The sequence below is a fragment of the Brachyistius frenatus genome, unplaced genomic scaffold, assembly GCF_029030835.1.
Source record: "Brachyistius frenatus isolate BFR_SWC_R1_liver_20210118 unplaced genomic scaffold, ASM2903083v1 Contig_62, whole genome shotgun sequence".
NCBI lineage: Eukaryota > Metazoa > Chordata > Actinopteri > Embiotocidae > Brachyistius > Brachyistius frenatus.
Genome location: NW_027210661.1, coordinates 1 through 70938, shown reverse-complemented (window position 1 = coordinate 70938; position 70938 = coordinate 1). Strand labels below are relative to the sequence as shown.

General features: G+C 40.9%; 5 protein-coding genes across 5 annotated transcripts in view; 4 read left to right on the top strand and 1 right to left on the bottom strand.

Moving 5' to 3' along the window:
• Positions 1–28489, top strand: part of LOC138625392 (neprilysin-like) — a 33035-nt gene extending 4546 nt beyond the window's left edge. The window contains exons 3-23 of the mRNA XM_069706276.1: positions 686–721; positions 2642–2803; positions 13666–13746; positions 14219–14314; positions 14408–14526; positions 15123–15191; positions 15763–15897; positions 16385–16486; positions 16613–16749; positions 16915–17008; positions 18001–18129; positions 20838–20936; positions 22022–22099; positions 22296–22399; positions 22750–22808; positions 23403–23522; positions 23908–24041; positions 24473–24538; positions 25358–25453; positions 25715–25791; positions 25985–28489. Coding sequence (XP_069562377.1) covers positions 686–721; positions 2642–2803; positions 13666–13746; positions 14219–14314; positions 14408–14526; positions 15123–15191; positions 15763–15897; positions 16385–16486; positions 16613–16749; positions 16915–17008; positions 18001–18129; positions 20838–20936; positions 22022–22099; positions 22296–22399; positions 22750–22808; positions 23403–23522; positions 23908–24041; positions 24473–24538; positions 25358–25453; positions 25715–25791; positions 25985–26084 — 2093 coding nt within the window. The 3' untranslated portion in view covers positions 26085–28489. The remainder of the gene's footprint in view (positions 1–685; positions 722–2641; positions 2804–13665; positions 13747–14218; positions 14315–14407; positions 14527–15122; positions 15192–15762; positions 15898–16384; positions 16487–16612; positions 16750–16914; positions 17009–18000; positions 18130–20837; positions 20937–22021; positions 22100–22295; positions 22400–22749; positions 22809–23402; positions 23523–23907; positions 24042–24472; positions 24539–25357; positions 25454–25714; positions 25792–25984) is intronic.
• A 17433-nt stretch (positions 28490–45922) lies between these two features.
• Positions 45923–49535, bottom strand: LOC138625496 (extracellular calcium-sensing receptor-like). The gene is made up of 10 exons (XM_069706451.1): positions 49387–49535; positions 48929–49232; positions 48727–48813; positions 48510–48617; positions 48233–48399; positions 47580–48057; positions 47269–47499; positions 47043–47166; positions 46460–46932; positions 45923–46363 (listed from the first exon to the last, which is right to left on the bottom strand). The coding sequence occupies exons 1-10, from the start codon at positions 49509–49511 to the stop codon at positions 45923–45925; spliced, it is 2538 nt and encodes an 845-aa protein (XP_069562552.1). The 5' UTR covers positions 49512–49535.
• A 9467-nt stretch (positions 49536–59002) lies between these two features.
• Positions 59003–61938, top strand: LOC138625495 (extracellular calcium-sensing receptor-like). Its single transcript, XM_069706450.1, has 6 exons — positions 59003–59106; positions 59201–59489; positions 59580–60335; positions 60418–60645; positions 60764–60887; positions 61040–61938. The coding sequence occupies exons 1-6, from the start codon at positions 59018–59020 to the stop codon at positions 61936–61938; spliced, it is 2385 nt and encodes a 794-aa protein (XP_069562551.1). The 5' UTR covers positions 59003–59017.
• Positions 61939–63881: 1943 nt separating this feature from the next.
• On the top strand, positions 63882–67403 carry LOC138625494 (extracellular calcium-sensing receptor-like). The gene is made up of 6 exons (XM_069706447.1): positions 63882–64102; positions 64194–64482; positions 64780–65586; positions 65658–65885; positions 66247–66370; positions 66508–67403. The coding sequence occupies exons 1-6, from the start codon at positions 63882–63884 to the stop codon at positions 67401–67403; spliced, it is 2565 nt and encodes an 854-aa protein (XP_069562548.1).
• A 953-nt stretch (positions 67404–68356) lies between these two features.
• Positions 68357–70773, top strand: LOC138625487 (extracellular calcium-sensing receptor-like; the record flags this gene model as incomplete). Its single annotated transcript, XM_069706441.1, has 5 exons — positions 68357–68562; positions 68679–68964; positions 69114–69938; positions 70030–70260; positions 70487–70773. Coding segments are annotated over exons 1-5 (1835 nt in total), but the record flags the coding sequence as incomplete, so codon positions are not given.
• Between the last annotated feature and the right edge of the window lie 165 nt (positions 70774–70938).

The following is a 70938-nucleotide window of genomic DNA, read 5'->3' as shown; positions in this document are numbered from 1 at the left end:
AATATCATCATTAAAGTATTACTTTCTAAATCATAATATTTAGGCTTTTCTACTTGGATATTAAATTTATGAAGCTGGTACTCAGAGGTGACACGAGGCTTATGTTACCATGATGAGGAGTGTTATTAATAGCAAGTCCAGGGACGAAAGACTGCAGTTTAAGAAAGTAGTATTAGATCAACACTGATAGTGAGCAGCTTATTTGTTGGTCTATTGATTAATTATTGACAAACTGAGCAAGTGTGAAGTTCAGCAGCTTAAGAACGCAAAGATAAGTGAATGTAGTTAAGTTTGATGAGGTCAAGGGAGCTTGTGTGTGTGTGTGTGTGTGTGTGTGTGTGTGTGTGTGTGTGTGTGTGTGTGTGTGTGTGTGTGTGTGTGTGTGTGTGTGTGTGTGTGTGTGTGTGTGTGTGTGTGTGTGTGCGCTATTGTTGACTTATTAGGTCTTGTGTTTTATAAATGAGTAAACTGCCATGTCAGGGAAATGAGGAAGTTCAACATGAAGCAGAGTATTTCAGGCCATCTGAGGAGTTTGAGGTTATATGTGCAATAAGGATGACAAACAAACACAAAGATATAAAAAGGAAAAGGAGAAGAGGAGAGAGATGAGCGTTTGACAAATGACTGACGACTGTAAGAAAACAAAATCCCAGCGAGTGATCATTTGTTTTGTATTTTCCTCTAGATGAAATCTGCACCTCAGCTGACTGCACGCAATCAGGTAAGCAATGTGTTTTCGTGTTCTCTTTGCCGTTTCATTCTGAAGCTTTGATTTCTCAGAGGAAGACAAAAGAGTGGGAAAACTGAGACTTGCAGCAGAAGCCCGGGGATTTACTTCTGAGAGGAAAATGGCTACTTCAACTGTTTCCTAAGTCAGACAGTGATCAAACAAAGAGTCCTGATCAGCAGAAACATGTTGCAAAAGGTTATTGTTCACAGACCACCGCAGGACTAATCTAAAAGACAAATTGAGAAACTGAGAACACCCATGAACACTTTACCAAATCCATTAGGATATACAGTGTTTTTGCAACACGCCCAAAGCTGTTGCATTTCAACTTCACCAAGTTTGGTTATGGAGATTTCATAATTTAACTGTGAGTTTCCATGACCACATGATTGCAGTAATAAGCTCAGACCTTCTAACCCATTTTCAGATAAATTCTTCTCTAATTTCAGCATTCCTGCTGCTAGAGATGTTACTGATTTTCTACATTATAAACTTCATACATTATCACTTCATTTTCTCACTTTGGTAAAAAAAATAAAAAAAAATAAAAAGAATGTTCGTCATCTTATTTTTCATGGAAAAAAATAAACTGCAATAATAAATTAACAATTCATAACTCCAACTGTGTTTTCCAGCAACAGATGCCAATTCATTTCTGATGCATTTTTGGGGAGCCAGTGTCCCAATTCAGTCATATTTGACAGACAGCCTTGTCACAAGCACTCCCTGAGCTTGCTTGTGTAATTTGTAGCTAAAAAAAAACCAAAAACCAGTTACTGTACTGGTGCTACCAAATTGCCGTCCTTATACGGGTTTATCGTTTCACATGGCTGCAAATATTACACATTTACTCGTCTCAATTTGAAGAGCATAATGTATTGTTCTTGAGAGCGGCACATTTGATTTTCAAATGTGCTTTTGTGGTACAGTGTTTTATGTCTTGCCACAAGAGCAGCATGAAATATTTTGGCGAGCGTCCAAGGCCTTAGGTGGTACAAAGTCTCGACTGCGTTTTTCTCCAGGTTGTTCAACAAAATGAAAAAGGAGCCTTGAATATCCTTCTTCAGCTGTTCCAAGTCAACATCTTTTAAAGGAATAATTCAACATATTGAACATTTTGGAAAGGCTCTTTTTTTTATTTGCTCTCTTGCTGATAGTTATATGAGAAGATCAATTGCACCCTCATATATATGCATTTATTATACGGCCTCAGCCAGCAGCTGGTTAGTTCAGCTTTGCAAAAAGGAGAAGCAGCTGGCCGGGTTCTGTCCAAATGGAAGCACCTCTTAAGCTCCCTAATTATTGTGTTATATCACTTTTGTTCATTTCCCATAAAATGAACGCGTTAAAGCCGCCTGTTTTGTTTCATTTATGAGGGATTAAGTGCCAGACTTGACTTTCTGGCTGTCTCAGTGAAAACATGACTGGCCCTGGCAAAAAAAAAATTGTCCCACACATAACTTCTGTAATATAATGTGTCAGTTTTCATTCAGATTAAATAAGGTACATATAGTGTGAGTGACATAAAAGGTAAACGTTAGAGACGGTGCCAGCTAGCTGCTCTCCTGTTTCCATTATTTATGCTATGCAGAGCTAAAAAAAAAAAAAAAAGTGTCCGGCTGCGGCCTTGTATTGAACAAGTACATATTTGAGTAGTATTGATCTTCTCATCTCTGACTTTGGAAGAAAGTGAACAAGCCTATTTTCCAAAATGTCAAACGTCAAACTATTAAATGGTGTGATGGCTGTTGTCACTGACTTCTCCTTGTTAAGCAGGCGATCTAGTTGCCAATAGAAGAGGTCAGAGGACAATGCATAATGCTATACCTGCAAGGCTTTTCCTGCTGTACATTTTAGTGTCTTTAGGCCGTCATTTCCTCCACTTCCCTGATCCTGTTTCCTTCCATACAGCGTCTCGTCTCATTGAGAACATGGACGCTAGTGTGGACCCTTGCGACAACTTCTACCAGTACGCCTGCGGAGGTTGGCTTAAAAAGAACATCATCCCAGAGACCAGCTCTAGATACAGCACCTTTGACATCTTACGAGACGAACTGGAGGTCATCCTCAAAGGTTAGACACCCACACACACCCACACGAACAAAAGAAATATCTGCATGCAGAAAGACCTCGACACAGACAGGCAGGTGGACCCACGGAAGATGTGTTGTGATTAGAGTGAGACTACTGTAGTCAGCCAATTAAAAAGTTGTAAAGCACTTTAGAACAGTAAGTCATTTTCAGTCCACTTCCTTTGTAAGAGAGTGACTCATTTCAGCTGCTTAAAGAATACACTCTAAAGAGGACTGTCCTTCAGGGACTGATGCGCTATAGATATCACAGATAGATGGGACTTCAGGTTTAGGACTCTCATATGAGCTTGGAGTTTGTCAAAATAGCTGGTAATATCAATGTGTGTGTATAAGTGCATGGAGTTCAGGCTGTTTTCTAATAAGGTCAACACATAATAGCCAGAAAAAAACAAAATGACAAGTTTCTGTGCATCTCAGATTTGTTTGCTATTATTTTTTAGGTGCCACAAATGTGAGCCTTGTTAGTGTCCTTGTGCTTTGGTTGATACAAATGGGATCAAGTTACAATGTAAATGTGTGTCTGTGTGTGTGTGCGTGTGCGTGTGTGTGGGAGAGGCTCCACACTCTACGTCAAGCTGTCCGTGAGAAGGCCAGTCGGGTCCTGAACTGGCGGTGCTAAATCTTTATGGGGCCCAAACTTTCCACGAACAACCAAAACTCTTCATCTACCATAAATTCACAATTTATATGCCGGTACCTTTCACTCTAATAAAGACAGGGTGGAGGGAATGTCTGCAGGAGAGACAGAGTGATTCAGAGGGGTGAGACGGATTGATCCTTAGTGGGAAAGGAAACCAGGGTTTAAAGTGCAGATTGACTCACGGTCTCAGATAATTTGCAGCAGCCTTGAGCTCTTCATCTGTCCAATCTTGAATGAAAAACACAGTTCTTGTCTTTCGACAGAGCTTTTTTTTTTTTTTTTTTGTTGCTCTCTGCCCTTGTGTTTGTCATTGATGACATGCAGATTTGTATCATTTCCCAAAGGATAGGGAACCTATCAAGTCTGTAACTTTTTTTTATTAACCTTACATTTGACTTTTTCTGTTTTGGAAAACAACTCCGTAAATCTTGTTAGTGGCACCCTTCACTATCCTCACTTTCATTTTACTTCTTGATAAACACCTTTTCACGGATCAATATAACATCCATTAGGGTTTAGAGATTGCTTGTAATGTAGTCAGCATTTCTTTCTACGCCTTTCGTTCAGAGCGTTGTAGTCGTGGTGAAGGGCATTGTTATTCATTCTGTGTAGTGTAATTAGAAGAGTGTTTAACTTTAATTCTTACTCTTATTTCTTCACAGTGATTTGCTTGAAAATGAGCTCCTCCGAATTCCTGCCTAGATTTCAAATGACACCTTTATCAAACAGCTTGACAATTGTATGCAACACAATACACTGGACCTTTTTTTTTCATTGCACATTTCTGTAGAAAAACATACAGCCCTCCTGTTCTGCTCTGTTCTCCACGGCAGTCTTAACACTCATAAAGCTCACACGCGGGGGAGAAAAAGGAAAATAAACATTGCTCAACAAGGAACCTTTTTAGGCATTTTGATAGCGTATTTGCATTTACGTACATAGCGCGTCTCTGTGTGAGCATGTGGCGTCTTTTTACGCTGCTGTATTTTTGACACGAGTTGCTTTATCAGGTGTATTTGTGATGCGTTTTCTGAAAACAAGAGGAGAGGGAAATAAGGGGGCAAAAATCAACTTCTGCAAGTAAAGCTAAAATATTGGGCAAAGTGCAAGGGTTTGCCGTTGTAGAATCTTTGACCTCAGAAAGTAAATGCTGTGTTCAGCACGGAAAAGAAACGGAAAGGGTCTGCCAAAGAACTGGTCCTAATCACTCAACACCTTAAATCCCCAGCAACCGTCAGTGTTGTCTCATTCCTTCAGGATATCTCTCTCACCAGTCAGAGCTGGAATGTCTCAGACTGTACTGTACACGTGTTCAGGTTCACTTCGTGTGGGCCCCTCTGTGTGTTTCAGAGACTAATAAAAAGGGAACACGGTGGTATTTTTGATAATACTTGACAGTCCAAAACAAGACATGGGCATTCTGCTGTCTTGGAAGAGTTACAGACTGACTGTCTCTAAAGTCGAAATATTTCTGAATGACTGATGTGCGTCGAGCGGGCGCATGCCGAGCGAGGCCTCATCACCAGAGTAGGGACCTTTACTCTGGGAGTGACATCAAACATGCGACCTCTGATCCCCGGGCTGGCTGGCTGGCTGGCTGGCTGCCGCCTGCTTGGATACCAGCGGCCACTGATGGACAGATCCTTTTCCTGTCAACAGCTGCAGGGGCCTGGAAACACCTGGACACCGCAGCGCTCCAGGCTGCATGACAGCCATAAAAAAAAAAACGAAAAATGTTGCATGCATGTGTATGTGTGCGAATAGCTGTGTAGATTTGTGGTTGCTTGTAAATGCCTTGAATTGTTCTCTGTTGCCGTAAAAGGCCATAAATGATTCATAATGAGGATCTGCGCGTGACCTCAGCAGCGTGTGTGTGTGTGTGTGTGGGGGGGGGGATGATTTTCCCCCTCTTTCAACTCAGGTGTGCCATACTGTGCAATGATTTGCCCAACTGACCATGAGTGTTTTAATTACTAACTAGTTTGTGTCAGGCAGAGGAAAGAGAGAAGTACAACAGGCAGGAGGGGAAGGGAAAAAAAAGAAAAAAAAAAGAAGCATTTTCATAAAGGAAAAAAACAACAACAAAAAAAACAGAAGCAAGGAGAATGATAGTGGATGTAATAGGTGGGGAAATGCGCACAGAGCAGGAGGTCTTTGACGTGAAGTGAAGAATAGTTGTGCTGCCAGAGGACAATGGAGTATTGAGAAACTCTTTGAGGACGGATTGGGAAATGTGAAACAGCATGTGGTCATCATCTCCGAGCTAAGCTCTATGTGCGTACATCCAAACGTGCGTGAATATGTGCGTGAAACCTACGACTGTGAGCATTTCCGCACCAAATGAGGTGTTTCTTGTACGACTTCACGAGTAAATCTCGCTGTATAGAGAAAAGTATAGCTGTGGGTGTGCAGCGCACGGAGCTTTTGTTTCTCGAGCATCAAAGGATGTCCGTGAGGTATCTGTGTTTTTCTGGCACGCCGCGATAACACTAACTGAAACAGAATGTACGTCAAACAATAATGACGACTATAAGACTTTTGAGATAAATGGTTTTGTTTATTTGACCTCCTCGTATCAAAATTCCCATCAGAACCATTGCACAACAGCGCAAACACTCTATTTCTCAAAAATATATCAAATGAAGAGCAGAGCAGATGTTTGCGGCCAAGGAAAATAATATGAAAATGAATGCTGTGGTTCTTAACCAACAAAAACATCTTGAACAAAAATCCTGGATGGAATGTTTTTGCCAGCTAGCTAGCTATGAATAACAGGAAAGAGTTTAGACCTCCACTAAGGTCAAATTCTCCCGTCATGACAGAAGCCTTATGTACAGTGAAAGTGGCTATAAGGGCATTTTGACTAAAAAATAATCAACAGAATTGGTTTACGATACAGATGGACAATATTTGGTTTGATAGTAGATGGTAGTGGAAAAGACGGGAACACCCAAAAATCATTGGTTTTACACTTGCTGTGAACTGTATTTACTAGCTGTATATTAAGGGACACTGCTGAGCTGGATGATTGCTTTCAGCAACCGCTGTAATGAATTTAGCTTCACAGCTGCAAAGTGGGATGAGTCAGAGGTGCAGATCAGAGCTCTCAAAAATCCAAACTGTTTTTGTCACTGCATGGGGCACAAAACTCCATGTGCAATTTGAACATTTTATTTGTATTATATTTATATTTTCATTTATTCCTGTTTTAACAAAACGTAAACCGTGGCTTTTTAATCACCTCTGGAGACACGGGAATTTGAATTTAAAATGCAATAATTAGATGTTTTGTATTGAAATTGAGTATGGTTGTAGCTGACTTGTCCTCTTACATTTTTTATGTGGACAGACATTTCTCCTTTTATTAAAGAGGGAATTTAGGGACATGGGCCCCAAAAATGAGCCAGTTGTTTCCAGACCCTAATTTGCTGCGTGAATATATATAGGTCTGGGTACGCTCCAAAGGGAAGCGTTTGCAGTCATTGCGCCCTACTCAAGGGGCAACCAGTGGTGACATCGCCCATTCGTTTGTGAACAGCCAAATTCAGAATTTAGTTGGCCCCATCTTGCTAGTCCGGAGCGGTTTGGAACAGGAAGTTACCATATTTGGACGAGCTGGGGGAGGAGGGAGCGGTGGCTCTGAATGATCTGATTGGAAACCCGACGGCCTGTCAATCAAACAGACACGCCCACAAAAATACAGCTTTATGATGCTTATTCTATAATTAATGAGGGATTATTTTCAGACGGACCTCCAGAAAACTAAAAAGGAGTGACTTTAGCTAACAACACCGAGATAACTTGTGGAGAAAATGGTTTCACTACGAATTTTATTAGACTAGTTGAATGGGCGTCTATGGAGCCGGAAGCTTTTTGGAGCCGACCTCTAGTGGCACTCGGTGGTACTGCAGCTTAAGGCACTTCCGCATCGGCCTAATTTTTCAGAGCCGGAAGCTACGTCCACTTTTATATCCAGTTTATGGGCCTACAGAGCGTAGACCTTAATTATTAAACTATTGGATCAGCATTAACCAATTGGCATGCGGCGAAACTCTACCACCGTTGCAACTACATTTATTTAAAAAACCCTGCATTGCTTCAAATGTCATTTAACTACTAATGCTGTTTGCTTATTGGTCTTCTTTTCAGAGTGGCTGAGCAAATGTTATCATAAGTGAAAACTGAAGCTGTGAGCAACAGTGTGGTGGAGCCAGGTTACATCAAAATAGTTCCTCTCCCCAAAATCCGTCCTGTATTTCCTAACAACTACAATGACCTCAAAAAAAAAAAAAAGTCTCGCAAAACACAAATCTGACTACAAAACCAAACTAATCTCAAAACCAAAATCAAACGAGACATCTGTAAAAAGTATCACAGTCAATTTGGTTGCTGGTACATTGAGGGAATTTTTAATGAGCAATTATACTAATTTGCATAAAAAGGAAATGTGTAATCCTTTGCCAGATATGTTTCTTTACGATGGGTTTATTGTCCCTGCAAAAGCGTAAAGCAGTGACTCATCACTCACAAAGACTGTCAACATTTTCATTTACAGCTTCTGTATGTAATGTACCCTAAATATATCTTTAATAATCATACATTTGGAAGCAAAACCAGCAACACTAATAGCATTGCAAGTAAAATGTCTTGTGGAATGAGAGGTAGTCAGGGATAAAATGGCAATGCACAAACTCAAACTTCTGATTCTGTATCGTGCTGAGTGGTTTGGTTCAAATTGACGTGATGTCTCAAACAAAACATCAGGTTTCTCAAACAAACATCAGGTGGCACAAAATCCATTCTCAAATAAATCCAGATATGCACACACATGGGGCGAGAGAGGGCACGGCGAGAGAGGACGTGAGAGTGTGCGATAGAGAAAGAGCAAAAGGGTAAACCTTTGCTGTGGTTAAACATTAGCGCCAGGCAGTCAGTAATCCAATCACACACACATGATGTGTGCCCTTTTGCAGGAAGCGCCCTGAAGGGTCTCTATCTCAGGACTTCATTACAATTAATTGAGCACATAAATAGTGCACATATGGTAATGACAAATTGGGAGGATTAGAAAAATTGAAAGGGTAGAAAAAAGGCTGATTTGAAATGTAGTCATGCAAAAAGTGAAACGAGTAGAAATATGGGAAAGAAATGAGTAAAATGACTGAGAAAATAATATGAATTATAATAAAAGATGACGATTCAGTACTGAATTATACAACGAGGGAGTATTTGCACATCTTTTTGTTCTTCAAGGTCCGTGCTTCAGCATATTCAATTTGAATTAAAGCAATGTGGTTCAAAGTCTCAACTTTGAGTTCCAGTCTCAGAGTTGGGTTACACTAATATTAAAAAAAGTGGATAGAAGATACAGGCCTGCAAACACGTAGTGCTCAAGCGCTGAGGGTTCCAAAGTAATTGGGCTTCCAAATGTTTCTTAAGTGGCTGTGTGTCGTTTTAGTCTCAGTCAAAGCACAAAAGAGCTCGTTTGTGGACTCGAGATCTGCCATTTGCAGTGAGGTGAAGTTGTCTGTCAATAACGGGAACAAATGCAAGGGAATATAAGGCAATAAGGAGTTTCAAATTAATAAAAGGTGGGCATTTCAAACAGAAATATTATTCTATCCTCCCTGTGAACTATTTAATTATTATTTGAAGATCCCCATTAACTATTTATAGCTGCACTTCTAATACCTACAGAGCAACACACTTTTCGGAGATATAAAACTATCAAAACCTTTTACTGAAATCTGGCTAATGAATCAATGATTTATTCATCTGTAAGAGTGTGTAGTACCCATTCATTTATTTCAAACAATCTGCTGAAGCACCGTGGAACTGTCCAAATACGTACGGTGTGGACTCTGTTTCAAACCTGCTAAGTTGAAAGACAGTAGAGGGGCTATGACATGATAATCTGATGTGACATGTAGTAAAAATTAGAGTCACGAAAAGGATAAACCTTGTCTTGTGTATGCTAACTGTTGTTGTTGTGACAGGTCTGTTAGTCACAGAATTATAAAAAGGGGGAAAAAAATATATAATTTTTCCTCATCTTTATCTTTTGATCCCAATTCAGTGACACGCTTGATGTCTTGTTGGACTCGGGGGAGATACTCCTGTCAGCAGCCCGTGTAATTTAAGCTCCGTCCTCTTTCCTATATTGATCCTGGTGCTGCATTGAGATGTTTGATGGTGTGTATCTGTTGATCCCCTTCCATACAAATATTTCATAAGTGACAAGCTACTGTAGTCACGTTGAGATATGTAATGGCTTGACAAAGTCAAAAGGTTGTCCTACTTCTGTGAAAAGTTTGGCAAGGGCTTGAGTGTAATGGACATTTATTCATGTTAAAGTCCCACAACAGTTTTGACTAGTAACAACTCTAGTAATTCAGTAAAACGTCTTCAAGGGCTCGTTGCTTTCTTGCCGAGAGTTAGACGCGATGACTGATGCCACAAAACTCGGCCCCCCCTGCGCCTCCAAGATGTTCTCCTCAATTTTTGTATCAAATGTTTGATCTGAACAGTATGAAAAAGTATCCAAAAAAAAAAATCCCTTGTATTAACCCGATAGGATACTTGTTCTTAATAAGTGAGCCTAAGAAGTGCTAGTAGTCAGGAGAGAGCCGGGCAAGTTGTTGTCTCTCCAATTTATGCTAACATAAGCTGCTGGCTGTATTGAACAGACAGTTGTGCTCATTTAACTCTTGGCAAGAAATCAACCCCTTAACATTTTTAACAAAACCTAATTCTCTTTTACAGTTTTCCCACATAATTCTCATTTCAAAGTTTGAATTCAGTTTGGTGAATGTATTGGATCTGAGAGAAAAATAATTTATTTTCATTGAACTGTATTGCGAAAGACGTAGGATTAGATTCGGGCATGTTAGGTCACACGTGCTCGTGTTTCCCTCATGGTTTGTCTGGTAAGATAAAAGCCACAGGCAAACTGACTGTAATCTAAGTTTTTGTATTCTTTAAAGACAAAAGGAGGCTGAGTAATGGGTACATGCAATGTACTGAAGCACACAACGTTTGCACAGTTTCGCTTGGCCAGCCAGCTTCATTTGGTGGATGTCAAGAAGTGGCAGCCTTGTGAATGCAGAGAAGACACACATTATGAAATGCTAAGCTAGCTGACACCAGTGATTTATAGCATTTTTTTATTCATTAAAAAGCTGCCTTTGAGCAATAGTACTGAGAAAAACTAGAATAGATGACAGACAAAGGCTAACGCCAAAGCTCTCAATTCATTTCCCTCAATGCTAATGCATAATCCTGAAATGTTCACATAAACGCATGATTATGAATTGATGACACAATTTACAAATACTGCTCATATTAATTTGTGACGTAAATGTATACGGCTTCCTAATGACATACATTTTGAAACTGGATATTTGTTTCTTTTTAATTGTCATTAACAATAGCAACAGCAATTGCACAGACAGGAAGTTTATCACAAGGCACTTAGACACTTAGGGATTTACATAATGTATTATTCATGACACACTCTTTATAAAACACCCACACAGTTGATGAATAAAACTCTAAATAAAAATCCGCAGGTTGGAGGAAAGGTAACAGACTGTATTTTTTTTTTTTTTGTACACAAAGATAGATTTTAAACCCAAAACTAGAAAAAACAAACAAATCTGTCGCTGTCCAATGGTTGAGAATGAACTGTAAAGCTTGAAGAAAAAAAACGTGTCTTGTACTGCTGTGTCACTGAATTATGACCAGGTGTTATGAATTCATAGTATTACAAAGCACTTGGTTAAGTAAGCATTTGCTGTAAATTAGAGCTGGGCGATGGACCAAAAATCATATCTTAGTATTTCTAGGTGGAATACACGATATATATATCTTGGTATTTTATAGTGGGCTAAATGCTCATTTGCAAGTTGAAGTCCACATGCGAGGTGTCACAAGAACTTTTTTGTAAACAGAGTGTGAACAATATGAAATACGAATAAGACATATAAGAGAGGGTTACCAGCTGTGCATTAAAACACACACAAGTACTGATCGAGCACTCGGAGCACACTCCTTCTTTTAGTGATGTTCTTGCTGTTTACATTCATTCAGCAGTTAATGATGATCTCTTTCTCTCTCTCCTGTTCCCTCTTGCTCGAGGTGTCTTACATTTAGTTATTCCTACTTTCTTTAGTGATAATGGCACATGTAATGCATGTAATTTATTGGCGTTGTGGCGCAGAGGCTCAGTAAATTGGAAGCATTGGTCCACAGTAGGAAAACTCAATCATTAGCTATTGATAGCCAGTGTTAACTGAGCAGGCGTAGCACCTACTCCTTGTCTGAGGCCAGCCTCCAACAGAAGCCCCCGACTAACCATCACAGACTGTAAATAAAACCGTAAATAGCTTACTGGTCCAAAAAGAGAAGCCAGTGTGCCTTAAAGTACAATACTGTACCACTGAGAGATGCTTGCCATGTGTCCGCCATAGTTGGGTGAGTATGGAGTCCTTTCTTTCTCAGTCAGATCCACCACTTTCTTGTCCCCAGTTATTCTAAAAATGCAAATCTATGTTTTGGATGGAATGTGCATGGAAATGCGTGAGAGAGTAAAACACGCAAACATTTGCGCGGCTCTACGCGGGGAACGGCTTATGTATCGCAACGTCAAACTATAATTATATAAACGGTATTGTCTTATTCTACATCTTGTTTGAAAATATATCGCTAAACCTAAAAAGGTCAATATACTGCCAAGCGCAAATGTAAATCATGGTAACTGGAACCAACGGAAGAGAGTGCGCCACCAAGAAGCCCCAACATACTCCGACTGCAGAAAAAATGCTGTGAGGAACTGATAAAAAGGCTCTTGAGGTCACATTCAATGTTTTCTTATTTTTGGTTGGTAAATGACAAAGCAGCAGCTGAATTTGTGCTAAAGTTTGAGATATCTCTCGAGTGGGTGTTATATTTCCCCAATTTGAAGGACATACCTTCAAATAAGATCTACCGGTATCACAACAATACAATACACTTGCCTTCACCGCAGTGGCGTTCAGAGAGCTTTAAGATTACCGTGTGGGTGTTACACTGAACTTTAATGATGCGAGAACTCATTAAAGCTCATCCTCATGTTCAGTGCTGCTGAAAAGTGACAGCAGTTCCTGAAGGAATAGTTAGACTTTAAAGCTACAATATGCAACTCGGTGCCTTCAGGCAGCACAGGAAAAGTGTACTGGTCCCATTGTCCTCCCCCTCAGTTGAGCATGTTTACACCCAACACTTATCACTCATTTTGATTAGCCGTCTACCTTGAAACGCTATCAAGCCTGAGGCTGAGCTAACTGGCATCCATATGCCCACAACGGGTGTTGTGGAGGCAATGAACGCAGGCAATAAAACAAGCAGTGGTGTTCACTCTTGTTTTTAAATGACCTTTTCCTGACACACCTTCAGCTTTGTTGCTCCTTGATTTCGTCCCACCTCTTTTCGTACGACTTGCATGGTCTGAGCTCACTCGCTCCAAAATGATTGCCATGCCGAGAAGACAATTTACAGCAGCCAGAGATTGGAATCTGTTACAGTTTCTGTGACAGCGTTGACCTCCACAACAAATGACCCAAATAATCTTAATCACTCAAAGGAAAAGATGAATTGCAGTGCAGTGAATATAGAATTAGTGTGTAATGATTTATTTAATCAGTCAAAGTAAAGCCTGGCCATGCACAGTACAAGGGAACATTTTTACTGAGTATACCAGCTACTGTTATATACGAACCTCATAACCGCTGTTATCTGAAAAATGTACTATTCTGTTTGGGATTTTCAGGTAGCAAAACAACTTTTAAGTGAAATTTCTGGTTGTAGCTTTTTTTTTTTTTCCCCTTTAAATGCATTCATGACATTTTGTTTTCCAATTTGAATAATGACATTGTCTGTTTTGTCTATAGCCAGGGTTTGAATAATCTTTGCCGGTGTGAAATACTTTATTGGTGCTTTTGGACAACATGCCTTAAATAAAATATTGAATTGCATCTGGACGACAGCTGTATTCTATTCTAAAGCCACGAAGATATATATTAAAAAAAAAAAAAAAACTGAACCCGAGGTCATATACGGTCCTCTTTCTTCCCTCAGTCTGCATTACCACAGGTGCGGTCACTACTCCTTCATCTGTCTCTGTTTCTTTCTTTCATGCTTGCTCTGTTTCTCTGCTCTATTTGCAGGTGTCCTTGAAAAAACTGAGGAGGGGGAGGCTGCAGCACTCACTAAGGCCAAAACACTTTACAAGTCTTGTACCAATGAAAGTGAGTCAGCCGGCACAAAGATGTTAACTCTTCCTTTTTGGATCTTTTATTGTCCTAAAGCAAACTGACATTTTTATAAGTGTATGAAAAATATCTGCCTTCCATTCAGTTTATTGGATCGTGAAGCTGTCATGAAAACGGTCACATTTTGTAAGCTTCGTTAGTTTAAAGAGCAATAATTACTGTCATTCAGCTTGATACAATTAAATGCTTTCTTCAAAAGTACTTTGGCTTAAAAGTCACATTAGTAAACCCCTTAAACATTCACAATTTGACAAAGATTAATTATGCTTGGTTGAAAAGAAAAACATGTAAGTAATAAACAGTAATAAACTTTGATTTAAAAAAAAAAAAAAAATTTTTTTTTTTTTTATTAGTTTTCTTAATTTGTATTTAATAAATGTATTAACCACCGAAAACTCCATTATTTTTTTTGTTTTTGTTTTTGGGGGGTATCGATGCTTCATTTAAGGTTTAATTGAGCGCAGAGGTGGGGATCCTCTGCTCAACATGCTGCCCGATGTGTTCGAGTGGCCCGTTGCTGTGGACAACTGGGAGACCAACTATGGTAGCCAATTTTGTTTTTTCCACTGTTACACTGCACGACATCATTTATGGGATTTCTTTCTTATTCACTTCCTCTTACATCTCGTTTCTTCAGGGAGAAGATGGAGGTTGGAGGACGTCATTGCCAAGTTGAATGAGAAATATGGAACTCAGCTCTTGGTTAACTTTTTTGTTGGCACTGATGACAGGGACTCCAACTCACATATCATTCATGTAGGTGTGCACCTGTATCTCTTTCTGTTAATATTCATACAGAAACCAACTAGGGATGGGTCATGACTTTTGGATTTTAAAGTAGTAAATCACCTAAAAGCTGTTTGCCAACTGCCATTAAACAACCAAGAAGGGGAGAAGTAGAACATGTTATCAGCAACAGCATTACAAACAGCAGAAACATGAAAGACTGCAGCTGTTAAAGTTCTGGTAAAAAAAAAAAAAAAAAAAAAAAAGCAAAAATGAGGTGCCAGAAAAGCTAGCAGATCACAAGAATATTACAGCCATGCACAGTCATTTGAGAGCGAAGCCCAAAGCAGACGGTAATCCGCTGATCAATCATCAATGGATAGCGAACAACGACCTCATGTCAAAGATGAACGCCAAAGACATGCTTCTCATCGGCTAAGTTATCGAAGTTCAATTGCATTTGCTGAGCCTGATTTCATGGCACGAGTAAGTCTCCTTCTGTATGTGTCATACTGCCGAAAGGGAGAAAATAGTCACATTTTTGCCGGTGAATAACAGCAACTGTAACGACGACTCTTTTGGCACACATGAATGTGTAAATTTTTTCGTCTCCTTCCCTTTCCCAGTTTGACCAGCAGACAAGCCTCGGCCTCTTGTCCAGAGATTACTACGCCTGCACTGGTCCCTATGCAGAGGTGAGCTAGAAGTTAACATGTAAGCACATGCACACACAGTCCTAGTCAAGACAAGGCTTTTAACCAATGTACAATGAAAACAGCTCCATGTGTTCAACCTGGCCACTGCCATTGAGTCTGGGTTGCATGTCCCCTGGAGTTTGTTCTGGGAAACATAATACCCGTCAAACGATGAGGTCATCAGCTGAAACATCAGCAAACTAATTAATGTTGTGTTCATTACAGCACTTACATGCTCGAGTGTGTATATAATGGGTAAAAACATGCTCTGAGGCAGTTAGTGGTGATTAAAATCAAAGGGGAAAAAAAACGATGAAAATCTGGTGGTCTCAATCCAGAACAGATGTGTGTGGTTGGAGCACACATCCCCTGCTCTGGTTTTACCTTACAGTTCACCACTGACTGTTGATTAATATGCAGGTAAAAGAAGTGCTTAACTGCACTTAGCTTGAAGCGAGCTGACTGCAATGTGTATCTGTGTGTAAGTGCACGCTATCCCCTCCAGTTTTGGTCATTGGTTGAATTCAAATCATTCCGATACAAATATCATGAATGAGTGTGTGTTTGACAGGCATGTCGGGCCTACGAGCAGTTCATGATTGACCTGGCTAAGCTGATCCGCACTGACCGGGGACTGTCCGTCAATGAAACCCACATTAAAGAGGAGGTGACGCGAGTTATGGACTTGGAAAGGGACATTGCCAACGTAAGCATTCTTATTTTTGCATTTTTCCAGCATAAGCCTGAATACTTCTTCTATCTTCTAGCTTCACACACCACAAAGGCTTTTGTTAGCCGCATGATCTTCTTGTAATCTATTTGTAGCCAAAACCTCTTCCCTCTTGTGTCTGTGTCTCAGTCTGGAGCAGCTGCTGTCTAAAACAAGCTGTTAACCCATCTGATCCCAACATTACCACTTTTCTCAGACATTAACAAGTTTTTGCAATCCACGTTTGTCATTCTGGGCTGTCTGCTCTGCTCACTGCCATGCTTCACTTCCCCTCCACTCGACTGCTGGCTTTTACAAGGCAGTCACACCATTCAAACTCTGACATTTACAGACCTGAAGCCTCCTGGGATGCCAAATGTGTTTGATGCTGCTGGACCTGCGCAGCAATTGTACACGTGTCAGGAAAAAGAAGGGTTGTGACAGCATTCCTGATTTTCAGCCTCTCTGTCTTGCTCTTTCGAAGGCTACTGATACTCCAGAGGATCGTAACAACCCAGTGTTGCTTTACAATAAGATGGAACTGGGGGACCTAAACGCCAACTTCACCCTTGAGGTTGAATCACAGGTAAAAAAAAAAAAAAAAAGTACTATTTATGTCAGAATTTTATGTTTCTGCATCGCCTTGCTTCCTCCTCCTCCTCATGTTTATTTTCTGCTCTTTGACTGTTGTTTTTCTTCTCTCACTTGAAAGGTATTCAACTGGAGTCACTTCACGGCTAAGATAATGGATACAGTCAACATGAGCATTCCTGATACAGAGAAGGTCATAAACTACTCCCCCAATTATTACAGAAGGCTCAACCTTATCTTGGCAAAATACACTAAGAGGTATGTGTGTTTTAATATGAGTGTGTAGGTGTTATTGTGTGTGATAGCTAGTTTGTGTTTGTGGGGGCGAGAGCGCACAGCGTCAAAACAGCTGCTCACTTTTTTTTTTTTTTTAACTTTGTGTGAGTAGGAAAGTCTCTTTGAGCATGTTTTCTCTCCTCTCAGGGATCTGCAGAACTACATGGTATGGCGATTTGCTATGAACATGGTGGTGGGCCTGAGCCGAGCTTACAGACACACCAGGAAAGCCTTCCGCAAGGTACGCAGCCAAAAACTTCTACCTTGACTTCAATAACGGTCCCTGAACCATATTGATTTTATAAATTCACTTTCAAGAAAAAGAAAATCGCTTCCCCCATTATGGTACAAGTCTTTGCAAATTTGCATGCAGTTAAGAGGGGGAGAGTGTAACTCAAGTCTTCTTCTGTGGCCACAATTAACGTAAACGTGTCACATAAAGCTATTGCTAGATGCTACAATTTACAGATGTCCCCTAAACACCTCACGTGCTATCAGTAAACACTACACTTACTGCAGTGCACATAAAAGAGTAAAAGAAGGTGTTCTGATGTAAGCTTTACCAAATGTGAAACAAGGGTTTTTATCTACATGTGCAGGCCGCCCAATTCTGTGGCTCGCAGACAGACAAGATTTACTGCTGCATAAATGTAGTAAATTGTGTAATAAAAATGTTAGTGTAGATGTAGCAGAGCTATCGGGATTTTGTACCAAATGACAAGATCTTTTTTTGATAACAGATAATATAGGAGCTATTTGGTGGGTGCTGTAAAAGTAACAAAGTTTGATAACCAGCCCTACGCGTCTGAGGATGAAGGGAACGTCAGTAGGTTTGTAGTTATTCTGACACTGACCAACTGATTGTATATTTGAAAATAAACACATCATGGTTAAAAATCACATAAGACTGCTTCTAAATGATTCTACATGGGCAGTTTTGCTATTTTTAGTGTTGGCTGACAAGTATGCTGATACTAAGGTATTAGTCGGGCTCTAATAAAAACTAGATGTCCACTCACTGCTCCATTGATATTCTTCCTCCCACCGTTTATAAATCTTTGTCATTCCAATCTAATAATTTCCCCTCTGCCTTATTTTTTTTATAGTCCTTAATGTAATTGCCATGTATATTGGCGGTCCAAATAAAGAATTGCCACGAGCCTTTCTAGCCAATACGCTGAGTAGTTTATTCTGCTCCTCTAATTGATCTGTGCCTCGTTACTTTCCCTGCAGGCTTTGTCTGGCACAACGTCAGAGGCTGCAGTGTGGCGACAGTGTGCACTTTACGTCAACAGCAACATGGACAACGCCGTGGGACGACTGTATGTGCAGGAGGCCTTCTCTGAAAAGAGTAAAGAACTGGTCAGTAGGGAGGGGGAGTGGGGGTGAATACCTTGTCGTCTTGTTTACCAACATTTGGAACTGATAACATAGAGATACATCTGCAGGGCATTACAAAAGCGGCATGGATTCAGTTACCCATACATGCAGTATAGTATCAAAATATGAGTTTTCTCTCACTTATTTGTGTTTTTGTCATCTTTGCATCTTGTGTCAGCCCTACAGAACTGCATTTTTTTTTTTTTTTCTTTTGCTTCAATCCACTGACAGCAGCTGAACAAGGTGTCTTTATCATCATCATCATCGCACCACCCACACTGAAAATCTCAACTGTGTGTGTGTGTGTGTGTGTGTGTGTGTGTGTGTGTGTGTGTGTGTGTGTGTGTGTGTGTGTGTGTGTGTGTGTGTGTGTGTGTGTGTGTGTGTGTGTGTGAGCTTAGGCATGGGACTTTGTGTAGGTGAGTCAGATCGTGTGTGTTGTGTGTCTCGGATATCATAAATCTCTGTCATCTTCTGGACCCTTGCCTACGCTAGCATGTGGCTCCCACATCAAACCCTGTGTGTGTGTGTGTGTGTGTGTGTGTGTGTGTGTGTGTGTGTGTGTGTGTGTGTGTGTGTGTGTGTGTGTGTGTGTGTGTGTGTGTGTGTGAAAAACAGCACACAGCTCGTTTGATCATGTAATCACCACGCATGTCCTCAAAGACATGACCACACATACAGTACATACACTGCATGCGTGTGAGTGTCGATCTGCAGCTGGCACACATACTTCACTCCTCACATACCGACCTTCTTTAAGCCCCACAGATATATGTCAGATATGTTCGCTGGTGGACTGGAACTACATGCACTGACAGGGATACTGTACTTAAGATACTTAATACTGTCGTATTTTACTTTTTACTGCTCTATTTTAACATGATTTAATAAAAAGTAACTTAAAATAGATAATAGTATGTCGGTAAGTTCAGCGACTGAGTATATTAAATCAAATTAAAATAGTGAATTATTGCCAATAAGAAATCTTTATTTATTTATTTTTTTAAACAAACTACTCTTGTTTTTAATACCATGACTGGAAATAGTCAATTAGAAATTCCCCATACCTCCTCACTTTCCTGCAAAGATCATCACTGGATCTGCTCGTGTTGCAGTTCATGGCCCAATCATCCATCCAAGACTCCATCCATCTGCACCATCTAGTGTAGCTCTGCCTTTATTGGTAAATAAAACAAAAACGGTTTTAAAAATGAGCCTTAATGCCTTTCTAAACTTACAGCCAACGTTTTTCTTTGGTTGTTTTGGTGAGGGGTGGGTAAAATGCAGCTCATTGACATTCCTGTCGAATAGAGAATTAAAAATCACGCAAAAACCATCATTGAAAAGCATTTTTTTTTTTTTTTTTTTAATTGAACTTGGAACACAGCATCACATAAGCTAAAAGGTTTTCGGAAAAGCCTTCTCAGTAGGGTTGCTGCCGGTTTGTGGTGAAACACAGCGTGTTGCCTGAGTTGTCATGCGGCGTGTTAGCGAGGGGTCTGCTGATGTGATGACACATTGGGACGCCTCTGTCTGTTCGCTGTGGTCACAGAGCACAAATGTGGTTGGAGGGCTCTGGAAGGGTCACCTTCGCTGTCACTGCAGTTTTTAATTGTTCCTCTCTATTTTGCTTTCATTCTTTTATGGGTTCGGGCTCTCCTTTGTGAATTATTTTCCTTCTATTTGTGTGTAGTTTGTAGACAACAGTTGTGACCGTGGTCAAGTGCATGCATTGGCGTCAGTCAGTCTGTCTCTGAATGTGGCCACCTCTTGTAAATACTGTAACTCGAGGGATACGTTATAGAAACATTAAACTTACACCACAGGTTCCCGCTGAAAACCGAGATTCTCATGTGGATTTTGGCACACCGTGCCGTGAGAATTCGCAAATAAAAACAGAAAATATCATTAACAACAAACAACTACAGCTCTGCAAATGTGTGATGTGAGGAGATGAATGCCAACATAAAAGTAATCACCCAGTTGAACAGCATATGCTTAACATATTGTTAAAAATCATAAGTACATCCTCTATTATTTAGATTCATGCATTAGGTTCAGGATTGTTTTAATAACCAGAAATCTAACCCAAAACTGCTGGATGCATCTACAAGTAAATGTAAATTTAGAAAATATGCAAATCAGTAGCATAATCAATAATGCATTTGTAGATTTGCAGCCTGAACAGCAGACAACTACATCTGTAGAGAATTTCAATGCAACCAGATGAGACTTGTATAAATAAATATAAATTACTTTTTGAATACATAATTTGAGTTGTAATTTTTAGTCATTAAACATCATGTATTTCTGGATGTCATGACAAATTAATAATGCATAAAAATAGCTGGTGTCACATTAATCATAACTAAAATGATAACACTTCTAGAAATGTTACCCAAAGACATCAGAGACCCATGCAGAGGGCATGTAACCTTAAGCTGTTTAATATTGATATGAGGCCTGATTCAGGGAAGTTTATTTTTGTGAGTCTGTTGCACAGCATGTTGCAAGACTGTTTTGTATTCTTGTGTTTTGTGATTCTCTCTCCAGACCTCAAACTGCAACACTGGAGAAAAATGGAAGGACAGATGTTTTTTTATCATGATATATATTTGATCATCATATATCAGTGACATATTTGTGACTGTTGCCGTATTCTCTCGTGTTGTGTGTTGGGGGGGGTTTAGATGGAGGAGATGATTAAGGACATTCGGGAAGTGTTCATTAGTAACCTCGATGACCTGACCTGGATGGATGCAGAGACCAAGAAAGCCGCTGAGGAGAAGGTATTGGTCATAATTTCAGTTGCGACGGTGAATAATTACTAGTCTGTTGAAAATAACCTGTTTGACAGTACGATTTTTTGGCTTGTGGTATTGCTTTCTTGAGAACAGCTCACTGCGGACACCAGTAAAGATGCTCAACCACATCCGCCACAATGCTTACAGGAACAGTGGCTGTGACTCGCAGTGGGGCCGGAGTCCATTATCAAAGTTTATTAATACCGAATGTGCCGCATCAGTCATCAATATCAGTCGCTGTACACTCTATGGTCACTCCTCTGTCCTCGTATCTCTTCTCCAGGTAGATGGAGGAGAGGCCGTTTGGCAGGACAGCAGACAGAGTTTGACCAGTTTTAATAAACGTTACAAACTAATCTGAACTCCACACATTTCTCTGTTCAGCTGCTAACTTCATACTTGGCTCTGGTGTCTGGTCGTCATTCTCACCGTTACGTAGCTGAAATGTCTCGGGCTCTGCACCTCGAGGTGTCATGCTCACTCTCCCTTGCGCTCGACCTTGCCACACACACACACACACACACACACACACACACACACACACACACACACACACACACACACACACACACAGTTTTTAGGTGTTTATTTGGCTTTGGCACTGTGAAAGAGTACTTGAGTATAACGCCTAAATGTTTTTAGGACGGAAAACCCTGCTTCTTGAGAACAGCTCGCTGCGGAAGTAGGTGAAGAAGACGTTCGACTCGGCTTCGATGCTGTGTGAAACTGCGGCTGTGGGGCAGTGAGGCTCCGCCCCCTCTGCCTTACAGAGCGCGGTTTCCAACTTTAGCGGTCTCCTTTTCATGAAAAGGTCTTAATATCAAACGCGTCACGTGTCCAAATCACACCAAATTCGGCAGCACACACCCTCGGGTCCCCGGCAATACACCCACCGAGTTTGTAGCGGGCGGGACGAACGGTTGTTGAGATATGCGAGGGACAAACAAACAGACATACAGAGATCTCCAGAATACATAGTAGTAGATTGCATTGTATTATACTGTATTGTGTTCTTTAGGGTATTTAACTACAAAGAGGATGTCCAATCTTGTCATCTACTTTTGGTGTAGGCCCGAGCTATTCGAGAACGGATCGGCTATTCTGACAACATCATGGATGACAAATATCTCGACAATGAATACAAATACGTGAGTGTCTTAAAAAAAATTTCAATTACTTATGTTTTCCTTCTTCCACTGAATTATTGGAGCAGAATACAGAGTGGGTTCATTGTGGCCACATATCAGTTGTAGGAATGTGTTTTCCTGGAGAATATATGACCAAGCGTTGATAGCTCTAATTGCGGCTAATCCTCCTGTTTCTGTGGCTGTGTGTTGGTGTTAGCTGAGCTACAGTGCAGAGGAGTACTTTGAAAACATCCTCCAGAACCTGGAGTATGTGCAGAAGAAACGCCTGCGGAAACTGAGAGTCAAAGTCAACAAAGAGGAGTAAGACTTCCTGAGGGGGGAGGGGGGGGTAGAATTAACAGGCTTATCAAGGATGTGTACTAAATTAAAGCTGCAATGTTGAGTATTTAAATCAATAATAATAAAGTGACTTGTTTTTTCATGTTGTTTGTGGTGTGACCCATTATCTATCAGTGCAGTTCACATTCTCAAACACAAATCCCTGATCGCATATAGGTTTCAGCTTTCCACAGCATGGAGGCTAATATTTGACTTGTCATTAATAACTTTAGGTTATTTTCTATATGTTCTGTCAGATCTAGATTAAACTGTGCTTGTGTGCTTCTTGCTGTAACCATTGTTTAATGGCACCATCCTAATCTTTTCTCCAGGTGGGTAACTGGAGCTGCTGTTGTCAACGCCTTCTACTCATCCAGCAAAAACCAAATAGGTATTTCAAATGAGCACAGGCAGACACATTTCAGCTGGGTATCATTCAGAGCGGTACTTTTTCTTTTTTTTTTAATACAATTTTTTTTTTTTTTGGTCAAATCCATTTTATGTAAAAGAAAATTACATTACGGTACAAATGTCAATTTTGGGAGGACTCGCATACAAGTGATAGCCTCACATGCTATCAGCAGACGCTCGCTGGCCGGCTGCAGACGGCAGCCTCTACTGAAGCGCACGCACATGTGGCTACATTTCGTTTTAGAAAAGTGTGGTTTCAATACTGAGATTTACTTAGCTGAAACCTAGTGATTTTATTTCGGTGGGTGAGCCAATCGAGTACAAACTACGTGTAAAATGGCTCACCGACGCGCAGGAGATTTACTCCCGAGTAAACGCATGCATTTTAAAACAAAAACCTATTGGAGTGGACGAGGCCTATCGGTATCAAAAGTTGGTCCGAAATGACAAGGCCTTCTTTTTTTTTTTAAAACAGTAGTAGTAGTAGAGTTTGGTATGCAGCCCTATTTAGTCACAAAACACAAAAGACGACCAAATTGATCTTTTGCTTTGTTGTGTCTTTTCCTGGTGTCAGTGTTTCCTGCAGGTATCCTCCAGCCCCCTTTCTTCAGCAAAGGCCAGGCTAAATCTCTCAACTATGGTGGCATCGGCATGGTGATCGGTCACGAGGTCACACATGGCTTTGATGACAATGGTATGATTTTCCACGCTGTTGCTCTCTGTTCCTCACAGGAGAAATGTTGACAGTTTGCGTTGGTGTTTGGATAAAAATATTTCCCTCGTAACTGGTACCACTTCAGACCAAATTGTTGCGTAACACCATTTAGTGTACGAGTTTTGCCAGGGAGCGTTTTTACCACACTTATTTTGACTGTGTAATTTGAAGTCATTATGTTCCAGTATTCTTTTATAGTCATGTCTGCTCAGATCATATTCACTCACATAAAATGAAAACACGTTATTGACATCTGCAGCATTTGAGTGCTGTTAACAAGATAACAGATGCTTAAGCTTAGAGGATTGTCACAATTAATCCAGCCAGTCCACTTTTCTTGCATCTGGTCTTTTTTTTTTTTTAGGCCGCAACTATGATAAGGATGGTGACCTGAAGGACTGGTGGACACCAGCCTCCACTCAAAGGTTCCTGGAGCTGTCAAAGTGCATTGTCGATCAGTATGGCAATTTCTCTTGGAACCTGGCCAATGGACTACATGTACGTCCCTGCAGACAATCTCTCTCCTTCTACTTTTCTCATTTTTCTAAGATTATGTCAAATTCCGAGCAACATTCTCCGAAATGCCATCATAAACCTTCACCTGTAGCTCAGCTTTATCTATCTCTATTTGCTCTCCTTTTATCTTTGCCAGCTTATCCATCTATCATTTTTCTACCGTTCCCTGGTTTTGCAGCCTCATCTGTTCTCTGCATCAGGTGTCTTTAATATTTTGTGTTGACATATCAATTCCTCTCCCCCTCTGTCGTATTCTTTTGCCTATCTTATCCCTAAGAAAATGATTTCTTATATCCCAGAGTGATAACTGTGATTTGCTGAAATACAGAGAAAAAAATTAAAGCCCCCCCCCCTCTGTCCTTTTCTCCTTGCCCATCTTTGTGTTCGGTCCTGTCCTTATATCCCCTCTCTAGTTAAACGGTAACAACACGCTTGGGGAGAACATTGCTGACAATGGAGGGATACGACAGGCATATCAGGTAATGAGCCTCAAAATGAAGTTGGTTTGACAGGTCTGGTTTACAAATGAACCAGGAAAGGATTCAGTCTGGGGTTACTGTAATCTGCTTGCTAATATTTAACAAGTGATTTTGGTATCGGACTGGCTCATTAGCTATTGCAAACACAAAAGTAAAGGACATGATGGTGCTTCTGATTAGGTTAACTTTGACCAGGAGTTAGAAGATAACAGATATTCACAGATTTGAATGCAATATGAGAAAACAAATAGTCTGTTTTTCTTATGAATTATGATGTCTTAATACTGTACAAGTGTGTCTTTTGTGGTGTATTTAAATTGTTAATTTGCTACTTTTGCTTTGCGGCCAAGTGAGGATTGGATTTCTTTAATGAATAACTAGATCTCAAACAGAGACTACATGTATACTACGAGAAAAGTTTAGAGGTGAAAAAGAAATAATTTCTCTGTCCACCAACAGAAAGTGACATCACTTTTGATTTACGTGCTGTTTTCAAAATGGGGCAATTATATTTTTAGCATAAGAAATGATTCACAGCCAAACAGAGTTTCGCCCGGTCGGTTACTGCGTAAGCAGTTTACAACCAGTATCCTCAGAAAATAATTTGAACAAACAAACAATTTGAACAAACCAAAAATGTAACAAAAGAATATTTATTGAAAATCTTACATGCTTGTTTTATTATATATTTTCCAAGTTTATCACAACCAGTTAGAAAGGTTATTATCAGGCATTTAGCAGCAGTGTAATGTGGAATGTTGGGATTTTATTTTATTTCATATATGAGATTGTGAAATAAGATTTATGTCTTTACTGTAGGCCTACAAGAACTATGTGAGGGAGCATGGAGAGGAGCCACCGCTGCCTGGCATCGAACTTTCCCATGATCAACTCTTCTTCCTAAATTTTGCTCAGGTAGTGGATTGATTGACAAATTACAGATATTGATGAGTGATTGAAAGATAAATTGACAATGGTTGATACTTTAATGGATAAATGGTTGGGTAAATGGCATAAAAGTCTGGATGGAGGATTGGATTAATGGGTTAAGGGATGAATGAATGGTTCGGTGAGTTACGAGGGGATTGGGTGGATGAAAATGGTAAAAAGGACAATATATTGGAAGCTACATTTATTGTTATTGATATGATCTAATACAACCGCTGTCTTTTTCAGGTGTGGTGCGGAACACACCGACCAGAGCAAGCTGTTAATTCCATTAAAGTTGACGTGCACAGTCCAGGGAAATTCAGGTAAACTCAACATAACAGCATTCCTCTACATAAATCAGCCATTTGCTGGTGACAAAGGGCAAGAAACACATTACAGTGGTAGCTAACATTTTAAAACCTTGACAAAATGAAATATCGTATACATTTCAGTTTCAAGTCACCCTTTTTATACAGCAACTTCAACTCACACCATCAATCTCTGTATGTTTTATAGGGTACTGGGCTCCCTTCAAAATTTCCCAGAATTTGCCAAAGCATTCAACTGCAACAAAAGCAGCTACATGGTCCCTGACAACATCTGCCGAGTTTGGTGATCCACAGACCTCTGGGATAGGTCGTCCCGGTCCCCCTACAGTACCTCTCCCCTCTGACTGTTGGAGCCCTCATGGGGGAGTGGGGTGGGCTACGGGGAAGCGGAAGCTTCCCATAGCTCTTTACTGGATGGACCATCGCTGGTGGACTGACAACTTCAGTATGCACTTCATCCGAGGACAGTAGCAGACTGTACCCTCAGGGACAGACAGAGCACTGTCTCTCCTCCTCCGACACTGTAGTTCTTTCGGTTAGCCTGATTACTCTCCTACTCACTGGATACAATCACTCCTCGTCTTGTTGATTTTTCTCTGAATTTTCATGTTGATTTTCTTCTCATTTCCGAGTCTGTCCGTGTGTATTCGTGCGAGTGTGTTCAGTCAAAATACTTTACAAGTGGTTGGCAAGAGAGTGGCAGACCAAACAACTGTGCTCAACCCACTGGCATTTGAATACACCACACACCCACTCACACTCGTATATATGTAACCGGTCCGAACCACCGTACTGTATGTGGGAATGAGCTGTGTGGCTCTCATAAAACCTCAGCTGGTTTCAGCCTTCATCTACATGCTGATACACTCTACAATGTACTCGTAATGTACTCTTTGTTTATACATAAAACTAGATTAGGTAAATTATTACAGAAAATTTGAATTTATTTTGTTGAACAGATCATTTAAGTATTTAACCGTGGGCACATATTACACAGTGCTGTTCAATATTTAATGTTAATGAGTTTACTGCAGTTGATTGGTGGCGGTTGTTCATCAGCAGAGTGAAGATAATAAACCAAAAGGAAGTTTCAGCCTTTATGACGACGGCTGGTCATGAATCGTCGAGCCGACAATCGACACGCGTCTGACCCTTTTCAGACGTCCTTTCAGCCTCGTGTGCGTTTCTGCGTTGAAGTACATCTCTGCGTTTCCCGGCCTTTGTAAGTCATTTAGTATCACTGCCTGCTGTTTATCAAGAAAATTGGTATGCCTTACAGTTGTGCTACTGTGTGTGAGTGTGTAAGTGTATTCATGGGAGAGAAAAGGATAAGAAAATGTATCTTTAAAGAAGTAAGTTGACTTTTTCCACATGCCTGTTTGTTTTCTTGTTGAGAATTAGACGAGACCATCAACACCAGTCTCATGTCTGTATGGTACGGCCAGCTGCCGGTTAGCTTAGCTTACCCTGCTCTGTCTGACGGAGGGGGAAAAAAGACCAAACGGCACATCTAAAGCTTCAGAACTATCGAATTACTTAAAGTGCGTTTAATCAGTACAGACAGTGTAAAAACAAGTTATGGTTTTACACAGCGTTACGTGCCGGGGCGTAATATGACGTCACATAAAAATCACCTCCTTTGAGCAGTGACTTCATGTCGGCTCCACTAGTTGCCTGGCAACACAACCGTTACGAGAGAAAGGACCAGGGAGTATTTCACTCCCATTGGAAGGATTGGATATGGATTAATAAAAAAATTTTTTTAAAAAAAACATAAAATAATATATTAGTTTAATATATTTAAGCTAACCGTCCTCCTGGCTGTAACTTTACTTTTAATAAACTGAGGTGAGAGTGGTATCGGTCTTCTCAACTCTTGGCAAGATAACGATTAAGTGTATTTTGTAAAATGTTGAAGTATGTCTGCGTGTGGTGATTTCTCAGTTTGATCTTTGTTTAATCATATTATATTGCCCATAATTTTAAACTCCACAGCCGAATGAACTTTTCAGAAGAGCAAGCATTTTCTGATTGCAGAAAATTGGAGTAAGTCAGTGGATCCCAATTGATCATTTTGTATGGCTTTGTTTATGTAAAATATGACTGAAGCTGTGATACAAGGTTGTTAATTAGGGATTTATTTTGGCCTTTTATATAGAAATTAGTGCAATGAATGATGCGGCAAAGTCATCTAAACCACATCCTCAGAATGTAACATCACCCACTGCGTCGAGTCTTTGTAGATCATTCCCATTTCCTCTGCTCTTTTTATTTTTGCAAGCTTTCTGTTTCTGTCACTGTTGCTCACTTCCTCAGGCTTGCTTGCTTTCTTTCTTTCAGTCTCTCTCCCACTCTCTCTCCCCTTGTAGAAAGACAGATATACCTCAGTTGCCTGTATTTAGATACTTTATATTAATGACTGATAATCATCTTGAGGTGCATTTTTTTTTTCTTTCAAAATAAATCTTTAAATAACACGCCGAGTCCGCAGGCGACTTGTCTCAAAAGGTTTGTGCGTGCTCGTGTCGTTTCAGCATCCGTATCTGGCTTCTCTATAAACGCAAGCCGTTCGATCTGATACAAAGAGATGTTAATTACATTTTAAGTGTTGGTGGGTAATCTCGGCAGAAAGAGTCAAAATTAGAGATAATAATGTCAAGTAGGACTTAATGTGTGCACTGCATACATAATATATTGATGCTCTTGGTGTGGATTGTCGTATGTGATGCTCTTAAAGACCTACATGTAGTTATTCCCACATTCTTTTCCACTCGTACAAACACTGTTGACTTGAGGGGAAAATATGGAGGTTTACTTCAAACTAGAAATTTCCACAGAGAGGGAAAGAAGTTAATTTAATGCAGCGTTAGCCTAATCTCTTCCCCCACTAATTAGACCTTTAAGCATTAGGGAAGTATGATCTAATTGTGAAGTTAGTCACAATGCAAACAAATAAATGTGCAATACCTTTAGGGCTGGTCCCAAGCTGCCTCCTGGTAAATATACCCCATGCTGCAATCAACCAGCAAGCACATTTGCTGGCACGGGGAAGGCTTGTACCCTGGCTGAAACCGGAGAGGGATATACAGGGAATAAAGAAAAAGAAAAACAACAACCTGAGAGAAGTTCAGAGGTAAAAGAGAGAGCTAAACAGAATTATAACACACAGGACGTATGGGACAGGGATGCCTAGTAGGAGCACCAGAAGTACAAGCAAACTTTGAAGCCACGTGTCAAAAAAATATATTTTGAGGAATGGGGGAGTGCAGCTGGGGCAAGAGCCAACACACACTTGTGCAAGTATACAAAAGCAAAGCTCCGAATTTCATAACCTTTACTTTGTATATTTCTTCACTTTTTAAGAAATTCTTTGGTTATATTTCAACCTATTAGTGGTCAGTGCCACATTGTTCCAACTCAGGAACTTGAACTTGAACGCATACCTCTCATTTTTGGGGGTTTACGCTGGATTCCACGAAGTGTCACGGTGGCTTTGAAAATCAACGGCACTTCTTAAATCTTCTCCGACTGGTCATTTGCAAACTTAATACTCTTAATACTTTATTCCAGGTACCGTAAGAGACAAAAAAACAACAACAACCAAAAAAAAAAAATCCCTAAGTGATTGTGTGCAAACATATTTTGTGAGATTCATTCAAGTATGGTTTGCAGCTAGAACATCAGTTGCTTATCTTTTTTATTTTTGTTTTTGCCAATCCTCCCCTTTTGTTCCAACTGGTTGGAGAGCACTTTGGCAGATAACTGAAAGTTCACACCACCCACCTTCCTCACGCTCTCACCCTCCCCGTCATTAGCAGCTATGATAGCTAACATCACAGCTAACATTACAACACCTCAGCATGTTCCTGGGAGGCTGAGCAGAGTGTTTTGCACTTTGAACACTATTGACGGCCAAAGTAACACGGAGCACGGAAGGTGGTTTTAAACTTAATACGAATAAGAAACGTGACTTGACTTGAAATAAAATGCTCAGTGGAGAAAACATAATTAGTATTAAAACGACGTGGGTTTGACTTCGTGAGCACTTTGGGTGACCGGTCGGTCCGGTGGGGTGTGTGTGTGTGTGTGTGTGTGTGTGTGTGTGTGTGTGTGTGTGTGTGTGTGTGTGTGTGTGTGTGTGTGTGTGTGTGTGTGTGTGTGTGTGTGCGTGTGGTTCAAGGGGCGGGAGGGCCCCGCAGCCTCCGGAATGCCTGTACGTGTGGTAGTGCTCGGGGCAATGTGTGGTGTCAACAGTGTGTGCAAAAAAGGGCCACAACATGTCATAGACATATGCTCACAGACATACCACATACACACCTACAAGAGCACGTGCAATAAAAGAAGCACACGTGCACGCACACATTAACACGTGCAAATAACGCGTTCGGATTCTAAATGGGGAAAGTGTTTCGGGTCGGCAATTAAGAGAGCGAATTGTGTTTTTGCGCACTCGATTTGAAGGGAGCTCTTCGTGTGAAGTGCTCTCTTTCTGACCACTGTGACCCATTCGGATTTGAAGAGTTTTCTGGAAAGTGTTTCCGCTGACGCACTAATAACCTTTGAGGCGTTATTCGTATGAAAGAAAGACAATCAGCCTGTCATATGCCGATATGACCATTTCACCTGTTCTTGGGTCTCTTGCTTTAATACATAAACAGGTGACTACTTTCATTTAAAAACACGTTGCGTTCATTGACCGAGTGCACAGACTGCAAAAGAAAAACTTGAATGCGTCGTTTTTGACACGACAACGATTTATGCGTTTAATATAGACCGAGCAGCCGCGGTATTAAAACCACTGACAGATTAAGCATGAAGTAGAATACAACAGCCCAGCAATAAATACTCACCCCGTGAGGATCATTGTGTCCAGTTGTTATTCAATCTGGCTGAGAAAGGTGTTGATTTATTGTACTGGTCAGTTTGGAGACGGCGCTGGTGATCCTAATGTTTTGTCAACATTGTTCATCCCAATGGGAGGGACAAAATATTAGGATCACCTCTTAGTGTAACTAAACAGTGCAGTTCAGTGCAGTGTTCCAAAAAAAGCATTAAAATAAATCCAACACCTCTCGTTCACACTGAATAAGAACTGAACATTATTATCTTATGAAGGGAGCATTTATTGCCGGGCTGTTGCGTTATTCTTGATGCTTCACCTGTAGGTAGTTATGGCTGCTCGGTGTAAATGAAATAAGCTGTACACCTACTGGCATGTGACCGAAGTGACCCTCAAAGATTCATCATTTACACCAGAAGAGCAGAACATGTAACTTTCAATGAACTTTCAAAGATGGACAGTGAATAAAACACCTCTTCAGATACAAACGGTTAAGTCATGAATATTGATGAAACGTTTGAAATGCTTTGCATAAAAATCCAATATGTCTTTCGTGAAAATCCAGAAATATAAACCTTAAATCTCCTGTTTGAGCCTTCACAAAAGGAGTACTTGGCTTACTCCCTAATTAATGAAGACCAGTGCCCTCCTGTGGTTGTTAAACATATCATGGTTTTCCCGTCTCGACCGATTGTGATGGACTAAAGCAAAAGTTTACTTTGATCCAAAAACTAAGATCCAATGACTTTCAAAAATTACAGGGGATTTGTCTCCTTCAAATAGCGTCTCCTTTCTCAGTTGCAGAGGGAAGCTGCATGTTGCAGTCTGCTCTAATGACACGTGTGCCGACACTGACAGATATTTGCATACTTCAGCAGTCTACAGAAAACCTGACTGCTCATTTCTCTTCATGTTTTGACCACAGCGACTGCAGTGCATCGACATTTAATAATGCAGTCCGTTAAACCCTAAAAGAAACATCAATTACTCGAAGTGCAATAATTGCTATGATCAAAGAATTCCAGAAGTAAATCAAATGATCGACTCAAAACAACATTTACGTGGAAATCCAATATTGATTGAGGGTATTGCGCTTTATAAAAGACTGCTGCCGTTAAAGTGAGCGCTTGCACGAAGCCAATGCTTTCGTATTTTTAACCTGTACAAAATGGAGCTGCTCTAAAACAAGACACATCACTCCAACCGGAGGCTTCGGTATCTGAATATATTTCATGCTTTTATGGATTTATTTTTGAAGAACAGTTGGATCTTTGCTATTATTTCCTACAGCTACTGTTGGAATACAAATCTTAATTAATTATGAGTCAGTCAAGAGCATCAGATTCACATGCAGGGTCCTTTTAGACAGAAGGGGAACTGGCTTTGATCATGTAGCTACTTGTTAACAGCGGAATACGTTAAAAGCCAATTAAATAGGTTCAATCAGTATCTTAAGTCTCGGTCTGATAATAAAAGGAATAAAACACAAATGCAACTTTGTAAGAACAGACAGAATAGCAGCAGTCATCCTCTATCTGATATCCAGCATACCAAAAAAAAAACCTGCACATTATGCAGTTTGAATTTCAATTGATGGGCAATTTCCTAAAATATGCAGATAACTCTGTTGACTCATAGTTCAATCATTCAGCTCATTTCTATTTCAAATGTTCACAAAACCGGAACACCTCCGCAGACAAATGTTTCTGAAGCAATAACACTTCACATATCAGTAATTTCCACGCTCTTGTGTTCCGGTAACGTTATGTTATTTCTCCATTTGTTTTTTGTTGTGTTTTTTTTTTTTTTTTTCCATTAATGGTTATGAAAACAAACAAAAAAAAGATGCCGTGTTCAATTTCAGCTAGCACCAAAACGAAAAATACACTCACCAGAAAGCAGTCGTCAAAAGACATATAAATCCGGGTCGTCCGGCTGCTTCTGGGGGAGGGGGACAATAAAAACCCTGAAACGTGGTAACGTCACGAGTTAACTTATTTCTGACGAACTTTCATCTCGCAAGAAGGGAAACGGCTTCTCCTCCGTGCAGCTAGCGGACCGGTCCGACTCCGCTCGCTCCGTCTTGTTTTTCCCCTTTTTGACCTTTCCTGAAGGCGCTTACCGCCCCCTACTGGCTACATTTAAAACTGCAGCATCGACCCTACAATTGTTTCTAAAGTTTCTGTAAAAAAAAGAAGAAAAGAAGACGCATCCAAAACATACCTGGACTTTCAAACAACCTGCTTAAAGTCAGTTTGCTCCGAAACTTTATCCACAAACACTCATAATACTGGCGCTATTAATTCTAATAATATTACTAATATGAACACCGCTGCTGCTGCTACTACCAAAAAGAGGATACAAATAAAAAATATGATGCTACTTTGCTCTAATCATGCATACGTCACAGGTGTCATTGTTACTATGTTGTTTTGTTGTTGCTCTTACAAAGCAGTCAGCCTTAAAAGTGCGTTGCACTATCTTTTGCTGAGAACATCTGCCACCAAACGTGTATTTTCCATATTTAAATCAAACAGGCGTGAGGAGCATGGCAATAAACATGTATTCTGAACAGCCCAAACACAGTTAATGAAGGAGTAATGCATCACACCTGGAAGACATCTTATCAAACCGCACCATGCAGTCTGTCTAAATAATTATCTTTTTGAGGGCAGTGATGCCAGATCTTGTCAGGTTGTGTATGTGTTGGGAGGGATGTGTATCTTGATGGCAGGCGGTGTGAGGTACAGTGTTTCTGTTATTGAAGTCAGCAGATTGGGCATGTTAACAGCAAAAAGCACAGCCTAATACAAACATGCCATCAGTGCAATAAGTACTCTATGTGTTTTGAATGCATATTTATACTGAATGTGCTCGTGTATGACACAGAGTGACCGCATGTGGCAGCATGTTCAGCTTCATGACGACGTTCGTGCAAGGATTTATATGTGTTTCTAACCCTATCGCAATGTTGTGGCACAGAAAGTTTCCATCTCAACCTCATTACCCTGTCAAGGCTGATGTTTGCATCTGGTGCACATGTTGAACATGATACCAAATATATATGGCCTGTGCAGGATTGTAAGGCTTACACCTCCTGTTTACTGGAAAGTGGATGTGGCACAACCTGCAGTAACAACCAGACAATCTAATTCCCTGTTATTAAACGCAGACCTCAAAATACCTTTTAAAGCTGACAACGCTACTATTACAGAATTCGAGACTCAGCTGTAATGTCAAGTTATGAGCTGACATGTCAGGCAAGCGGGAGCTGTTTGATAACTTCTAGCTGAAATCCATATAGTGACTGAAACTTTTGCTAATTCAGCTTTGAGCTTGTGTTCTGTAATGTGTGAAATTTATGCACTTCATCAAGGGCTTACTTTTGATCAATTATAAATTATGATCATAAAATCCCCATGGAAACTCTGAGTAATGAAAGTGTACAAAAAAATATAGCTCTCCACACAATTTTCTCTCCATTGTTTTTCTCTTCACATCCTACGAGTGAGGTACAACTCAAGATGGAAAAGATTGACTTGTGGTCGCCATGGCAACATCATTGCTAGTCCTAAGACCCAATATTTTTGATGCCCAGTCGTGTGACATGAATGCACAAAGTAAACACATACACACACGCACACACTACAAAAACACACAGGCACATGGACGCGCATACACACACACACACACACACACATACACACACATTGGTGTGTTTCCATCACTTAGGCGGACAAAACATCCACTTACATACATTTGATGGAGACTTACCTGAACCACAATTACTACTTGTCTAACCTCAATCCTTACCATAACCTCACATTGAACTTAATATTACTCCTAATCTAAGAACAAGTCTTCATCCTAGAATTTATGATTTATGTTACTGTGACTTGCTTTGCAGGTCCACACAACATGAATTGTACAAGTACACACTCACACAAACGTACACTCCTCATTTTTCTATCCTTTAGTCATTGAAAACTTTTTTTTCTACTTGAGCTCTGAAGAGCTCTGCTAAGTAAAGTACAGCAGCCTGAAATGCATCAGATGTGACATTGTTAATAGAAACAGCTGGGTGTCCTCATTAGCACGTCTACTTGATGGTTGAGTTAATGAGTCCCAGTCCATAACTCTCTAAAGTGTTATAATTCACAGTGCAGACAGGATATTAGGATGTACAGTATTAAGGAGAGTAGGGAGAAAGATGCGGAAATATGTTTAATTGAATAATTAAAAGGACAGACAATCATTCATGTTAAAGGAAACTTTTTTCAGAGCTAGACATCATTCCTACTGGACCATGGCAAAGATCAACTGCAGTTCATTGATCATTTTCATTTCCACATGTCCACGCCTGCCAGCTGACAGTATGCATCTAAAATACAATTTATATCAAAACATAGAGATGATCTTTTCTTTCCTCCGTTGCCAGAAACTTCATTTCTGTGATGAATTCAATTTCTTCCTCACACACCTCTGCTCTGCCAAAGAGGAAAAAAAAATAAAATCAAAATACATTAGTAGGACAAACACAGAGGCTGAGGCTGCAGTCTGGTTGGTACATTATCAAAGATAAGGAGTATTTTCTTTAAAGTATTTTTTACACAGTACTGTTCAATGTTATTTTGATGCAATGAAAAGGTTTGGTGAAAAATTAAGTGATTGCAGAAGGTAAAATAATTCATCCCCATTGAAGCATTAATGTCCGTTTTAAATTTCCATCCATCCAACAGTAGTACAATTTTACTCAAAGCCACAAACTTGTGGTGGTGGTGGTGGTTCAGAAAAAAAAATCAGGTGATCTACAAAGTCAGAATAATTCATAGTCTGAGGGACATATGAACATTTACAAAATTCCATGGCAACCTATCATGGTAAAGATCTTTCAGTCTGGATCAAAGTGGTGGGCTGACTGTCAGACTGACCAACATTACCATCCCACTGGCAGGACTAAAAATACATGCAAAGTTTAGCTACATTTTCATTTAGACTTACACAGACACATCGTCACATAGAAGAACAAACCCACTCTATCATTACTGTATTCACACTGAGGCATATCATGAATTTTTAAGATGGAATCTTGTACCTAATTAAAAATGAAGACAAAGTAGACAACTGCCAAGCAGCCGAGAATCCATCCTACCATCAGAAGAATGGGGAACATTTTGTGGGATGAGACTGTTGGAGAGACAAATATAGAAAACAATAACAATGCGTTGGGGGGGGTGTGTGTGTGTGTGGAAAGAATGATTGAATTCTCTGCATCATCTCATGTCTCAGTCTTGCGGGTGCAGTTGGGTATCTTACCTCTCTTGGGCACGGCACCTCTCTCTGCTCTAATCTTTTTGTTGTGATGGGTGCAGCGCCAAGCTCCCTGCTGTGAAGAGTTGACGGTGGAATCCGGCAGGGCAGGGTGGAACAAATCTGGTGGACTTGGAATTAAATACATCCTTCAGCTCTTTTTCAGTCCCATCTAACTTTAGCCTGTTCTCCTCTCCTCTACGTTCACAAAACGCATTATATCACTGACAGAAATTTGAATTTGTCCCTTATTTTTGGAGGTGAGACCATTCCTGTCACATCCTTTTCTCCATGGACCAAGTCCCAGCTGTGCAGCACCCTGGGCTTCTCTTCCAGAATCCCCCAGGATGAACTGCTGCATCTGAGGCTGCCAACTTCATCTCTAGAGGATTCTAGGTTTTCAGCCAGGTCAATACTTTGCATTAACATTCCAACTGAAGAAACTTAGATTTTAGTGAACAGTATCTGATATTGTGATAGATTCCGGTACCTGTAAAGTCTTAAATGGATTTTGGCCCATTTAAAAAATGCTTTATCTACTTGTCTACAGTGGCTAGAAACCAAGAACAAACACTGAACAAGGAAAAAGATGCAGTTTTTAATTTCCTATTTACTCTTAACAAGACATTGACCAGAACGACAACCCCTTTTATGTGTATAAGATAAATATGAAGCAAGCCAGCGAGCAGACGGTAAGCTTAGATGGGAGGCCATGGAGAAAAAAGCTACCTTGGCTCTGTAACAAAATCTGCCTGTTAAATTAGCATGCTATATCAAATTTATTCATTCTACCCAAAACCTAGTGTAAGAGGGAAATTGTCAGGACTAGTTCTTGGCCAGAAGCTATGACTTCCTGAAGTCTCCGCAAATAGCAAAAAGACATAAAACTACACTTTTTGGGTTTTTTGCACATTTAACACGAGATACATGTGAATTATTATCCTGACAATGACAGCTCCCTTTTCTCTCCTCTGGCCCCTCTCGTTGTTAATAGACCTCTCTAATCTATCCCCCCCCTGCTAATTGCACATCCACTCAAGCACCCTGCACATATGGAGGTGCATGTTAATAGTTGAGCTTGCTGGTGCTGAGATGTTGATTTGGCTTTATTCAGACACAGCAACCGAGTATCACGCCAAACTGTGTAATACACCCATCTGTCCACTTGAGGCTGCCGTGTTCATGTTCAGTTTCGCCACACCTAGGTTTGTAAAGTAAACGCCATGTTGCAACCAACAGTGACAACACCCATTGGTTTGTGAACTGCAGTTATGAAGCTTGTAGTTTGACTTTTCAGCCGTGGCCATCGTGGGAGGAGCAAGCAGTGGATCTGACTCGATCCGATTGGACACCGGACAACATTACGTCCCATCCACATATAGCAGAAACCTGAATGCACCATAGGCCTGTCAATCAAACAGACAAGCAGTGAGAAGTTTAATGGGAGTCTATGGAGCCAGAGCCTTTTTGAAGCCAACCTCTAGTGGCACTCAGTGGTATTGCAGTTTATGGCGCTTCCACATTGGCCTCTTTTCCAACCCAGATGCTACGTCCACTTTTACAGACTATGGTACATGCATGGGTCAAGGAAGAAAGTCATGTGATGAAGGTCATGTGATGACGAACAAAGAGTGATACATTTCAAGGAGCATGCAGTTGAAGAATAGTTGGATGGAATAAATACCGGACTTTTACACAGGTGACCTATGTTTGAGTATTTGAGGAAGTTAATGTCAACATGGATTTCTTTTAAATAAGTGAGTAAGTTATGTTCATAACAAAATGTGTTTAACGTACATACAGTAACTTGTGTAACATATGGAACATTACTCGTGTACAATGATGTATTTAAACACTAACCATTATCTTTTCCTAAACCTAACCACGTGGTGTTTGGTGCCCAAACACAAGACATCTTACTGTTCACATCCAGGCGAGGAAAAACGTAACACTGACACAGTTTCGTCTTATGGACTGAGGGCTGTATTACAGGATTTTGCCTGATATCGTGCCAGATGGAGATAGGCTTGTTATTGAGAGAGGGGAGAGGAGAGGAGAAGAGAGGAGCAGTAATTACTGGAAACCTTTTAAGAACCAGGGAATGAACAGAGCAGGGGAAGAGAGATATCAGGTGGTGTAGAGAGTGGAGAGCGCGGGAAGAATGAGAGGAAGGAAAGAAACAGAGAACGGAGTGGAGAGGACACTCATGGTGTAATTGAATGAACACTTGCAACTGACAAGATCTGCTGCTGAAAATGACAGCTCCCTTTTCTCTCCCTCTGGCCCCTTTCGTTGTTAATAGACCTCTCTAATCTATCTCCCCCCTGCTAATTACACATCTACTCAAGCACTCTCAACATATAGGTCAGCGTCTGTATGGTGAGACCTGCGGTCAAACTGATTTAGTGAGTCCATGGAATTACCTAACCCCTGCCATCACTGTGGAACGGTTTTGTATGACCTTTCATGGTCTACAGCTTCAGTATCTCATATTGAGGTAAAGTACAATAGCATCGTCTATTCTGAAATTGTTATCCTTGGCGATCTTAGTGAAGACTCCTGGGCTTTGCTCCATTACTGGGTTCCACTTCAAATTACTGTACCCTGTGTTCTCTCCCTTCAATTATAATTTTTCTGCTCCTGCTAAGCCTCTGATCTGATGTTCCTCCCCTGTGGCGGTGATTCCTTTACATCACCTGCATTGTCTTCCTCTTCCTCCCTTTGGTGTGGTAAGAAATGTCCTGCAAACACTGTTATTCAGAAAGTGCATCCCTCCCTGTTACCGAGCTCAGGCATGAGTTTGTGTTTTGAACACAAAAAGAATATAAAACTTCATTTGCATTATTTCAGCTCCACTCGACATCTTTTTCTTGGGTTTACCGTAAGGACACATGCTCATGGCTCATGTGTTTGTTCATCTGGTTTTCTCATGCTGCGTGATGCACATCTTTTGCTTTGTTCCGGAGGTGCTTTGCTGGCATGATCCAGGGGCTTTATAGTGGGGAGCCCTACCAGCAGAGAGTAAAGTCCAGCATTTATCCGCCAGCAGATGTGACGGCACCACATCCTGTGCTGGAATTTCGGAGTGAGCCGATTAAGGCTTCCTCTGAAATGTAAGAATTGTAAAGAATTCAGTATTTTCTTATCTTGAACATTATTGCACATTATCTGAGCTCAGCTTCTGTCATCATACGTCTACATTTCTGATGTTAATTTTTTTCTGCTATTATTTTCCTGTTATTGTCTCACCTGCTGCAGTTTTAACCAGTGAGCTTATGGCTGGCTTCAGGACATAATCTTTTCAGTGGAGGAAATTAGCAATAGCCCAGACCCTCTGGTCAAATTGACCCTTGACTAACTGGGAACTGATGCTTTTCTAAGAGAGAGCACCACTCCGTTGGCACCATGACTTCGGTAACTGGAGAGGATGTTCTTTTGGCAACTCTTTGCATACAATGCCAGTTACTGTGAGTGAGTCATGCTCTTCAGCCTGCTGTGTTGTGGCCATCACCCGTGGGGTGTTTGATAAGCCCATGGTGTGGATTACTGATGTGTCCAAACAAAATGACGATTCACATGCAGTCTTGTTTTTCTCGTATTTATAATACTGTATTACAATACCGCATGAGTCTTCCCTCCTCATGCCCCACAGGAAAACGCTTGTGGGTTTGACTATTTGTGTTCATTTTGCAAGATTTTCCTGTGTTCATGAGGGGTTTTGCTTGTTTTCTTCCCAATCAAAGACATGAATCTAAGATATTTTGACACACTCCCACAACTGCCTTTGACATACCCACTGGCCTCTTTGGGACTACTCACAGTATTTCATATGTATAACTCATCTTATGTGCCTACATCTATTTATATACCTGCTGTCACTTGCTTATATTCTGTCCTTCTGTCTCCTTGTCTGTCTGTCTAATAACCTCTTCTAGTCTTTCCAGGGGAGCCACTTAGCCTCCTGTGTTTGAGCAATAAAAGGAGGTACGCACTGTACGCGCTGATTTGGGTACGCGGGTATCTGAAGACGATCATTTTGGCAGATTTGGGATTCAGATGTTGAATGATGCATTCATGAGATCTGGCGTGCGCTACCTACCATTAAAAAAAAAGGAAAGGTTCTGCACTGCCTCATTTTGAATGAGTCGCTACAAATAATCTGCCTTTTTACCACTTGCAGTTTACTTTCTTTGACGACTGGAACTTTATGAATATAATGGAAAGGATTGTTGAAACCACCCAGAAATCTAGTGTTGTTGTGACATTTCTTATAGATTATGAATCACCTAATCTTTTATTATATTTAGACATACAGCCATTATAAAGACTTGTTGCACCCACTGCAGTACAGAACACACCTCTGCTTCTTATCTCTTTGTCAGGCTTTTGTTGAGGAATTGGCTACCAGAATGTATCAGATAAACTGGGTTAAATATGGTACTTCCTCAGTCCCGCCTAAAATTCTCCTGGAAACATAGGATTTGCTCTGTGGGAGGCTGATATATCCAGACCTGGAGCCTTTCTGGCTCATAGTAATCCAGACTTTATGAAGTAACTCTGGGAAACATTGTTTGGATGATCCTATAGGTGCCTGTTTGTATGCAAGAGTCCTTGTACACGCGAAGCTGTGCAGAAAGGGAGAACCGTATGCTGCCTCGACTTCCCACCTTGTGCTGAGAAAGAAATTAGTAATGGATCAGATACTTTGGAGGGTTCATTATATTGAATTATGGTTGGAATAAATACATATTAACTGGAGAATAGCTCTTCTTCACCTGCATAAAAGAGTATTGGCATGCATAAATAGTGTGTAGGGTGGTACAGTGGTGGAGAGGTTAGCACTGTTCTGGAGTCAAACCTTTGTGTGGAGTTTGATGTTGAAGCCATGCTCCTCCGTTAATACCATAATTAATCAGTAAACCTTTTAAAAATAAATGTAGGGTTGTTGTTGGGTTATGTAAGACTTTTGACCTCTAACCTCGCAGATTAGAATTGACTAATAATAATTTGGTTCAAACATAAATGACTTTCAAATTGTCAAAATATCCAATCGTGTCAGTATTTGTCATCTACGAGTCATAAGTGTGCGTGGAATTACATCTACGTTCCTTTCCGACACGTAGCTTTGGTAAAATGCAAGAAGATTTTCATAGTAGCTTCATCATCCTAAGAGAATAATGGCTTACTGACATGGCATAATTGCAGTTTATTGATCCCTTAACATCGTTTTCAAAAAAATAAGACCTACTGAGTCACCCTTACTTTAAAATTCCTCCTTTGCTTTAAGGTGCGAGCCAACAACTCAGGGCCGCATTTTCCTGCCGTCAGTCACTCTGTGCTTCTTCTGTGCGCTGGCTTTCATCTGACAGATGGTAGTTTGGTGATGTGTGCCGAGACACATGTTTCTTCGAATCAGCTTTCTCTTGTGTATCTCCTGCCTGCTGAGCCGCGCTGTGGTGGTCCTGATGACTTTTCATTCTGCGCGGCTAAACGACAACCCGATGCAAGTTGAGTTTTCACCCTGACAGGTGATTCTGTGTTCAACAGGTGGCACTCCCAATGTTATTCATTCCCGTGGAGATTCACGTGCAATATGGTTGCAAACTGCTTTCTGTTACTTATTTAAATGTCCTGATAGGATGTGTGCTTCAGTGTTTACGTTTGGATCCAAAACAGATCTCCCTGTCTATTTCCTGACTCAACACTATTTTCCCATGTGTCTATTTGAGGACTGCGGTTGACCCCAGCTCCTCCTCAGTCTGCAGAAAGATATATAATTGACAACTGGGGACCCAGGTCCATTCTTGTATGTGCTGTGGGGTCTGTGGTGGGCTTCACACTCGCTTGGGCTACATTGGCCTGCTGGGATCCCCGTTACCTTCCCAACAAGGAAACTGGCTGACGACTTTAATGAAGCCAAACTACTCGCCTTCACTATGCTTTTTCTCTGTGCTGTCTGGGTTGCCTTTATGCCAGATGACATTAGGTCTCCTGGGAAGTACATCAGAAGATTTTTGCCATCCTGGCCTCAACTTCTAGCCTTCTGTGTTGTATCTTCACACTAAAGTGTTTTATAATGCTTCTGAGGCTGGAAAAAAAAACATGATGGCCATATGATGGGGAAATAAAATGATCAATAGATATGAAAAGTTGACTTTTTGGTGGCTGGGTTATTAAAAGAGCTTCAGCGCTGGTACACCAGATAAAGTATGAGGACCAGAGATGAGAGCTGTTTGCTGTCCTTCAAATGTCCACTTCTATTTTGTAGCTTAAAGGCAGGTGAAACAATAATCAATAAACAAAAGCACTCCAATAAACTTAATACAAAGCCTTATACATTCACTAAGGAACAAAGAAACAGCAATAACCATCATACATAACTTACTCAAATAATGCATCCAGTGACCAATTAACTGGAGAACAACACCACATGGAGATCAGCATGCTGCAGCAAACAAAGGGAGAGCCTGAGCAGGGCTGGATCCAGGCCTGTTACCAGTGCAGGTGTGGCCACATAGGTAGAGGCAAAGCTCCGCCCCCCTTGGCTTTTGGAGGAAGGAGGATTTGAAACAATAGGCGACGACATAAAATGCTCCAAAAACAGAATCTAAGTACTGACCCTTGGGAACTGCACCGTGTCTGTCATGACACATGCAACAACAACAAAAAAAATAATCACATGAAACACTGTCAAATTTCTTCTCTGCTCAAAGGCATCTAAACATAACTTGATTTTTGCTTTTGCAGTATGAATTTACTGCAGCAAAAATATCTGCATGTGTATATCAGCAAAAATGGATCAAAGGTTTCATCAGACTATCAGCTCATGAGTTAGTGCGGTGCTACCCTGATGGTAGCCCATCATCAACATTCGCTCATCAGCCAGCGGAGGTGTGAGTGCGCTGCACTGTGAGAGTAGTTAGCTCTCACACATATAATTCAAAGTGAGAAACTCTCGATCGCATTCTGTTAACACATTTCTTATCTGTCCTCCGATTTTTATAACACCCCCAAAAATGAATCTGACACCAAATTAGTTTCAAATTGTGACTCATACCATATCAAAAATGACATTATCATTCTTGCAACTTCAATTTCAAAGGGTTTTTGAAACCTTGTAATCATATGGTGCCCTACATAACGGCGAACGGTGCTATTATGGTAGAGACCATTAGTTTTTGCTTCAGTTTCTATGGTGCCCATGTCCTCTGTGACTCCTGCTCTTATCACATACTAGATGAGAGAAAGAGAGAGCTACCTGAAAAGAGTTGGTAGAGAGAGGGAAGAATGGGAGGATGCCAGGATTAATGCCATCATCATGAAAAGATAATTTAGGTCACGGTATAAATCTGTCGCTCTATATAATGAGTATACTAAGTCACTGATAGTGCACTTAATGTATTTAAAATAATTCTCTGTTAGAGCATCCTATCCTGCTGCCAAAAGGTGAAGATACCAGAAATACTGAACTGTAACTCACCATAAAAGGGATCAGCCTAGCTGCACTAAATTGCCCTTTTTTTCCAGGCTACTATCAAAGTAGTGTGTATAGGTTGTACTCAAACATCCGATTATTTGTATTTTCCCCAAATACTATTAGGGGTTTTGATGCGACTAATGATTCTTTATTTTTCATGTATTGTCTGTATTTTTGTGACATTACTCCTTGCCATACAAGTCTTCAGTGTTTCTAACCAATGTATCAGCAGTGCAGGCAAGATATATTTGACCTCATTTTCCCTCTGCCAATTATATTGAAAATTGTGCTTGTCAGACAAAAAAACTGAGACGTGACGGTAATGTCTGCTTTTGTAATTGTGACTTATTTGCCTCATGAATGGCTGTTCTTAGTTGAAAACAGTTGAAAAAAAATCTCATTATGTATAATTGGCAAATAGAAATCACAAGCGGACTGTCAACCAAGTTGACTTGAAGAAACTTAACAGAATATTTGCGTAACAAATCTACGAATAACTTCCTCCAAACAGTCTATTAAGAAGAAGCAACACTTTGGACCCTGTAAAACCAAAACAAATGTTACAAGCTCTAATATATTGATATTTACAGCAGGGATGTTGTAATCTATTATGAGCTGTTAAGTGATTGATTAATCTAATTCAACAATGACAAGAAATTTGTCAGAAATTGTGGATAATACAAAAAAGCGACTGCTTGTTTCCATTGTGGTTCTTGATAAAAGGGAGAAGTGGAAATGTTGACTCACAACACAAAGACACTATAGTCAACACAATGACAGAAAACAACAAAAGAAAAATATTACAATAGGCAATAAATATTCACAGTGGGTAGGCCACAAAAGAAATTGATAAAAATTGTATCTAGTCCGCTCTTAGCCCATGTTTTTATAGTGGTTTGAACCTGCCCACTACATCAACTTGACCAAGGCCTCCTTTTATCTGCATTCCTTTAGGATAATATGTCACCATTTCAAATTAATTTAAAGTCTTTAGAATTAGTTAAACTGCGTCTTTGGTCAAGTAAACTCTCCCATCTTCAGGTAAACATCTGGTCTCCATTTGCCTCATAATAAAGACAAACCCACTCATGACAACATTGACAAGCCCTCTGCAAAGGAAGCTATGGTCATATTTCACATCTTAGTCTACCTCCTGTGTTTTATCTCTGTCAACAAAATGTTGTTATGTTCCAATATGTCCGGTTTCCCCACTTACTCCTTTAATGAATATTTCTACTGCTATAACAAACTTGCTTTAAAGTCTGTGTGCCTGTAATTTCATGGTCCGTTCATCTTACTGAAAACATTTCCACAGTGTTTTTCTCATTCAAACCAAATGAATATTTAATCCTCAATTGGAGAAGATCTGTTCTGTTTTCTTAATTAAATTAAGCAAATTGTGGTATTATCTAAAAGATTACTGTTTAAATTTAATCAGATGGACAGAGCACTTTGAGAAGAAATAAATCTGCTGCCTTACAATCATTGAAATTTGCAAAGCAGCAGAGAGGAAAGACATGAGACACCAATGCAAAGGGCAAGTCTGGAAATAAGTGTAAATCAAGTAATACAGTGTCAATAAAACTCTTTTCCACCTGCCACTTCCATCGCCTTCTCCTCTTTTCTGTCCCTGATGGACGTCAAAGAGCCACAATCTCTCCATCTTCCAATGTATTTCTCTGCCTTGGAAGGAACAGCAGATCAAGCAGTGCTGGATAATCAATGTTCGCCTGAGAGCAGCTAGGGGAGCCAAAATGTCGGATGTTTTAGTTTGTTATTGCAGGGAACAGCCAGGCGTGATGTTTATATGTAAAAGCCTCTGGAGTACGAGGATTTAATTAACCAATGACAGCTGAGTTTCCTACAGAGCATACCTCAGGAACCCTGGGCCTCATCATCCTATTTTAGGTCAAATCATCATGGACACTGCTGCCAAATCCCATTTGGATTGAGCGCTGAGATGTCCCTCACATTTCCAATGAGGATGTCAAAGGAGTGTCATGAATGTGGTTGGAAAAATAAAAACCGGTTGCTCCAAATAAAAGTCTAGTGCTTCATGTTCGGGGTACTGTTGAGGATATAGCCACGTTCTTGTGCTGAAGTATTGGGTTGGAAGAATTTGGGGTGGCGGTGGTGTGTGTGTGTGTGTGTGTGTGTGTGTGTGTGTGTGTGTGTGTGTGTGTGTGTGTGTGTGTGTGTGTGTGTGTGTGTGTGTGTGTGTGTGTGTGTGTGTGTGTGTTTACAAAGAGAGTGGAGACAATTATTAGTGAGAATAAAGGTGCATGACAACATTTGCTGATGGGACATGATAACTGACAGAAGATAGTTCTGACAGCACACTACTACCATCTGGTGGTAAAATGTTTCTGACACCACTGCATACATTTTTCACCACGAAAGTACACACTTTGACATAAAATTCGTTTTTTTACCATCTAGAACAGAAAAAAAAAAAAAAAAAAAAGTGCATAAATTCTGCACGGCATGAACACGATCTCCTAGAATCTGTCACTGGTAGCTTTGGACATCAGGTGTTTCCTCGTGTTCTTTTCTGGATTTAATAGGATTATGTAACACTTTGGGGCAAAGATGCAGCCCAACAGTCCATAACTGGAAGCCAAGATAGCAAACACCTCTGTGACGGTGGCGTACTTCCCCGGAGAGCTGATGTAGGCGGGAATAAATGCTACCCACACAGCACAGAAAATGAGCATACTGAAGGTGATGAGTCTGGCCTCGTTGAAGTTGTCCGGAAGTTTTCTTGCGAGAAAGGCCAAAAGAAGACAGAGGCAGGCCAGCAGGCCGATGTAACCCAGGACCAGAGCAAATGCCACGCGGGAACCTTCGTTGCACAACAGAATGACAATGGCGCTCTCACGTGGCATCAGTTGGCGTGGAGTGGGAGGAGCAACAACCAGCCACACTGTACAGATGATGACCTGCATAAAAAAATTAAAAAAAACATGCCTTGTTCAAACCTTTCAATAAATGCTCCCAAATTATTCAAAGCATGTAAAAAAGACAGACATCTTTACCTGAATAAGTGTACATGAGGCAATGATTGCCTTTTGCGGTGCAGGTCCAAACCATTTTATGATAGTAGTGCCTGGAAGTGTAGCCTTAAAGGCAATTAGTACCACTATAGTTTTCCCCAGAATGCAAGAAATACAGAGGACAAAGGTGATGCCGAACGCTGTGTGTCGCAGCATGCAGGACCACTCAGAGGGCCGACCGATGAAGGTCAGAGAACACAGGAAGCACAGAGTCAAGGAGAAGAGCAGCAGGAAGCTCAGGGTGGAGTTGTTAGCCCTGACGATGGGGCTGTTTCTATGGTAGGAGAATATAATAACCACAATGCAGGTGCTGAAGGAGCCAATTAGGGAAATAGCCATCAGGATGATGCCCATGGTGTCGCTAAAGGACAGAAACTCCACCTGTTTGGGGATACAGGCAGTCCTCTCAGCATTGGACCAGAACTCTGGCAGACATCGCACACACTCTATGGCATCTAAAGGAGAGAACAGAAGGCTTCAGCTGCTACACGGTGGCTTTTACACTGCCACTGTGCAATGTAGGTCAGATTCACAAACACTATGTAAGCAAGCAGCCTTTTCTCACCAGTCTGATTGCTAATCTCCCCAGCTGTACAAACCACACAATCATGGCAGCAGATAGGGAAGTTAGGTCTGATTGCCTTCCGGGTACCTGGGGGACAAATGTTGCTGCATACTGACAAGGGAACCTGAGCAAAAGGGGAAACCCAAACTACTATGGTCACTTAAAGAAAATAGAAATGCACACATTTTATTTCACGAAACACTGTTACATTTGCGGAAATCCTTACTTTGGTTTGGTTGCCATTCCACAAAATGTTCTGTTCCTGGATCTGAAGTTTTTGGTTTGCAGCTGTGGTTGTCTCATCAAATTTGCCAATAGTGACAAAATCAATTTTTCCATTTGGTCTCAGCTGCCAGTTAATCAGGTCATACATGGCTGCAGGGTCGCCGTTCTCATCAAACTGGATTTCATCACCGAATGAGTTCATGTATCCCACCTGTTTTATGTAATGGAGTAGCTGGGGGAAGAAAGTGTATCATCAACCTGTAGAAACAATTTTTATGACTCTAGACTAGATTAGTAAACATATAATGGTACCTGCCATGGCTGTATATTTTCTACATCTGGACAGGACTGCTGAGGAAACGGTCCTTTTCCTTTCACACAGCTTCTCACAGCTTTAATTGCGTGGGCAATGGCATACACTGCCTTGTAGACATTGTAGGAAATCCTTAGCTGTGACACATCTGAATAGATGTTTGTTATGCTCCTCAGCTCTTCTGTTCCAGAACACAAAGGTTTACCCTCAACATTAGGCTCCTGACTTAAAGCCTGCACACCCAGGCTGCACTGAAACACCTCTTCCCAGAAGCGCACCATGAAGGGATCTTCTCGGGTATCTGGGCTTGAGGGATCCAAGCGAAGCAGAAAGTCTTGCAATCGGGGGATGTGTGCTCGCCGAATGGCAAATCCCATTAAGCCCAGGAGGATGTGATGATACTTTCTGGGGGTGGAGAGGATGGCAGCAGTGCTCCAAGCCTCACTGGCTAGCCAGTGTATCCCAGTGAGCCCCGCTCTAATTTGAAGAAATATGTAGATGGAATTTTTTGCAGTGACAAACACATCATGGATTCACACTTAGAAAACTTGTACCAGTAAAATAACATAACAAAACCAAAGCCTGCTATTGAATTTGCATCCTTTTATGAATACTAATGGTTTGTGGTAGAATCCAAACAAAAGTGTCGTGCCTGAGTGCTTCATCAAACAATGCTGCTGCATCTTGTTCCACAGCAAACACTAGAATCACCCGAGCCCCGGACGAGCGGATGTTGGAAACAATAGATGACATGGCAGTTTGTGCTCGATTCTTAGGGATGATCTCATGAAGGGCAACACAAGCTCCTAACTTTCTAACCTGAGAGGGCAACAGAAAAGATACAGCACATGACAATTTACTTGTTACAGAAAACTACACAATACCAAATCATTATGATTCAATTCTTCATTTATCGGTGTGCGACCCACCTCGTCAGCAAAAATGTTTGCCCCGCCACGGCCATAGGCATCATCCCCTGCAATCACACCCACCCAAGTCCAGCCAAAATGTTTGACAAGTTGCACTAGTGCCTTTACCTGCAGGTAGAAGAGGAAGACAACAGAGATGCTGCTTTAGGAATGTAAATGTGGACATGTTTTTGTTTGTGGACACAGGTTTGTAATGTGAGTGTGTTCTGCGTCTAACCTGGAAGAAGTCACTAGGCATAGTCCGTAAGAAGGCAGGAAACTCCTTTTTGTCACTGAGACAGGCACAGCTGGAGAAATAGCTGACCTGAAAAAGCAATTTTACAATGAATCTGGCAAAAAGCACTGCACACTACTATCTCTACCTTTCATCCACAGTTAAAGACCGCTACAGACTTGGTGAGCTGCTGCGATGAATTTACCTGGGGCACGTGGAAGACTCCCAGGAAACGAGCAACTACAAGAGATTGAGTGGAGCCTCCGTCTCCGATCACTGCTGGTACAGTCCCATGACAGGTGCCTTCACTCTGTGTCTGTCCTCCGACCACTGAGCCCATCTCGCTTCCCATTAACTCCATGGCAGCCTTCAGAGCCTGATGGGGCGTACTGCACGAATCATAGATCTTATAGCCAAGTGTGATGTTGGGAAGGAGTCTGCCATCGCTATTGATTTCCTCGATGGCGAAGATCATCGTTTGCATCCAACGGAATGTCCGGAAATTAAATCTGAGTTAAGAAACAATTACTCTTGAGACAAAGTTTAAGGTGATATTAATTTTCCGCACAAATAAGGCCTGAGTAGTGACCAGATATTACAGTTGCGTAATGACAAATTCTTCAGCAGGTACTGCAATTTTAGGACGGGTTAAAAACAGCTTACCTGGTGCACTGTGTGGGAGGAGGTGTAGAGGTGAAGGTCAAACTGGGCTCCGCCACCGTGTCGTGGAGGGAAAACAGTCCCCCCAAAACCATGTCCCCCTTTTTCTCCAGCACAGGCAGGGACATAGTGCCAGGAATGACTTCACATTGTAGGCTCTGCTCCTGGTGGGAGTTGTAAGGAAAAATCCCAGCCCACAGGAGAGTCAAAAGCACGAGCTTATCCCTTCTCCACGAAAGACTGGGCTCGACTGATGTCATCCAAAAATGAGTCATCCTTTCACGGAAATAAGTCACCGCATAACCTTGATAGCACACGTATGTCTATAACAGTTCAAGCAATACATCTTTGGATAATCCATAAAAACAGTATGCAAAGTAACAATTAACTTGTGCATAGAAAATAATGCACTGTCACCCCATTCAAACACAGACACAATATGGACAGAAATTTAGAGGTACAATATCACTTAAACTCGTACTTTTTAAAAAAGCATCTCATTAGCCGATAGCTTAGCTTACATATGTATGCATTGTTAAATTAATAAAAAGCCCTGCCGCATCTCTATTGCATTAACACTGCACCAATAAACTGTCTAGTCTGTGGTGTCAGGTAAGAGTTGCTGCCCTGTAACCCATATATATATATATATATTTACAGCCCGCCTCATATTACAACTGTCAGGTTGACAACATTTCTTCTGGGCTTCTGATCAATGGAAAGGAAACTCCAGTTTCCAGCAGGTAACAACAATAACAAGAGAAAGCCATGAGCTGTGTCACGTCACAGTGTCATGGCTGACTAGGCCTCATTCATCCTTCAGTGATGTGAAGTGGCAGACACAAGACCACTGTCCCCTGGGGCTGCTCACCTCCACGACATGTAGTTACATTATCTTTCAAACAAACACAGATGTCTTTCCATCACTTCAGAGGACGCATTGACTTGCATTCATTTCCTGGAAACTAACTGGACCCATGAGCCGTGCTTGCCTCACCGGACTTTAACCTGAACATAAATGTGACCTTAAAACAAGGCTCCACCCTAACATGTAAGGAAATCATAGTAGAGTCAGTAGAATCCAGAAATGTACCTTTCCTCATGTCTACTTTGATGAACAAAAGACTTTTCTAAACTATGTTTACATCATACATAAAACTTATACACACAAAATATTTCTGTGGGGTAATATGTGCCTGTAGTTATCAGGACAAACCCTTCAGGCTACAAAACAGAGCACCATAGAGATTGAAGTAAAGAGGATATTATACGGTGTATGTTGTGCTGCCTCAGGTGATAGAGGTTTCATAATTCATTTAATATGTCCCTGTGTGACATTCATGAGAAGAAGAACAGAGGTGCCCTGACAGAACGCTCAGTGTTAGCATACAATAGTTTCCTTCCCGCGTAGGTAGCGGTCAATAAGATAAAAGACCCAAAGGACCACGTGCTGTCAGGGGAAAGGGTCAACCTTTTCGGTTCTGAAAACAAGCTGATTAGAATTGAAAAATAATGAAATTGCAATTGTCTTCATTGTTTTTCTCATGGATATGTACGCAAAGATAACTGAAGCCCCCAAGTATTGGATTATGGATCCCAAGAATGTATAGATGAACAAACGGGCAAAACAGAAACAAAACTGTGATTATTTAGTGGAGTTAAAGCAGTGGTTAATATGCTAAATCTTCTTCTGCAGACAGACCAACAGGACGTTCTGACAGTCAGTGAGACAAACAGATGAGAAAAGGGAGAAGGGTATACGCATAGACATATCCTGAGACATTCAGGGTAAACATGAGAGATTCAAATGTTATACATTGTGTAATTTAATGCTTTATATTTGAAAGAAGTTATTGTCGAGTCAGTTCCCTTCCTCGGTCTTTGGAGAATGTGTGATACATACAGTCAGGCTGACATTTAAGATGATCTTTCAGCTGCAATGCAACATCGGAACACTTTCTCTACATAAAAACATATTCTGCTTTGATGCGCAGGCAGAAGTTGAAACATGACCCGATTTAACAATGAACCAGCAGATAGGTCACCTTAATGCTGAGGCTGGCCACATGCGAGCTGAGTTTAAAGGAGGCTGCGTCACCGCCTAAAGGTCATCTGTGTCTGTTGTGGTGAAAGGAAATCAATCTCAGGGAACTGATGACTGTACCCCTGTGGTTAAGGAGGCTGTCAAACCAAAGGAGTCCGTTAGGACTTGGTGGACCTAGGAGACTCTTGAAACAGCAGACAGGTACTGGGAGCCCAGAGGGCTGCAGAAACAAAGACTATGGACGGTCCCTGTGGAGTGGCAGACCAGACTGGTGGTACCGACAACTAGATATCGCATTACTCAGCCTCCTGAGGAAAAACCATGTCATGATGTTGTAAAAGGAGACTGCAACTCCAGCTAAACTTTTACGAGGAGCAATGCAAAGTCCGTCCCGGTCGTAGCGCACTGGACCAGTTGTTCACCCTTGCAATGATACTGCACGGGTCACGGGAGTTTGACCGTCCGATCTCCATGGTTACTGGAATGAGTGCTGTGTCTGCAACCTGAACAGGAAGTCAAGCACATTCTCAAAGGGTGTTAAGCTCTACTGGGGTTGTGCCTGGTCACTGATCATATTTCTGACTCTCATGGACAGAATCTGTCGACCCAAACGAGGTTTGGAGACTCACCCATATGGCCCCAGCCTCAGGATCACATTACTTATTGTTGCAGATGATGAGGTTCTGTTTGACCCCGACCTCCAGTATTCAATGAAATAGATTGCAGTGAAATGTGAAGGAGTGAGGAATGAGGGTCAATATGAGGTAAGATGGAGCATGAATGTGACCCACAGATTGAGGCTTTGTCAGCAGTCATGTGAATGCTGTAAGCAGACTGTGCTGGTGAAGCTGAGAGCATTTAGATTCTTTCCTTTGGTTATGAGCTTCAGGAATGAGCTGCGTCAAGGAGTTTTCTAGCAGGATTTCTGGAAGGTGAAGAGGTCACAAACAGGGAGAAGCATAGAGAGGAATCAGTGATCAGTTAAAGGGTTTGGAGGGGCCACAAAGTTGCCTCAAAAGGAGCGTTGTTGGGTCCCAGCGGTGAACTCGTACTGCACAATGTAACCGTGACATCCAAAGTACACTCTGGCCAGAGACCTTTGTTGAACATTATTTCTGATCCTCTCCACCATATTTTCTGTCCTTCATTTTCAAATGAAATTGGTTATTCATTCCTATTGTACTTTCTTTATCAAACAGAAGGAGTGCCAAGTTTATGTGTGGTGGAGAATGCTCCCACGGTGCAGCTAAAAACAGAATCAGATGTGGTGTTCATGGACACAGTTCCAGGCCTCCCAGCGATTTCTTATCTGATGCCATATTTAGGCACCTCTTGACTCCCGTCCTGTGTTTGCTGGAGCTGGTAGTGCTTAGTTATTTTTTGAGGTAAGCGGTTAACAAATGATCTGTCTTCATGACCAACTTTACACTTTGTTGGCTGAGCATTGCGAATTGAAACCCCCACCATTGTCCGGCTCATTCTGAGTGGTCCAGTGTTGTTGAGGTCTCATGCCAGAGGTGTTGAGTAGGGCCATAAGACTAACATGTATTTTAGTTTGCAGCATGGTGAGCCTACTTAATCCTATCTTTCCTTCCCGTAGGTTTGTTTCGTGACTGTTTAGTTTGAACTTATGGTTTCTTTTGAGTTATCGGCTGTTTTTCCAAAATGCTGTTAAACCAACACATGTATGTATTTGTTTGTGATTAATTTTGGTATTAGTTCTTTTTTTTTTTCAGTGGAGCCGAGGGCCATATTGTTGGCAGGCTTGGCACCCATGGTCAGGTCCCTGCACTTTTGCATGTGAGTAAAAGCAATGGGACCCCAATGACAATCATACCATTTTCTGCTGTGTTGCACTTTGAAGATGAGTAAGCAGTAGCTCCTCTGGGCGCTTCTCAGTGTAGTCTGTCCCTCCACAAGTAGCTCATTTTTCTTCATTTTGTTTAATTTACATTTAACTATTTCTCTTTTTAATCCTGGTGATTAATCAGTTGCTAATATTATCCCCTCCACCAGCAGCTCCAGTCCTTGCCTATTTCTTTATTTCAATAAAACATTTTGTTTACGTTGAAAACTTCCAGGTCTTGCTTTAGTAATGAGTCTGTCTGCCTTATGAGCAATTTTCAAAACTATACTTAAAGTCTGTTAAAGTATTTCCTGGTGGTGTCAGTCTCATCTCCCCTTATTGCCCTCAATACAAATGGAAATTGAAAATTGCATAAAAAGTGGCTCTAGGAAAGGATTTCACAGAAACATGTCTAAAATAATTAAAGGATTAAGCTTTGATTTATTTTATTTTTCTCCATTTGCTGGATGTCACTTGCTGACATGCAGTAATCTCTATGCATTGCTGGAAAGAGGAACACACATCTGAAACTGTCACATAAAGCATGAATGGCCACCTATCGATTGTGCCTTTGCTTCTTTAAATTTTGATTTTGATTTTATACACTTTATTATAAATATAAATATATGAAAGTTTGTAGTTTGTAGTTAGCTGGATGGACTGAATGCAGGACTAGACTCACCCAGGAGACCGATGTTCAAGTCAATGAGAAAGCAAAAGTCAACATGGATTTATTAAGTAATGTAAGCAAAGTTGCACGCAACATATTTAACATATGTAAAGTAACTTTCTTGATATCCATAACGTTACGCATGTAAAAATTCAGGACTTTTACCCCGGAGGCTGCAATATTTTATTTTAAACCAAAGCATTGTCTTTTTCTAATCGAGTCGTTTTGGTGCCTAAAGCAAACAAAACTGTGACTGTGACACATTTAACCCAAACCAGGATCTCTCCTGAAACTTCATCGCATATTTTTTGGTGCCTAAACTTGAGGCACCTTGTGAGTATCTGTGAGACGCCAGTGGGCATTTCCATGAGAGATCGAGTAGAATTTGGAGAAATCTGTCATATATATTACGTCATAAAACCCAATGAGAACAGTTGACTTCCATAGCTAATTTGATTTTGAATACAAATCTGCGACTACTGGCCACATCATAATTTAATAATAATATAATACATGGTATTAAATGTATTGCTTTTGCACATGCACGCACGCACGCACGCACGCACGCACGCACGCACGCACGCACGCACACACACACACACACACACACACACACACACACACACACACACACACACACTCACCATATGGGGAGGAGGTATGTGTGTGTGACTTGTTTGTGAACTTAGGAAAATAACCAATGAGCTTTAATTGTTGTTTCAATCAGAATCAGTCATGAAAAACAACATGCACCGAAGCATGACACACCTGGGAAGCACTTAAACTTGTTTTTGTGCATGATGAAAGGGAGATGACGTGATGACATCATCTTAAACCTGCCAATTTACATTTTACTCGGGGGGGCCAAAAGGCAAGCAAAGACAAGCAAATGTTTCCAGCAACACTGATGACATCTGGGCCCAAGGCTCTGAAACAGCAGCTCACCAGGTGTCATGTTGGAAATTAATTAAATTTCAGTTTTAATTGAAGGTGATCTCACCTCTTTCAAAACAAATCACGCACGGTAATCAGCGCGACTACAGCACAGCAGAATCCTGATTAAGTACCCCCTACAATAATTAGTTTGATATTAGAGAGAAGACAATATCATTTTTAGTCCAAGAGGAACAAATTTGGCAAACCTTTTTGACACATACTGCGAGCTGTAAATAAATATATCAGGAACTCTGATTTCAATGTTTTGGTTGTGTTAATGCTTATCAAAAACAGAACAGGTTTTCCTCTGAGGAAAATAAATCTCCTGTTTCAAAAGGTTCTTCAGACAATAATCTTACCATTTAGTTACCATCTATTTTCAGTGTAAGCCAAACAAACATTTTCTGTAGCATGGAATGTAGGAAATAATGACACAGTAGGTGTCCAGGAAATATACAATAAACTACATTCAATTAGGTTGGCCAGGTTTGGATTAAATAAACTTGATTCTTTGTTCCAACTTGAATGCATCTTGGCCTGCTGTCCAACCGTCCCTCACAGTCCTCCTGGCTGGTTTTCCTCTACATATGACTCAAGGTTTTTAAAAACGTGTCTGTATTCACTGAGTTTTTACTCCATTTTCTGCTAGATTATATTATATTTGACTGGAGGCTGGGCTGACCCGACAAAGTCTGGATCTACCAAAACCCACAATCTGGCTGTATTAAATACATAATTCCTTCTGTAACTTCTGGTCATCACAATTGGGACGTATGTTCTGAACATATTTAGTTTTTACAGGCCTCTTTGTATGTTGTTATCTTCATACATCCGAAATCATCAGCAATCTTTTGCCAAAATGTCCTGTTTGACCAGTGGCCTTCAGACCTGTGGGGCTCTGCAGAGTTTTCTCTGATTCTGCAGAGGATCCCCACATATAAATTTGCTGATTTAAGCTAAACTACTTTTAGGTGAAACAACAAATCAGATAATAAATACAAAATAAATCAGATTTCTAGTTTGTACTACATCTGCTCACCTATTCACCTACTACCTTGAAATGTTGCTGTGCTTTGTGAAATGTTTTTGCATTTTGTGAAATGTTGTGTTTTCACCCTCAGGGCCACCATACATATTTGAGCAGCAAATGGTCTTAATTGAGGACATTCCATTAACATGTCACATTTACTTTTTCTTTACTGCTTCGGGTTGGGAATTGATTTTAAGATTTTCCAAAATATTCGATAAATATAATAAATATTATGAGTCAGGTTCTTTTTTCTATAGTTCTTAGATCTCATCACATGTATTTTTGTGTCTTTATGTTTGTTTGTTGAATTACCTCCTTAAAGCCTTTGGATATTGTTTTCATTGTGTCTAAACTTTTTCTATCTCTATTTTTTCTTAATTATAATAATAACCATAGGTATTGTTGTACTTCCTTTTCATTTAGGCATCAGCAGCAACATCTGCATCATTTCTATCATTATTACTGCTTTCAGCAATAGCACAATGATGCCAGGAGATGGCAACACTGTCCATGGTATGGTTATGCTTCATCTTTTACTAATCAAAGGCTGCTATGTGATTGTGTTTGTCTACTTTGATATATTAATCATGTTTGGGGACAAAAATATTTTTTCCTGGGTTAACCTTTGTATTTAGTAGTTATTATTCCAGTAGGTTTGGTCAGGTTTGCTTTTTATATGACTATCCCTTGGGTTGGCAGAAGCCAAACTTTCTACTGCTCTTAGTACTGTTTTGACTTGACTGCCTGTGTGTTACAGTGTTGTCGAGTGTGTCCTGCGAAATTGGCTTGTTGTAAGTGGAGGGGTTATTGCTATTGTAATAATGAATGTACTAAAACATAATTTTTTTTCATCATTGTGTGGAGTTTTCCTTCTCTATATCTTCAAATTAGATGCTTCCCCATAATATTTCCATGTACCTCGTGACATTTGCTTTAATACCTCACGAGGTACTGTGGTGTCCCTGGTTGGGAATCACTGTTTAGACAATCACGTGTATCCAACGTTGTGGAATCTGTTTGATGAAGGCCCTTTGCTCTTTCAACAAGTTCAACAATGTTGTCCTGTGTAAAACCAGCTCCATTAAGATGGTGGTTCACAATAGAAGAACTTGGGTTCTTTCCTCCGTTTTTAACCGGGTTTGATCTTCTGACATGAGGAAAGTATTCATTAACACCAGCTGTTCCTAATCAAAATGCAATAGAAACTCTGTCAATGTTCCATGACATACAGTTTTTATTTGTAGTCTATTGTGAGGTTATTGTGACAACTACACTATATAATCTGTTTTAGAATTTGACATCTAACTTAAAGTCTCATATCAAGCAATAAGCACATCATAGTAAGATTTGATTTCCGCTCCCACATTTCTCATAAAACACAAACATATCAACTTTCTTTGTGTCATCAAGTTTGTCAAGTTCAAAAGGCAACATCATGGTTTAGTAGAAGAGTCATTCTGACTCTGGGGCAAAGTCTTGACAAAGGCCACAAGGTCTCCAGTGGAGGTCTCATGGGGATGATGATGCAACAGCCCTGAAGGAAAGTTTCCAGTATAAACTAAGAGGAGAGGTGTGAAGGCCGGCTGGAGTCACTGTGAACTCTGGAGGGAATTTGTTAGTTCGTTAGTGTGCTTGTGATTAGGAAGCACCTGAGGTGGGAGTCATGGTCAGGCCTCAGGCATCTGCACTTCACCGCTTTTGTTCCTACAAGATCAGGTCCCAAAAGGCAAAACCAAGAGAGAGAGAGAGAGAGAGAGAGTCTAAAGTGTTTCATAAACTAACAGCCATCTCTGCAAACACACAAACAACAATATCTTTTTTTAATTAAAAAGGGCCTAAAGGGCATATCAGCCGACTGCTAAACATCCCTTCGGTTCCAACAGTAACAATAACAGCAAATTAAACATCACATGGCTCAATGCTTTGCTAAATCAGGTATGTTAAAATCTTTATTATGATCAGTTGTCAAAAGTGTAACTTTAATTTCCTTATCCAAAGGCAGAATCCTCTAAAATGATGAAATGTTTCATATTTGCAGCTTCTGATTTTACACAGAAATGTCAGCCCTCATTAGTATATTTAAGACGTCTAATCCCTTAGTTGACATTTGTGACTTTATGTATAGTGTATTGCTCATTGTAGGCAATCAGCAACATTTAAACCATCTTCCTCGTGTGTTGAACAGTAAACAGAAACGGAGATCTACTGGTGAAACAGGCTGCATTTTAATAAATAATATTGAGTCCAATAGGCCAATAAATCCAAAAACATTTATACTGTACAAAATTGGAAATTAAAAAAACTTTTTTTTTTTTTTTTTTTTTAAATACTGGGGAATTGTGTCTTAAAGAAGTATTGTCAAACAAAACCTATCAAGAACTTCAAAATTAAAATAAATGAAGAAAAAAAAGGAGAAGTTAAATACAAGTTTCCGGTGAACGTATGGGGAACGTTATCGTCTCCACATTTCAAGCATAATAATCATGACTCCAAAGTCTGGGATTAACTATTTTTTACAAGACTGATCCGAGAGCCTGGTCCGTCCACACAAGTTGGGGCATATTGTTTTCTCATTGAAGAGAATAAATCTTGAGTGTAAGTATTCAAATTTTGAAAAATTCAAAGTGCAGGAATATTAAAATAAAAGTTTTCAAGGCAAAAGTATGTAGAATGGCCCATTTGCATTATATTTCAATACCTATTCATATGTATTTTATAACAATGCACATATTTAATAGCTTATCATATGTATATATGATAACGATATAACTTAATCTTCAATTACATCTCCTAAATCCCATTCATTTCAATCAATAATATCACAGCAGGGCTGTATCAAGGCTGTCTTATCGCTCTGTTCTGTGATTGGTTAGTTAGAGGCCAGTGGGCACCTGTCATCACCTAAGATAATACAAGGACACAACTAAGTGACCCGGACTGGGGTGGCTCTTCCCCTTCAGGATCCGTCAGCAGAACATGTCTCCAGTAATAACAGGGCTGGTTTACATGGGGCTCCTGTTGGCTCTTGAAACAGCGGAGGAGGAAGCTCCTCTCTGTCAGATACTGGAGAGTCCAGAGGTTCCTCTGCTGTCTAAAGAGGGAGATGTCATGATTGGTGGAGCCTTTTCCATCCACAGCAAAATCACACAGCCTCCACTTTTCTTTACAGAGAAACCAACACGTCTCAGGTGTTACAGGTAATTTTAAGCTCTACAAAAAAAAAAAAAAAAAAAAAAAAAACTCTCGTGAGTTGTGTAACAGTTACATCAAGCTTTGCTCTTCTTGTCTCAGTGTCAACCTTCGGGAGTTTCGGTTTGCCCAGACTATGATATTTGCTATTGAGGAAATAAACAAAAGCACATTTCTTCTTCCTGACGTTTCCATCGGATATCGTATTTATGACAACTGTGGCTCAACGTTATCCTCAATGCGTGCAGTGATGGCCCTGATGAATGGAGATGAGCGGACTTTGGAGAAGAGTTGCTCTGGGCAATCAGCTGTTCGTGCTATAATTGGGGAGTCTGAATCCTCTTCCACCATTGTGCTGTCACGCACTACTGGACCATTTCAAATACCAGTGGTAAGAGGGAAGTCGATGGGTATCAGTGTGTATATTACGTGCAATCTCTCCTTATTGTGTATCTTGTATTTCTCTGCCTTGTATCCTCAGATAAGCCACTCAGCTACTTGTGAGTGTTTGAGCAGCAGGAAGGAGTATCCCTCTTTCTTTCGAACCATTGCCAGCGACCTTTACCAAAGCCGAGCCCTCGCCCAGCTGGTCAAGCACTTCGGCTGGACGTGGGTTGGGACGGTCAACAGCGACAGTGACTACGGCAACAACGGCATGGCTATCTTTCTAGCTGCAGCCCGGGAGGAAGGAGTGTGTGTGGACTATACAGAGAAGTTTCACCGGGCAGAACCAGAAAAACTTCTGAAAGTGGTGGACGTGATTCGTAAAAGCACTGCCCGGGTCATTGTTGGTTTCCTGGCCCATGTAGAGATGAACAACCTCCTAGAGCAGCTGAGTCTGCACAACATCACAGGCAGACAGTTCATAGGTGTGGAGGCCTGGATCACAGCTGATAGCCTCGTGACTCAGACTAGCTTCAGTGTGCTGGGAGGTTCACTGGGATTTGCTGTGCCAAAGACCAAAATCAGCGGCCTGGAGGATTTTCTAACCAAACATTTCTGGGAGACAGAATTTCAGTGCAAAGAGACAGACAGGGGCAGTGGGAGAAAAACTACACCTTGCAAAGAAAACCAGGATTTGATTGAGCTAAGAGATAATGATGATGATGTGGCAGAGCTGAGATACTCCGGTAACATCTACAAAGCAATCTATGCAGTAGCCCAATCACTGCACAGCATCTTGAAGTGCTCAAACAGTCAGGGCTGTGACAAGGCTGTGAGGGTTACTCACCAGCAGGTAAAATAATAAACTAAACTGATTATATCTTTTGTTTTGTAAATCAGTGTACTGACATACAATGTTGTTTACTGTACTTCAGGTACTGGAGTCTCTAAAGCAGGTGAACTTCACCATGAAAAATGGGGACCAGGTGTGGTTTGACAGCACTGGTGCAGCTGTGGCCAGGTATGAGGTGGTGAACTGGCAGCGCGGGGCAGATGGATCGGTTCAGTTTAAACCGGTTGGCCACTATGACGCCTCCCTGCCTCCCGGACAGAAGTTTGTTCTTGAGACTGAATCTATAATGTGGCCTGGAGGAAGTACAGATGTAACTATCTTAACTGACAGTAAACTATAGTTTCTTCGGTTTGATAATAATACATTTTAGAGGATTTTTTTTTTTTTTTTTTTTAAATGACTGTGTTTCTTTTTTATTTGATTCCCAGGTGCCCGTGTCAGTGTGCAGTGACGGCTGCCGTCCAGGAACTTATAAAGTCCTCCAAAAAGGAAAGCCTGTCTGCTGCTACGACTGTGTGCCATGTGCAGAGGGAGAAGTCAGCAACACCACAGGTACCACACACCTGAATCACGGCAGTCTGCATACACTGTTTGCTTGCTACAGTCTGTGCCTCACATTAAAGTCTGCTATGGTACAGTCTCTTATTTACACTTTTAGGATGTGACTGATTCAATTACAATAGTAACCGATATTTTTATTACAGATTCTAATGACTGCACAAAGTGTCCTGAAGAGTATTGGTCCAATCAAAACAGAGATGCATGTATACTGAAAAATGTAGAGTTCCTCTCCTTCACTGAAGTTATGGGGAAAATATTTGTGTTTTTCACGTTGTTTGGTGTGCTCCTCACCTTGATAATAGCCACTATATTCTTAATCTATAAGGAAACTCCACTGGTCAGAGCCAACAACTGTGAGCTGAGCTTCCTGCTGCTCTTCTCCTTGACTCTGTGCTTCCTGTGTTCTCTGACCTTCATCGGTCGGCCCTCTGAGTGGTCCTGCATGCTGCGACACACAGCGTTCGGCATCACCTTTGTCCTCTGTATCTCTTGTGTTCTGGGGAAAACTATGGTGGTATTAATGGCCTTCAGGGCTTCACTTCCAGGTAGTAATGTCATGAAATGGTTCGGGCCTACGCAGCAGAGACTCAGCGTTCTGGTTTTCACTCTCATACAAGTCATAATTTGCATACTTTGGCTGACGATCAATCCCCCTTTTTCTTTTAAAAACATGATTCACTATAAGGACAGAATTATACTTGAGTGTGCTCTGGGCTCAACTGTAGGCTTCTGGGCTGTGTTAGGATACATAGGGCTCTTAGCTATGTTGTGTTTTGTACTCGCTTTTCTGGCCCGAAAGCTGCCTGATAATTTCAACGAAGCTAAATTCATCACCTTCAGCATGCTGATATTCTGTGCAGTCTGGATCACCTTTATCCCAGCGTATGTCAGCTCTCCTGGGAAGTTCACTGTAGCTGTGGAGATATTTGCTATTCTGGCCTCCAGTTATGGACTTCTTTTTTGTATATTTGCACCAAAATGCTTTATTATTGTATTTAAACCTGAACTGAACACAAGGAAACATTTAATGGGAAAAACCTGAATGAATATACATAATGATATTAGATTAAACACAGTGTAGCTTTTACTTTATTTCACTGCACAGTTTCCATTACATTATAAAAATACATGTTGACATTTAAACTTCTTTATTTTAGATTTTGTGGTTCCACATCCAGCCAATCTGGTATACCGGTTAAAACACGTGATAAGTTATTAAAATGGGAATGCACTGTAATAAAATATTGAAAAACAATCAATGGTAATCCGTCTCTTTATTCTAATTCGCATTCATTAGGGCCCCTGCTGTCATGACTCAGTGTCTACTTTGGGAACCTTCATCATGTTCACATGGGTCAAAAGGGTTTGTCATTACAAAAAAAGAACCTTGAAAGATACATGTGATACTAAACTGTCCCACAGACTGCTCTGTGTTAAGTACTCCAAATTATTGTAATTTGAATATATTCCAAAATCCCATGAACATGCCCTGTTCCCACTGAACCAGTTACAAATATTCACACCTCAACCATAATCGGATGGCCACTGCATCGCTCCGCTGAAGCAGACTGGGAATAAAAGCATCAGATATACAAAACAATATCCATGTTTCTTTCCTACAAAAGCTAAGCTAGAAGTGAGGCTGTAATGATCACTAGATACCAGAAAACACACAAACATGTAATTTAAGATGTTGAAGGAAAATCTAACAGGGCAAAAATACTAAATTTGTATTGTGGGGTAATAGAATATCGGCCATGTTTTTTTTTTTTTTATCGGAATCAGAGAAGTGATCCTCGTCAGTGTTTATATCTCAAATCAAGCTGACACCACTTGGCTCGTCTGACACATCTTTGGTGCACATATTTATTGTGTAAGTGCCACTTGGATAATGACGCTAGCGTTCTCGGGTGCGGAACATTGCTGTGATGTGAACTCCAGATTACATTTAGGATTTAGGGCTTCGACAGGGTCACAGTTCAGGAAAGATTGTCATTACTATAAATGCAAATGCTAATTGCAGGTTTGCAACAGGTGCCCAAACTCCTGTCTCTTGCATGAGGTCCGACTCATGTCATGTCCATCTGAACCCACAGCATCATCACCACTATCCCCTGCTGCCCTCATTGGACTCAAGGATGACCAGGTTGGATTTCGGTGGTCAAAGGTCAAGGCCACTGAAACCCCACATCTGTCCAGTTTTCATGAATGCAATATCTCAGTAACACCTCGAGGAAATTCCTTCAAATTTGTCAAAAGTCATTGTGACCCAAGAAAACAGGTTAGTGGACATAACTCAAAAATGTATGTGGTTGTTATGGCAACATTTCACACAAACGTCTAATAGGCTAAAATGGCGAAGTGTTGACATTTTATATCCAAAAGGTCAAAGGCCAACTTTGCTGTGATATCAAAATGTTCTGCAAAACACTTTTCTGGCCATTATTCTGCATATGCGACCATATTTCCCATTTGGTCAGATATTAAATAAGAAAATTACATCGTATTTATAACTCAACATTGTCTTTAGTCTGTAATTTCTACCATCAAATAGTTTTTACTGTGTTTTTAGTATCCGGATTAGAGCCCCAGACAAACATTACTCTGAATGTTAATATATATAAATAGGATTCAAATTCAAAGAAATGATTTAACTATGACATTAGTAGGTTCCCTTTTTACTGCTGTAGATGCAGTACAATGTTTTTGCTGCTGAAAAAATATGTACGTTCTTCATTTATACAGACTACTGTAAAGTGTGTATCAAGAAATTATTCTATAATGGTCTTAAACGAATATCAGTTCAACACAAATAAAAAAAATAAAAAAGCAGCCTGACATCATCACCACATTGCGTTTTCATACGAGGACCTCAATCATCATCATCTGCAGAAGTATAAAGCTCTGCCCATAAAGGAGACACTGGTTTTGGTCAGTGACGCAGGCTCAGGTTTGTGAATGCATGCGTGTGCTTCTTTGTAAAAGATGGGGGGCTGCATCTGGGTAATGTTACTGTTGGTGCTTGTTATGGGAGCCTTCACAGCAGAGGAAGACACTGCTCTCTGTGAGATGTTGGGGAGCACAGAGTTTCCTCTATTGTCTGAGAAAGGGGATATTATTATTGGAGGAGCTTTTTCCATCCATAGCCAAATCTCCAAGCCTTCGCTCTCCCTGACAGATACTCCACAACCTCTCAAATGCTCCAGGTATTGTTGGTTGTCTCTTTTTACCCTTGTCGGTTTCTTAACTAAAGAGAAGCCACATAAAGTCTGATTTCTTACTCTTTTTTTTTTCCAGGATAAATTTGAGAGAATTTCGTTTTGCCCAAACAATGATTTTTGCCATCGAGGAGATCAACAACAGTAGCTCTCTACTCCCCAATATCTCAGTTGGTTATAAGCTATTTGACAGCTGTGGTTCAACACTGCCTTCAACGCGTGCAGTGATGAGTCTAATTAATGGACAGGAGAGGACTTTGGGAAAAACCTGCTCTGGTCAGTCATCTGTTCATGTCATCATTGGAGCCTCTGAGTCCTCCTCAACCATTGTGATGCTACAAATTTCAGGGATTTTTCAAATACCAGTGGTAAATATGTATATATTTTTGGGACTTGTTAATTTTTTTTATGTTTTCATCCGTGCTCTGGGACTCTAGAGATAATAACCAGCTTGCTATAATGTACGTTTTTATTACGGAGACTGAATTCTGGTAGTATTAGCGTTAATTTAAAGGTTATGCTAGAGTTGGAATTAAGGTTGCTAGAGTTTATTTAGATGCAGCAGAATTATTTCAAATTGAGAAACATATTGTCTTTTTTTTTTTTTTATTCAAACGTTTAAATGTCACAAATGTGTGTTTTTGTTGTTGTTGTTTTGTTATTAGATCAGCCACTTCGCCACATGTGCTTGTCTGAGTAACAGGAAGGAGTATCCCTCCTTCTTCAGAACCATCCCCAGCGACTACTACCAGAGCAGAGCCCTGGCAAAACTGGTCAAGCATTTTGGATGGACGTGGGTTGGGGCAGTCAGAAGTGACAATGACTATGGTGACAATGGCATGGCAACATTTATTGAAGCTGCGAGTCAGGAGGGCATTTGTGTTGAGTTTTCAGAGGCCATTTCAAGGACTGACTCTCCTGAGCAAGTTGCGAGGGTGGTCAGAGTGATCCGGGGTGGCAGTGCAAGAGTTTTAGTCGCCTTCCTTGCTCAGGGCGAGATGGATATTCTGCTTGAGGAGGCTCTGAAGCAGAATTTGACCGCTTTGCAGTGGGTAGGCAGTGAATCCTGGATTACAGCAGGTCATTTGGCTAACAAAAGGTACTCTGGCATACTGTCAGGGTCTCTGGGCTTCACTATTACAAAGACAAAAATCACAGGTCTGCGAGAATTTCTTTTACAGGTTAACCCAAGTCAAGACCCTCAGAGTAACCTGCTCAGAGAGTTCTGGGAAGCAACCTTTGGCTGCAGTTTCCAATCCAGTCTGCATGCTCAGAGTCAGTGCTCTGGCTCTGAGAGACTACAGGACATCAACAATCCTTTCACAGATGTGTCAGAGCTAAGAATATCAAACAATGTGTATAAGGCTGTGTATGCTGTAGCACATGCCTTGCATAACATGTTAAAATGTGGACAAAGTGGTGATGCGGTAAATCAGTCATGTAGCTGGAAAGATCATTTAGAGCCGAAACAGGTATGAAAATCTGGTTAATAAAATCCCATATATGCTACATTATGTTATTCACCACGGTTCTGCTTTTGTAGGTTGTGAAACACCTCCAAGACGTGAACTTTACTCTTCAGTCAGGAGAGAGAGTGTATTTCGATGGAAATGGAGACCCTGCAGCGACTTATGAGCTGGTGAACTGGCAGAGAAGCCAAGCAGGAGACACCGTGTTTGTAGCTGTCGGGAGCTACGATGCTTCACTGCCAAACGGAAAGCAGTTCACCATGAATGGAATAAACATAACATGGGCTGCTGAATCCCTCAAGGTATCAAATGACTTGTGTGTGGAATTTTAATTGTTGTGGATGCAGAAACATCTGATTGATATATGGAATGCATTTCAGCTGACATGATCACAATCGACAACTATTAGTGATAATGTCACATTATTTTCAATACATAATAGGACAATTAAAGGTAGCTTAGGACTGTTTTTACGATATTTGAACAGGTGTGGAGTCACATGTACAAAAAAATAATAAGTTAGTAATGTATTAATTTGCATTTTCAATGACAATATGGTTGACGAAACAGCATTCGAACTACTTACTAGCTGTCCATTTAACATTCAGAATGTGGATTACATGAACAAAACACTGTGACAGCTGAGTTGTGGTGTTGTTGCAGAGGCCTCTGTCTGTCTGCAGTGACAGTTGTCTGCCAGGCTTCCGGCAAGCTGCGATTAAAGGCAAACCCATCTGCTGCTTCTCCTGCATCGCCTGCGCTGCTGGAGAAATCAGCAACTCCAGCAGTAAGTACAACATTTCCTATTAATTCCTGCTATTTATTTTGTAACAGTTCACCTCTGAGTCACTAAATACTAATATGTAATCAAAACGTGCCGCTTGCAGCACAAACACACTTCAGTGGTTCATGTTCTCCATTCAGATTCTGCAGAGTGCTCGCGGTGTCCACTGGAGGACTGGTCCAACCAAGACCGCAGCCAGTGTGTTCCAAAGGTGATCGAGTTCCTATCTTATGGAGAAACCATGGGGGTCCTCCTCAGTGCTTTCTCCTTGTTTGGAGTAGGTTTAACATTGGCGGTGTCATGTGTCTTCTTTCGGTTTCGCCACACTCCTCTTGTTAAAGCCAGTAACTCTGAGCTGAGCTTCCTGCTGCTCTTCTCCTTGACTCTGTGCTTCCTGTGTTCTCTGACCTTCATCGGTCGGCCGTCCGAATGGTCCTGCATGCTGCGTCACACGGCTTTTGGCATCACCTTTGCCTTGTGCATGTCATGTATCTTGGCTAAAACCATAGTGGTGGTGAGAGCCTTTAAAGCCAGAAGGCCGGCAAACACGGCTCCTCAGTGTTCTGCTCTACTTCAGAGGACAAGTGTTCTTAGTTGTACTTTACTGCAGGTGTTGGTTTGCGTGCTATGGTTAACCTTTGCCCCGCCATTCCCCCACAAAAATACAGCTCATGCCACTGAGAGGATTATTCTAGAGTGTAATTTAGGTTCACCTGTAGGGTTCTGGGCTGTGCTGGGGTATGTAGGACTTCTGGCTGCGCTGTGCTTCGTCCTCGCTTTTCTGGCCCGAAAGCTGCCTGATAATTTCAACGAAGCCAAATTCATCACCTTCAGCATGCTGATATTCTGTGCAGTCTGGATCACCTTTATCCCAGCGTATGTCAGTTCTCCCGGGAAGTTCACTGTAGCTGTGGAGATATTTGCGATTCTGGCCTCGAGCTTTGGGTTGTTTTTCTGTATATTTGCTCCAAAATGTTATATTTTACTACTGACACCCGAAAGAAATACTAAAAAACACATGATGGGGAGAAACTAGTCAAAAACGCTATAAATGAGCACAGTAGTAACACTAAAATGTCTGCATCGCTATTTCAATATTAATTGAATAAATACTAAGGCTATTGAAAATGACTTTGTAGGCCGTGAGCAGAAAAAGGTTTGTGTGGTGCAGTTGAAGATGCTGCTGGAGAAAGTTTAAAAAAAATAGTGAGTGAAAGCAGCAGCTTTTCCTTTTTTTTTTTTTTTTTTTTTTTTTTTTTTAACATAACTGAGACAAGCAACCTGACAAACAAATTGTTATTGATGATTAATGATCACCGTTTAAAAGGGAAAAAAGACCAAAAAGCTGAGTACATATATTTAAGTTAAACTTACAGAATGTTTTTCTTGTAAGCAACACCAATAAATCAAATATGTTTTGGCCTCTTTACATTAAGTAAAATTGAATTGTTGTTCACATGTATTTATTTGCTAAAGGAAACAAAGCTCCTCCTAATTGCACTCAGGGATTGGCCATATAAGCTTTTCTTTCCTAAAGCAGTTTTGCAAAGGTTATGAGCAATATAATCCCTTGTGATTTTATTTTATTTTTTATTATTATTTTATTTTATTTTATTTTAGTAAAGACTAAAATAAATAACTGAACAAATACGAATTATATTGCTGTAGTTTTATAATTCATTACATTTGATTAAATGCATGCAATCAAACATCTCTCTCTTTGAAATATGTTTTATACTTGGAAATCCACAAACACATGTCCAGATTGCTGGAATCATTATTGCCTGGAAATGTTTATGGTAAACACAAATGTAGCAGGCACTCTAATAGGTCCATCCATCTGTCAATCACACCACAAGCCATATCATTGGTGGAGACAAACAGAGTATTCACAAACATTGCCCCTAAGCCCCTGTGGCTTTGTGATAGAAAACTCATATAAAATGTGCATCTTTGGGACTCGGCTGGCAAATATTCACTAGAGCAACTATGCTGCTGATAGCCGACCTGCTACTTCTGTCACTTCTCTGTGTGAGAGGAGGAAAGCCTGTGTGTCAAACATACGGGACAAAAGAACTGTCTCAGTTTTCTAAGGAGGGAGATATCAACATTGGAGGCATTTTCTCCTTCCATCAGAACCCAGTCACTGTCAATCCAGCTCCGGAGGTCAACCCAGGAGCAATCCAGTGTGAAGGGTAAGAGAGGGATGAACAAAACCTAACGTAAATGTAAAATGTATTGCAAGTCTGTATTGTTTAATCACATTTGTGGTGTAACAAATTGTACAAGTTGGTCCCTCTCCTTTGTTCAGAATGGACCCAGGAGAGCTCCAGTATGCGTACACGATGATGTTTGCCTTAGAGGAGATTAATAACAGCTCCGAGCTGCTTCCAGGAGTGACACTGGGTTATAGGATCTTCGACTCCTGTCCCAGCATCCCTCTGTCCATCAGGGCATCGCTAAACCTGATGAATCGGTACGAGACTGGGGAAGGCAGCTGTAACAAACTCTCCAATGTGCACGCTGTTATAGGGGAAACAACATCCACCTCTACAATAGGAATTGCACGCACCATGGGACCTTTCCATATACCTGTGGTGAGTGTTGGGGGCATGTGTGTGCTCTGCACAAATTAACTGTCAAGAAAAACTGTGCTGTTGAATGACAAGTATTACAATATGTGAACATGTCAATGTTCTCAATACCAAATGTGTTATTCGGAAATGCTATTTTTCTTGCCTTCCAGATCAGTCATTCAGCCACATGTGCATGTCTTAGCAACAGAAGAGACTATCCCTCTTTCTTCAGAACCATACCCAGCGACATTTACCAGAGCAGGGCGCTAGCAAAGCTTGTGAAACACTTTGGCTGGACCTGGGTGGGGGCTATCAGAACTAATAGTGACTATGGGAATGGTGGCATGGCCACTTTCTTGGAAGCAGCAGAAAGGGAAGGTGTGTGTGTCGAGTACTCCGTGGCCATTTACCGAACTGATCCCAGGAAGTGGTTCTTGGAGGTGGTGGACATTATAAAGAAATCCACCTCCAAGGTGATAGTGGCCTTTGCTGATGGCACAGACCTCGACATACTTATTAAGGAGCTTCATGCTCAGAATGTGACAGGCCTGCAGTGGGTCGGAAGCGAGGGCTGGATCACATATCGTTATATTGCCTCTGCAGTAAACTACGCTGTGGTCCAGGGGGCGGTGGGCTTCGCAGCACTGAATGCTCACATCCCTGGACTGCAGGAGTTCTTGTCTAGCAGCAGGCCGTCCACCACACCGGGGAATCAGGGACTTGTGGAGTTGTGGGAGACGGTGTTCAGCTGCACTCTGACTCTCCAGTCAGAGACGCACAACCAGGATCCTGTTGCAGCCTGCGATGAGAAAGAGTCTCTCTGGGGCAAAAAGACGCGCTTCACAGACGTTTCAGATGCCAGTCTGCTGAATAATGTTTACAAGGCCACGTACGCTGTCGCTCATGCTCTGCACATCTTATTTCATTGCAAAGATGGACACGGGCCTTTTGAGAACAACACTTGTGCAGATACGGAACATGTCCAACCGTGGCAGGTGAACATAATAAAAAAAAATAATAAAAAAAATCCAGTGCTATATGCTAATAATTATTTAACGCAATAACAACATCACTGTTTCCCTGCAGGTCCTGCATTACCTAACCCAGGTGAATTTCACCACCAAGATTGGTGAAAATGTGTTCTTTGATGAGTACGGTGATCCTGTGGCACGTTATGCACTGGTTAACTGGCAGATGGATGACACAGGTTACATCCTCTTTAAAACCATCGGTTACTATGATGCTTCCCAGCCTGAGGGTCAGCAGTTTGAGATGAAAGCGGGTATCAGGGCCATCTGGGCAGGAGACAATCTGGAGGTGGGTTACTGCAGACTGCCTGTCAAAAGTAGCTTTTTTTTCTTTTTTTTTTTTAAAGCTAATTACATTTTATTTTGGATTTCATGTACTTCTTTTCCATTCTGAACAATCTACAGTTCTCTAACACTTTTGATCACTACAAAAATATTTTCATAAACATAAAGCTCTTTCCCGTATTAACCTGATTTTTTTTTTTTTTTTTTTAAATATTGTGACTGTGATGCAGGTGCCGAGGTCAGTTTGCAGTGAGAGCTGTTTGCCGGGGACCCGTCGGGCTTTTGTTAAAGGAAAGCCTATCTGCTGTTTTGATTGCATCACCTGTGCGGGCGGGGAGTTCAGCAACAGAACAAGTGAGACAGCTGGATTACTTGCCTTTACTCTCGTGCTAATTGTGTTTCTTTTGGGCAAAATCACTGCCAGCACTTTACTGGTCTACCTAAAGATGTGTGTGCTGTACAGCCTAAACATATTTATGCTTTCAGATGCAGTGAAATGTGACAAATGCCCTCCTGAGTACAAGTTGTGGAATATAGATCTGCTTAGTGCATATGAGGGCTCATATGTTGTATGCTAATACAATATAATTTGGGTTGTCTTCCACCAAAAGACATGTATATTGATGTATTCTTTGTTGGTTGGTGGAGGTGGGGGTTGTCTTCCTTCACCCCCTGGAGTCCT

What these genes read in the sequence shown, in the direction of transcription:
- LOC138625496 (XM_069706451.1), bottom strand. Translation starts at nt 49,511, where the DNA reads ATGTCCCTGCCTGTGCTGGAGAAAAAGGGGGACATGGTTTTGGGGGGA. An exon ending in CAAACATTTTTGCTGACGAG is followed by an intron (nt 48,400 to 48,509) that starts GTGGGTCGCACA and finishes TTGCCCTCTCAG; the next exon opens with GTTAGAAAGTTAGGAGCTTG. An exon ending in CCTCATGTACACTTATTCAG is followed by an intron (nt 46,364 to 46,459) that starts GTAAAGATGTCT and finishes TTTTTTATGCAG; the next exon opens with GTCATCATCTGTACAGTGTG.
- LOC138625495 (XM_069706450.1), top strand. Translation starts at nt 59,018, where the DNA reads ATGATTGGTGGAGCCTTTTCCATCCACAGCAAAATCACACAGCCTCCA. An exon ending in ACACGTCTCAGGTGTTACAG is followed by an intron (nt 59,107 to 59,200) that starts GTAATTTTAAGC and finishes TTCTTGTCTCAG; the next exon opens with TGTCAACCTTCGGGAGTTTC. An exon ending in GACCATTTCAAATACCAGTG is followed by an intron (nt 59,490 to 59,579) that starts GTAAGAGGGAAG and finishes TTGTATCCTCAG; the next exon opens with ATAAGCCACTCAGCTACTTG.
- LOC138625494 (XM_069706447.1), top strand. Translation starts at nt 63,882, where the DNA reads ATGGGGGGCTGCATCTGGGTAATGTTACTGTTGGTGCTTGTTATGGGA. An exon ending in GGATTTTTCAAATACCAGTG is followed by an intron (nt 64,483 to 64,779) that starts GTAAATATGTAT and finishes TTTTGTTATTAG; the next exon opens with ATCAGCCACTTCGCCACATG. An exon ending in ATCATTTAGAGCCGAAACAG is followed by an intron (nt 65,587 to 65,657) that starts GTATGAAAATCT and finishes CTGCTTTTGTAG; the next exon opens with GTTGTGAAACACCTCCAAGA.